The sequence below is a fragment of the Triticum urartu genome, chromosome 5A (genome assembly GCF_056163025.1).
Source record: "Triticum urartu cultivar PI428250 chromosome 5A, HENAU_Tu73, whole genome shotgun sequence".
NCBI classification, from domain to species: domain Eukaryota; kingdom Viridiplantae; phylum Streptophyta; class Magnoliopsida; order Poales; family Poaceae; genus Triticum; species Triticum urartu.
Window position 1 is genome coordinate 607349994 of NC_141877.1, and position 72089 is coordinate 607422082.

General features: G+C 45.4%; 1 protein-coding gene across 1 annotated transcript; it reads left to right on the forward strand.

Moving 5' to 3' along the window:
* The first annotated feature begins 31208 nt into the window (after positions 1-31208).
* On the forward strand, positions 31209-34708 carry LOC125510991 (uncharacterized). Its single transcript, XM_048676276.2, has 3 exons — positions 31209-32027; positions 32932-33220; positions 34362-34708. Exons 1-3 carry the CDS (start codon positions 31329-31331, stop codon positions 34394-34396), a joined length of 1023 nt encoding a protein of 340 aa, XP_048532233.1. The 5' UTR covers positions 31209-31328; the 3' UTR covers positions 34397-34708.
* Positions 34709-72089: the final 37381 nt, after the last annotated feature.

Genomic DNA, 72089 nt, shown 5'->3' on the forward strand with positions numbered 1-72089 from the left:
ACATTATTTGCCATTTGCCTCTAATTTTCCTCTCCCCCACTTCACCCTTGCCGTTTTATTCGCCCTCTCTTTCCCTTTGCCTTTTGTTTGCTCATGTGTTAGTTTGCTTGCTTGTCGTGATGGCCCAAGATGCTACCAAATTGTGTGACTTCACCAATACCAATAACAATGATTTCCTTAGCACTCCGATTGCTCCTCTTGCCAATACTGAATCTTGTGAAATCAATACTGCTTTGTTGAATCTTGTTATGAAAGATCAATTTGCCGGCCTTCCTAGTGAAGATGCCGCTACTCATCTAAATGGCTTTGTTGATTTATGTGATATGCAAAAGAAAAAGGATGTCAATAATGATGTCGTTAAATTGAAGCTATTTCCTTTTTCCCTTAGAGATCGTGCTAAAGCGTGGTTTTCATCTTTGCCTAAAAATAGTATTGATTCTTGGAACAAGTGCAAAGATGCTTTTATCTCTAAGTATTTTCCTCCCGCTAAGATTATCTCTCTTAGGAATGATATTATGAATTTTAAGCAACTTGATCATGAAAATGTTGCACAAGCTTGGGAGAGAATGAAATTAATGCTACGTAATTGTCCTACTCATGGTTTGAACTTATGGATGATTATACAAAAAAATTATGCTGGATTGAATTTTGCTTCTAGAAATCTTTTAGATTCGGCCGCGGGAGGCACTTTTATGGAAATCACTTTAGGAGATGCTACTAAACTCCTAGATAATATTATGGTCAATTATTCTCAATGGCATACTGAAAGATCTACTAATAAAAAAGTGCATGCTATAGAAGAAATCAATGTTTTGAGTGAAAAGATGGATGAACTTAGGAATTTATTTGTTAAGAGTGTTTCTTCTGATCCCAATAATATGCCTTTATCTACTTTGCTTGAGAATAATAATGAATCTATGGATGTGAATTTTGTTGGTAGGAATAGTTTTGGTAACAACGCGTATAGAGGGAATTTTAATTCTAGGCCTTATCCTAGTAATCCTTCTAATAATTATGGAAATTCCTACAACAACTCTTATAGAAATTTTAATAAGATGCCCTCTGAATTTGAGAGTAGTGTTAAAGAATTTATGAATTCGCAAAAGAATTTCAATGCTTTGCTTGAAGAGAAATTGCTTAAAGTTGATGATTTGGCTAGGAACGTTGATAGAATTTCTCTTGAGGTTGATTATTTAAAGCTTAGATCTATTACTCCTAAGCATGATATCAATGAGTCTCTCAAAGCCATGAGAATTTCCATTGATGAGTGCAAAGAAAGAACCGCTAGGATAGGTGCTTACAAAGATGCCTTTATTAAAGCGTGTTCTTCTAAATCATATGAAAATCAAGATGAAGATTTGAAAGTTATTGATGTGTCCCCTATTAAATCTTTGTTTTGCAATGTGAATCTTGATGAATATGATTATGATCTTCCCTTACCTAGAAGGCGTTCTAAGAATTCTGAGTTTTTAGATCCTGATGATGAAATTGATAAAAAAGGGATTGAAAGAAATAAAAATCTAGATATTGCTAAACCCACTATTTTGGATCTCGAGGAATTTAACTATGAAAATTGCTCTTTAATTGATTGTATTTCCTTGTTTCAATCCGTGTTAAATTCTCCTCATGCTTATAGTCGAAATAAGGCCTTTACCGAACACATTGTTGACGCCTTAATGAAATCTTATGAAGAAAAGCTTGAGTTGAAAGTTTCTATCCCTGGAAAACTCCACGATGAGTGGGAACCTACAATTAAGATTAAAATTAAAAATTATGAGTTTCATGCTTTGTGTGATTTGGGTGCTAGTGTCTCTACTATCCCCAAAGCTTTGTGTGATTTGCTAGATTTTCGTGACTTTGATGATTGCTCTCTAAACTTGCATCTTGCGGATTCCACTATTAAAAAGCCTATGGGAAGAATTAATGATGTTCTTATTGTTGCAAATAGGAATTATGTGCCCGTAGATTTTATCATTCTTGATATAGATTGCAATCCTTCATGTCCTATTATTCTTGGTAGACCTTTCCTTAGAACGATTGGTGCAATTATTGATATGAAGGAAGGGAATATTAAATTCCAATTTCCCTTAAAGAAGGGCATGGAACACTTTCCTAGAAAGAAAATAAAATTACCATATGAATCTATCATGAGAGCCACTTATGGACTGCCTACCAAAGATGGCAATACCTAGATCTATCCTTGCTTTTATGCCTAGCTAGGGGCGTTAAACGATAGCGCTTGTTGGGAGGCAACCCAATTTTATTTTGTGTTTTTTGTTTTTGGTTCTGTTTAGGAATAAATAATCCATCTAGATTATGTTTAGATGTGGTTTTATCTTTTAATTAGTGTTTGTGCCAAGTTAAACCTATTAGATCTTCTTAGAAGATAGTTATTTGATCTTGCTATAATTTCCAGAATCTTTGTGCTCAGTGCCCGAATTGTCAAAAATCACAAGAACGTGATAAAATAGTGATTCCAATTGCTGCTGATCAATAAACAAATTTCCCAGGTCGTCTAATTTTGGTAGAATTTTTTCGGTTCCAGAAGTTTGCGTTAGTAACAGATTACTACAGACTGTTCTGTTTTTAACAGATTCTGTTTTGCGTGTGTTGTTTGCTTATTTTGATGAATCTATGGATAGTAAAATAGTTTATAAACCATAGAGAAGTTGGAATACAGTAGGTTTAACACCAATACAAATAAAGAACAAGTTCACTACAGTACCTTAAAGTAGTCTTTTGTTTTCTTTCTCTAATGGAGCTCACGAGATTTCTATTGAGTTTTGTGTTGTGAAGTTTTCAAGTTTTGGGTGAATTCTTTTGATGGATTATGGAACAAGGAGTGGCAAGAGCCTAAGCTTGGGGATGCCCATGGCACCCCCAAGATAATCCAAGGACACAAAAAAAGTCAAAGCTTGGGGATGCCCCGGAAGGCATCCCCTCTTTTGTCCACTTCCATCGGTAATTTATTTGGAGCTATATTTTTATTCACCACATGATATGTGTTTTGCTTGGAGAGTCTTGTATTATTTGTGTCTTTGCTTGTTAGTCTACCACAATCATCCTTGCTGTACACACCTTTTGAGAGAGCCATGTATGAATTGAAATTTGTTAGAATACTCTATGTGCTTGACTTATATCTTTTGAGCTTGATAGTTTACTCTATGTGCTTCACTTATATCTTTTTGAGCGTGATAATTTTTGCTCTAGTGCTTCACTTAGATCTTTTAGAGCACGGTGGTGGTTTGTTTTAAAGAAACTTGATCTCTCATGCTTCACTTAGATTATTTTGAGAGTCGTTAATAGCATGGTAATTTGCTTAATGTTAATATACTTGGTATTCAAGATATGTGAAACTTTCTTTTTAGTGGGTTGAATACTAAGATAAGTTTGATGCTTGATAATTGTTTTGAGATATGGAGGTGATAATATCATAGTCGTGCTAGTTGAGTAGTTGTGAATTTGAGAAATACTTGTGTTGAAGTTACCAAGTCCCGTAGCATGCACGTATGGTTAAAGTTGTGTAACAAATTTCAAGCATGAAGTGTACCTGGCTTGTGCATCCTTATGAGTGGCGGTCGGGGACGAGCGATGGTCTTTTCCTACCAATCTATCCCCCTAGGAGCATGCACGTAGTACTTGATTTTTGATGACTTCTAAATTTTTGCAATAAGTGTATGAGTTCTTTTGACTAATGTTGAGTCCATGGATTATACGCACTTTTACCTTTCCGCCATTTGCTAGCCTCTTCGGTACCGTGCATTGCCCTTTCTCACATTGAGAGTTGGTGCAAACTTCGCCGGTGCATCCAAACCCTGTGATATGATACGCTCTTTCACACATAAACCTCTCTATATCTTCCTCAAAACAGCCACCATACCTACCTATCATGGCATTTCCATAGCCATTCCGAGATATATTGCTATGCAACTTCCACCATCATCATCATCATGACATGCTTTACTTTCGTCATATTGCCATTGCATGATCTTGTAGTTGACATCGTATTTGTGGCAAAGCCACCATGCATTATTTTTCATACATGTCACTCTTGATTCATTGCACCATCCCAGTACACCGCCGGAGGCATTCATATAGAGTCATATCTTGTTCTAGTATCGAGTTGTAATCATTATGTTGTAATCAATAGAAGTGTGATGATCATCATTATTAGAGCATTGCCCAATTGAAAAAAAGAGAGAAAGGCCAAAAAGAAAGGAAAAAAGAAAGGCCCAAAAAAAAGAGAAAAAAAAGGGCAATGCTACTATCTCTTTTTCCACACTTGTGCTTCAAAGTAGCACCTTGTTCTTCATATAGTGAGTCTCATAAGTTGTCTTGTTCATACTAGTGGGAATTTTTCATTATAGAACTTGGCTTGTATATTCCAACGATGGGCTTCCTCAAAATGCCCTAGGTCTTCATGAGCAAGCAAGTTGGATGCACACCCACTAGTTTTCTTTTGTTGAGCATTCTTAGCTCTAGTGCATCCGTTGCATGGCAATCCCTACTCCTTGCATTAACATCAATTGATGGGCATCTCCATAGCTCATTGATTAGCCTCGTTGATGTGAGACTTTCTCCTTTTTTGTCTTCTCCACACAATCCCCATCATCATATTCTATACCACCCATAGTGCTATGTCCATGGCTCGCGCTCATGTATTGCGTGAAGGTTGAAAAAGTTTGAGATTATTTGAGTATGAAACAATTGCTTGGCTTGTCATCGGGGGTATAGAAGTTGGGAACATCTTTGTGTGACGAAAATGAAGCATAGCCTAACTATATGATTTTGTAGGGATGAACTTCCTTTGGCCATGTTATTTTGAGATGACATAATTGTTTAATTAATATGCTTGAAGTATTATCATTTTTATGTCAATATGAACTTTTATCTTGAACCTTTCAGATCTGAATATTCATACCATGATTAAGAAGATTTACATTCGAATTATGCCAAAGTATCACTCCGCATCAAAAATTCTCTTTTTATCATTTACCTACTCGAGGACGGGCAGGAATTAAGCTTGGGGATGCCTGATACGTCTCCAACGTATCTATAATTTTTGATTGCTCCATGCTACTTTATCTACTGTTCTGGACTATATTGGGCTTTATTTTCCACTTTTATATTATTTTTGGGACTAACCTATTAACCGGAGGCCCAGCCCAGAATTGCTGTTTTTTGCCTATTTCAGTATTTCGAGGAAACAGAATATCAAACGGAGTCCAAACGGAATGAAACCTTCGGGAACGTGATCTTCTCACCGAACGTGATCCAGGAGACTTGGACCCTACTCCAAGAAGTTTCCGGGGAGGTCACGAGGGTGGAGGGCGCCCCCCCTGGGCGCGCCCCCCTGCCTCGTGGGCCCCTCGGAGCTCCACCGACGTGCTCCTTCCTCCTATATATACCTATGTACCCCCATTAGACCAGAGAAGGAGCCAAAAAAACCTAATTCCACCGCCGCAACTTCCTGTATCCACGAGATCCCATCTTGGGGCCTGTTCCGGAGCTCCGCCAGAGAGGGCATCCATCACGGAGGGCTTCTACATCAACACCATAGCCCTTCCGATGAAGTGTGAGTAGTTTACTTCAGACCTTCGGGTCCATAGCTAGTAGCTAGATGGCTTCTTCTCTCTTTTTGGATCTCAATACAATGTTCTCCCCCTCTCTCGTGGAGATCTATTCGATGTAATCTTCTTTTTGCGGTGTGTTTGTTGAGACCGATGAATTGTGGGTTTATGATCCAACTTATCTATGAATAATATTTGAATCTTCTCTGAATTCTTTTATGTATGATTGAGTTATCTTTGCAAGTCTCTTCGAATTATCCGTTTGGTTTGGCCAACTAGATTGGTAGTTCTTGCAATGGGAGAAGTGCTTAGCTTTGTGTTCAATCTTGCGGTGTCCTTACTCAATGACAGAAAGAGTTGCAAGGCACGTATTGTATTGTTGCCATCGAGGATAACAAGATGGGGTATTTATCATATTGCATGAATTTATTCCTCTACATCATGTCATCTTGCTTAAGGCGTTACTCTGTTTTTAACTTAATACTCTAGATGCATGCTGGATAGCGGTCGATGAGTGGAGTAATAGTAGTAGATGCAGGCAGGAGTCGGTCTACTTGTCACGGACGTGATGCCTATATACATGATCATACCTAGATAACCTCATAACTATGCTCAATTCTATTAGTTGCTCAATAGTAATTTGTTCACCCACCGTAGAATATCTATGCTCTTGAGAGAAGCCACTAGTGAAACCTATGGCCCCCGGGTCTATTCTCATCATATCAATCTCCATTACTTTATTTTACTTGTTTTGCTTTTACTTTTCGCTTTGCATCTTTATACCAAAAATACCAAAAATATTATCTCTATCAGATCTCACTCTCGTAAGTGACCGTGAAGGGATTGATAACCCCTAAGCGTTGGTTGCGAGTTGCTACCGTTTTGTGCAGGTACGAGGGACTTGCGCGTGACCTCCTACTGGATTGATACCTTGGTTCTCAAAAACTGAGGGAAATACTTACGCTACTGTGCTGCATCACCCCCTCCTCTTCGGGGAAAACCAACGCTAGCTCGAGACGTAGCAAATACCCAGAAGCATGACTTCCGAACTTTTATGGAGACTTTCATCGCTGCAGCCACTCGGATCGCCGACGGCGTTGACCTGGATGAGTTCGTCGAGCCTGCCAGCCCTCCTCCTACGGAGTGAACAAACTTTCATGCCTCACCTTAAATTTGCCTCGGAATGCCGAGTGGTTTTTGTAACCGTTAAACCCTTTCGGGCTGAATGCCCGAGCACTTTGATCTGTGGTCCGGAACCTTTAGGATTTATTTGAATTTGGTTTATCGTTGAATATCTTTATGAATTCCCCGTCGAGTGGAAATCGATCTTTATTCGAGACAACTTTTGTATTTGTGGCGCAGCTCCGAAGGAGAAGGTAGCAGTCGACCTACGCCTCGTCGTCCTTGCGGGTCGGCGATCGAGCGCATGTTGTATTTGTGGCGAAGCTCCCCAAGGAGGAGGTGGTAGTCGACCTGCACCTCGTTACTGCAGAGTGGGATGTGTTTCGTACTTAGGCGAGTACTTGGACTGCAGCTAAGTCTCCGAGTGAGAGAACTTAGGCGAGTACCGGACTGCAGCTAAGCCCCTGAGTGGGAGGACTGCTCTCCACTCGGTAGGATTTTTTTCAAACTTAGGCGAGTGCCTGACTGCAGCTAAGTCATCAAGTGAGAGAACTTAGGCGAGTACTGGACTGCAGCTAATTAAGCCCCCGAGTGGGAGGACTGCTCTCCGCTCGGTAGGATTTTTTCAAACTTAGGCGAGTGCCTGACTGCAGCTAAGTCCTCAAGTGATAGAACTTAGGCGAGTACTGGACTGCATCTAAGCCCCCGAGTGGGAGGACTGCTCTCCACTCGGTAGGATTTTTTCAAACTTAGGCGAGTGCCTGACTGCAGCTAAGTCCTCAAGTGAGAGAACTTAGGCGAGTACTGGACTGCAGCTAAGCCCTCGAGTGGGAGGACTGCTCTCCACTCGATAGGATTTTTTCAAACTTAGGCGAGTGCTTGACTGCAGCTAAGTACTCAAGTGAGAGAACTTAGGCGAGTACTGGACTGCAGCTAAGCCCCCGAGTGGGAGGACTTCTCTCCACTCGGTAGGATTTTTACAAACTTAGGCGAAGCGGATTCGCAGCTAAGCCACCCACTGGGGGATTTCTTTCGCAAACAAAAAACAATAACAATCACTGGGAAAATTATAACACTCTTGTCTTTGATAAATGAACTACAGGAGTTTTTCCTTATTACATCTCATCCGAGTGAGAATTCAAGTATAAAAGGGGCGGAGTAGCTCCGCATTCCAGGCTCGCGGCTCATCAATCTGGCGATCGACATTGTAGAGGTGGTATGCTCCATTGTGGAGGACTCTGGTGACTATGAAGCAGCCTTCCCAAGTAGGAGCGAGTTTGTGTGGTTTCTGCTGATCCACTCGGAGGACTAAGTCTCCTTCTTGGAAGGCTCGACTCTTCACGTTTCTGGCATGGAACCGACACAAGTCTTGCTGATAGATGGTCGATCGGATCATGGCCATTTCTCTTTCTTCTTCCAGGAGGTCGACTGCGTCCTGCCGGGCTTGTTCTGCTTCATATTCAGAGTAGAGCTCGACTCCGGGAGCGTTGTGAAGCAGGTCACTCGGCAAGACTGCCTCGGCTCCATAGACCAGAAAGAATGGGGTTCTTCCGGTCGATCGGTTTGGGGTTGTCCTCAATCCCCAAAGGACTGACGGAAGCTCGTCAACCCATGCACCTGCCGCGTGCTTGAGATCGCGCATCAATCGGGGTTTCAGTCCTTTGAGAATTAGGCCGTTTGCCCTTTCTGCTTGCCCATTCGACTAGGGGTGAGCGACCGAAGCATAGTCGACCCGAGTGCCCTGAGAGGCGCAAAAGGCCCTGAATTTGTCGGAATCAAAGTTTGACCCATTGTCAGTGATGATGCTGTGCGGAACTCCATATCTGAATATCAACTCTCTGATGAAACTGATGGCAGTGCAAGCATCAAGATTCTTGATAGGCTTGGCTTCAATCCATTTGGTGAACTTGTCGAATGCTACCAGTACATGACTGAAGCCACTCCTACCCGTTCTCAGTGGTCCAACCATGTCCAGCCCCCAAACAGCGAAGGGCTAGACGAGTGGAATGGTTTTCAGGGCTGGCGCGGGCTTGTGCGACATATTGGAGTAATACTGACATCCTTCACATTTGTCGACTATCTCCTTTGCCATTTCATTGGCCCTTGGCCAGTAGAATCTCGCTCGGTATGCTTTAGCCACAATGGTCCGAGAGGACGCATGATGACCACAGGTCCCCGAGTGGATATCGTCAAGGATCATCAGACCTTCTTCTGGTGTTATACACTTCTGACTGACTCCAGTCGCGCTTTCCCTATACAACTGTCCTTTAATGACTGTAAAGGCCTTGGATCGACGGACGATCTGTCGAGCCTCTTCTTCATCCTCTGGGAGTTCTTTCCTTAAGATGTACGCGATGTACGGTACTGTCCAGTCGGGAGTGATGACTAAGACTTCCATGATCAGGTCGACCACAGCTGGAACTTCAACTTCAGTCGGATCCGTGGTACTTTTTGGCTACGGGGCCTCTTCAGTGAAGGGATCCTCCTGAACTGATGGTGTGTGGATGTGTTCCAAAAACACATTGCTGGGAATGGCTTCTCTTTTGGAACCTATTTTTGCTAGATCATCAGCTGCTTGATTTTTCAATCGGGGTATGTGATGAAGCTCTAACCCCTCGAATTTCTTCTCCAGCTTTCTCACTGCATTGCAATAACCAGTCATGGCTGGACTTCTGACGTCCCATTCCTTCATCACCTGATTAACCACCAAATCTGAGTCGCCATAGACCATGAGGCGACGGACGCCGAGTGAAATGGCCATGCGCAACCCATATAAAAGTGCTTCATATTCTGCCTCGTTATTGGAGGAATCAAAGTGGATTTGAAGAACATATCTGAGTTTATCTCCTTTGGGGGAGACCAACACCACTCCGGCACCGGAACCATTCAGCATCTTGGAACCGTCGAAGAACATGGTCCAATGCTCCGAGTGAACCTGAGTCGGCAGTTGCTGTTCAATCCACTCGGCGACGAAATCTGCGATTGCCTGGGACTTGATAGCTTTCTTTGCCTCAAACTTGATATCTAGAGGAAGGAGTTCAATCGCCCATTTTGCCACTCGACCAGTTGCATCTCTGTTATGCAGGATCTCTGATAATGGAGCGTCGCTGACGACTGTAATGGAATGATCAGAGAAGTAGTGAGCAACTTTCTTTGTGGTCATATAAATCCCATATACAAGCTTCTCATAATGAGGATATCTTTGCCCACAGTTCACAGTCAAAAAAAATGAGGATATCTTTGCTTCGATGGGGTCAAAACTTCAGAAATATAATATACTGGGCGCTGAACTTTGAAGGTTTTTCCTTCTTCTTCCTGCTCGACCGTAAGTACCGTACTAACGACTTGTCCTGTGGCTGCAATGTAAAGCAGCAAAGGCTCCTTGCTGATTGGGGCAGCAAGGACCGGCTGGGTGGAGACCAGAGCTTTGAGCTCTGCAAACGCTGCATCAGCTTCAGGAGTCCACTCGAACTTGTCGGACTTCTTCATCAATCGGTAAAGAGGCAATGCCTTTTCACCGAGACGAGATATGAATCGACTTAAAGCGGCCAAGCAACCAGTAAGCTTCTGGACGTCGTGCACTCGCACATGACTTTTCATTTGGAGTATAGTACCGACTTTTTCTGGATTGGCGTCGATTCCCCGTTCGGAAATGAGAAAACCGAGTAATTTTCTGCCGGGAACTCCGAATGTGCACTTTGATGGATTGAGCTTGATATCATACCTCCTGAGGTTGGCAAAGGTTTTAGCAAGGTCAGTCAGCAGGTCGGAACCCTTCCGTGACTTGACCACAATATCATCCATGTACGCCTCCACATTCCGACTGTTTTGAATGAGCAAACACTTCTGAATCATCCTCATGAATGTGGCTCCGGCATTCTTGAGGCCGAATGGCATGGTAACATAACAGAAGCACCCGAATGGAGTGATGAAGGCTGTTTTGATCTTGTCAGGTCCATACAGACGGATCTGATGGTACCCGGAATAGGCGTCTAAAAAAGACAGTCGCTCACATCCCACAGTCGAGTCGACTATCTGGTCGATGCGGGGGAGAGGAAAATGATCTTTCGAGCAGGCCCGATTGATATGTTTAAAGTCAATGCACATGCGAAGTGACTTGTCCTTCTTGGGGACCATAACAACGTTGGTGAGCCACTCGGAGTGGTAGATTTCCCGGATGAACTCCGCTGCTAAGAGCCGAGCCACCTCCTCGCCAATGGCCTTTCTCTTCTGGACGGCGGACCGTCGGAGATGTTCCTTGACAGGTTTTACTTTTGAGTCGACTCTTAGGCGGTGCTCAGCCAGCTCCCTGGGAACACCCGGCTTGTCAGAAGGCTTCCATGCGAAAATGTCACAGTTCTCACGGAGGAACTGGATGAGCGCTTCTTCCTATTTGGAGTCGGATGTTGTCGAGATATGAGTTGGAGCAGTGCTGGGGTCAGTCGGGTGGATGTGAGCTGTCTTCGTATCGCCAGTCGACTGAAAAGCTGATTCTGTAGCGGGCTTCTTGGCTCGCAACAAATCACTCGGGTCTGCAGTCTTCTGGTATTCGTGCAACTCCACCACTGCCATCTGAGCATCAGCGATCTTTGAACCTTTCTGAAAACATTTTTTTCGCTTTCTTCCGATTGCCCGTAATAGTGATCACACCTTTGGGGCCAGGCATCTTTAATTTGAGATACACATAGCATGGTCGGGCCATGAAGCGTGCATAAGCCGGCCTGCCCAAAATAGCGTGGTAGGCACTCTGGAAGTCCACAACTTCAAATGTCAACTTTTCTTTGCGGTAATTCTTGGAATCACCGAAAACCACATCAAGAGCAATCTGGCCGAGTGATTCAGCCTTCTTCCCAGGAATGACTCCATGAAAACTCATGTTGCTGGCACTGAGTCTGGACATCGGAATGCCCATCCCTTTCAACGTCTCAGCATACAATATGTTCAAACCAATGCCACCATCCATCAAGACTTTGGTCAGTCGAGTGCCTTCAACAACTCGGTCGACCACCAAAGCTTGCCTCCCAGGGGTGGCAATGTGCATTGGGTGATCGGACTGGTCGAATGTGATGGCAGCCGGAGCAACCATATTCACCTCTCGGTTGATAACTTTCAGTTGACTTTTGCTTTTGACATCAGCAAAAATCATCAGAGTGGAATTGACCTGAGCGTATCCATCGTCACTATCTTCCTTGTCCTCAACTTTGTCCGACTCCTTTTCCTTATCTTTGGGTTGCTTGCCCTGGAACTGCTGGATCAAGAGTCGACACTGTCGAGTGGTATGTTTTGGGTAAATAAAATTACCCTCTTCATCTTTCTTGGTGTGGACGAGGCACGGCAAATCCAACACATCATTTCCGTCCTGGTCTTTAACTTTCTTGGGGTTCCAAGGTCCTTTGGGTTTCCCCTTAAACTTTCCTTGAGTCACAGCCAAGGCTTCCCCAGGAGCAGCTGGCTCGGCTTTCCGCTTCTGTTTCCGGTTGGAATTTCCTCCGGCTTCTTGAGCGACTGACTTGAGCTTGCCACTCCTGAGTCGATCCTCATCCTCACCATTAGCATAATTGGTGGCAATCTCCATCATCCGATTCAGAGACATATCTCCGGTTCGACCGAATTTCAAATTCAGTTCTTTGTACTTGACGCCTTCTTTGAAGGCACAGACTGCTTGGTGGTTAGGCACATTCTCCACCATGTGATGTAACGTGATCCATCTCTGGATGTAGTCCCTCAAAGTTTCATTCGGCTTCTGCACGCAAGACCGCAGTTTCGTCAGCCCTGCCGGTCGCTTGCATGTTCCTTCAAATGTGGTGACAAACACTCGGGCGAGATCTTCCCAAGTGTAAATGCTGCTGGGTGCTAACTGGTTTAGCCACGCTCTGGCCGAGCCTTCCAACATGAGGGGCAGATGCTTCATGGCCACTTCATCATTGCCGCCACCAATCTGGACGGCCACTCGGTAGTCTTCAAGCCAAGTATCGGGCTTGGACTCACCCGTGAACTTACTGACTCCAGTCGCCAACCTGAAGTTGGGAGGGATCACAGCGGCCCTAATGGCACTGCTAAAGCACTCTGGCCCCGAAACACGCGCTCTGTTGCTGGTAGGTGCGTCTCTGTCGTGTCCTTCTCGGTGAGCTCTGTTCCTGTCGACCAGACCTTGAACGAGAATGGATCTCGCATCAAAGCCCGGTTCCCTGGAGTCGACTAGAATCCTTCGCCCAGCACTACAAGGGTGCCTGTCATCCTGCTGTCGAGGTGCATACGACCTGTTGGGGAACGTTGCAGAAAACAAAAATTTTCCTACGGTTTCACCAAGATCCATCTAGGAGTTCATCTAGCAACGAGTGATTAGATGCATCTACGTACCTTGTAGATCGCGAGCGGAAGCGTTCAAAGAACGGGGATGATGTAGTCGAACACGACGTGATCCAAATCACTGAAGATCTTAGCACCGAACGGACGATGCCTCCGCGTTCAACACACGTACGGAACAGATGACGTCTCCTCCTTTCTTGATCCAGCAAGGGGGGAAGAGAGGTTGATGAAGATCCAGCAGCACGACGGCGTGGTGGTGGATGCAGGGCGTCACGGTAGCAGGGCTTCGCCTATACTACGAGAGAGAGACGTAACGGGGAGAGAGGAAGCACCAAAGGCTGAGGTATGAAGTCCCTCCTCTCCCCCACTATATATAGGAGGGACAAGGGGGGGGGTGCGCAGCCTAGGAGATCTAATCTCCTAGGTGCGGCGGCCAGGGGAGGTTTCCCTCCCCCCCAAGGCACTTAGGGGTGCCTTCCACTAGTGGGACTCCTCCCATATGGAAACCCTAGGCGCATGGGCCTATAGGGGCTGGTGCCCTTGGCCCATGTAGGCCAAGGCGCACCCCCTACAGCCCATGTGGCCCCCGGGATAGGTGGCCCCACCCGGTGGGCCCCCGGGACCCCTCCGGTGGTCCCGGTACAATACCGATAACCCCGAAACTTGTCCCGATGGCCGAAACAGCACTTCCTATATATAATTCTTTACCTCCGGACCATTCCGGAACTCCTCGTGACGTCCGGGATCTCATCCGGGACTCCGAACAATATTCGGGTTACTGCAATACATATCTTCACAACCCTAGCGTCACCGAACCTTAAGTGTGTAGACCCTACGGGTTCGGGAGACAAGCAGACATGACCGAGACGACTCTCCAGTCAATAACCAACAGCGGGATCTGGATACCCATGTTGGCTCCCACATGCTCCACGATGATCTCATCGGATGAACCACGATGTCGAGGATTAATCAACCCCGTATACAATTCCCTTTGTCAATCGGTATGTTACTTGCCCGAGACTCGATCGTCGGTATCCCAATACCTTGTTCAATCTCGTTACCGGCAAGTCACTTTACTCGTACCGTAATGCATGATCCCGTGATCAACCACTTGGTCACCTTGAGCTCATAATGATGATGCATTACCGAGTGGGCCCAGTGATACCTCTCCGTTATATGGAGTGACAAATCCCAGTCTCGATCCGTGTCAACCCAACAGACACTTTCGGAGATACCTGTAGTGCACCTTTATAGTCACCCAGTTACGTTGTGACGTTTGATACACCCAAAGCACTCCTACGGTATCCGGGAGTTACACGATCTCATGGTCAAAGGAAAAGATACTTGACATTGGAAAAGCTCTAGCAAACGAACTACACGATCTTTGTGCTATGCTTAGGATTGGGTCTTGTCCATCACATCATTCTCCTAATGATGTGATCCCGTTATCAATGACATCCAATGTCCATAGCCAGGAAATCATGACTATCTGTTGATCAACGAGCTAGTCAACTAGAGGCTTACTAGGGACATATTATGGTCTATGTATTCACACGTGTATTACGATTTCCGGATAATACAGTTATAGCATGAATAAAGACAATTATCATGAACAAAGAAATATAATAATAATGCTTTTATTATTGCCTCTAGGGCATATTTCCAACAGTCTCCCACTTGCACTAGAGTCAATAATCTAGTTACATTGTGATGAATCGAACACCCATGGAATTCTGGTGTTGATCATGTTTTGCCCTAGGGAGAGGTTTAGTCAACGGATCTGCTACATTCAGGTCCGTATGTACTTTACAAATCTCTATGTCTCCATTTTGAACATTTTCACGAATGGAGTTGAAGCGACGCTTGATGTGCCTTGTCTTCTTGTGAAACCTGGGCTCCTTGGCAAGTGCAATAGCTCCAGTGTTGTCACAAAAGAGTTTGATTGGCCCCGACGCATTGGGTATGACTCCTAGGTCGGTGATGAACTCCTTCACCCATATTGCTTCATGTGCTGCCTCCGAGGCTGCCATGTACTCCGTTTCACATGTAGATCCCGCCACGACGCTCTGTTTGTAGCTGCACCAGCTCACTGCTCCACCATTCAACACATACACGTATCCGGTTTGTGACTTAGAGTCATCCAGATCTGTGTCGAAGCTAGCGTCGACGTAACCCTTTACGACGAGCTCTTCGTCACCTCCATAAACGAGAAACATCACCTTAGTCCTTTTCAGGTACTTCAGGATATTCTTGACCGCTGTCCAATGTTCCTTGCCGGGATTACTTTGGTACCTTCCTACCAAACTTACGGCAAGGTTTACATCAGGTCTGGTACACAGCATGGCATACATAATAGAACCTATGGCTGATGCATAGGGGATGACGCTCATCTCTTCTATATCTTCTGCCGTGATCGGACATTGAGCTGAGCTCAATTTCATACCTTGTAACACAGGCAAGAACCCCTTCTTGGACTGATCCATTTTGAACTTCTTCAAAATCTTATCAAGGTATGTGCTTTGTGAAAGACCTATGAGGCATCTTGATCTATCTCTATAGATCTTGATGCCTAATATATAAGCAGCTTCTCCAAGGTCCTTCATTGAAAAACTCTTATTCAAGTAGGCCTTGATGCTGTCCAAGAGTTCTATATCATTTCCCATCAAAAGTATGTCATCTACATATAGTATGAGAAATGCTACAGAGCTCCCACTCACTTTCTTGTAAACGCAGGCTTCTCCATAAGTCTGCGTAAACCCAAACGCTTTGATCATCTCATCAAAGCGAATGTTCCAACTCCGAGATGCTTGCACCAGCCCATAAATCGAGCGTTGGAGCTTGCACACCTTGTCAGCATTCTTAGGATCGACAAAACCTTCCGGCTGCATCATATACAACTCTTCCTTAAGGAAACCATTAAGGAATGCCGTTTTGACGTCCATTTGCCATATCTCCTAATCGTAGAATGCGGCAATTGCTAACATGATTTGGACGGACTTTAGCTTCGCTACCGGTGAGAAAGTCTCATCGTAGTCAATTCCTTGAACTTGTCGATAACCCTTAGCGACAAGCCGAGCTTTATAGATGGTCACATTACCATCCGCGTCTGTCTTCTTCTTGAAGATCCATTTATTTTCTATGGCTCGCCGTTCAACGGGCAAGTCAGTCAAAGTCCATACTTTGTTTTCATACATGGATCCTATCTCGGATTTCATGGCTTCTAGCCATTTGTCGGAATCCGGGCCTGCCATCGCTTCTTCATAGTTCGAAGGTTCACTGTTGTCTAACAACATGATTTCCAAGACAGGGTTGCCGTACCACTCTGGTGCGGAACGTGTCCTTGTGGACCTTCGAATTTCAGTAGGAGCTTGATCAGAAGTATCTTGATCATCATCAATAACTTCCTCTCTAGTCGGTGCAGGCACCTCAGGAACATTTTCTTGAGTTGCGCCATTTTCCGGTTCAAGAGGTAATACTTCATCAAGTTCTACTTTCCTCCCACTTACTTCTTTCGAGAGAAATTCTTTCTCCAGAAAGGATCCATTCTTGGCAACAAAGATCTTGCCTTCGGATCTGAGGTAGAAGATATACCCAATGGTTTCTTTAGGGTATCCTATGAAGACGCATTTTTCCGATTTGGGTTCGAGCTTTTTCAGGTTGAAGTTTCCTGACATAAGCATCGCATCCCCAACCTTTTAGAAATGACAGCTTAGGTTTCTTCCCAAACCATAATTCAAACGGTGTCGTCTCAACGGATTTCGACGGAGCCCTATTTAAAGTGAATGCGGCAGTCTCTAAAGCATAGCCCCAAAAAGATAACGGTAAATCGGTAAGAGACATCATAGATCGCACCATATCTAATAGAGTGCGATTACGACGTTCGGACACACCATTACGCTGAGGTGTTCCAGGCGGCGTGAGTTGTGAAACTATTCCACATTTTCTTAAGTGTGTGCCAAATTCGTGACTCAAGTATTCTCCTCCACGATCTGATCGTAGAAACTTGATTTTCCTGTCACGTTGATTCTCAACTTCACTCTGAAATTCTTTGAACTTTTCAAAGGTTTCAGACTTGTGTTTCATTAAGTAGACATACCCATATCTACTTAAGTCATCAGTGAGGGTGAGAACATAACGATAGCCACCGCGAGCCTCAACACTCATTGGACCGCACACATCAGTATGTATGATTTCCAATAAGTTGGTTGCTCGCTCCATTGTTCCTGCGAACGGAGTCTTGGTCATTTTACCCATGAGGCATGGTTCGCACGTGTCAAATGATTCATAATCAAGAGACTCTAAAAGTCCATCTGCATGGAGCTTCTTCATGCGTTTGATACCTATGTGACCAAGGCGGCAGTGCCACAAGTATGTGGGACTATCGTTATCAACTTTACATCTTTTGGTATTCACACTATGAATATGTGTAATATTACGTTCGAGATTCATTAAGAATAAACCATTGACCATCGGAGCATGACCATAAAACATATCTCTCATATAAATAGAACAACCATTATTCTCAGATTTAAATGAGTAGCCATCTCGTATTAAACGAGATCCCGATACAATGTTCATGCTCAAACTTGGCACGAAATAACAATTATTGAGGTTTATAACTAATCCCGTAGCTAAATGTAGAGGTAGCGTGCCGACGGCGATCACATCGACCTTGGAACCATTCCCGACGCGCATCGTCACCTCGTCCTTTACCAGTCTCTGTTTATTCTGCAGCTCCTGCTGTGAGTTACAAATATGAGCAACGGCACCGGTATCAAATACCCAGGAGTTACTACGAGTACTGGTAAGGTACACATCAATTACATGTATATCACATATACCTTTTGTTTTGCCGGCCTTCTTGTCCGCTAAGTATTTGGGGCAGTTCCGCTTCCAGTGACCCTTCCCTTTGCAATAAAAGCACTCCGTCTCAGGCTTGGGTCCATACTTTGACTTCTTCTTCCCAGCAGCTTGCTTGCCGGGCGCGGCAACTTCCTTGCCGTCCTTCTCAAAGTTCTTTTTACCCTTGCCCTTCTTGAACTTAGTGGTTTTATTGACCATCAACACTTGATGTTCCTTCTTGACTTCTACCTCTGCTGATTTCAGCATTGCAAATACTTCAGGAATGGTCTTTTCCATCCCCTGCATATTGAAGTTCATCACAAAGCTCTTGTAGCTTGGTGGAAGCGACTGGAGGATTCTGTCAATGACCGCATCATCCGGGAGATTAACTCCCAGCTGAGTCAAGCGGTTATGTAACCCAGACATAGTGAGTATGTGCTCACTGACAGAACTATTTTCCTCCATCTTACAGCTGAAGAATTTGTCGGAGACTTCATATCTCTCGACCCGGGCATGAGCTTGGAAAACCATTTTCAGCTCTTCGAACATCTCATATGCTCCATGTCTCTCAAAACGCTTTTGGAGCCCCGGCTCTAGGCTGTAAAGCATGCCGCACTGAACGAGGGAGTAGTCATCAGTACGTGTCTGCCAAGCGTTCATAGCGTCTTGGTTCTGTGGGACAGGTGGATCACCTAGCGGTGCTTGTAGGACATAATCTTTCTTGGCAGCTATGAGGATGATCCTCAGGTTCCGGACCCAGTCCGTATAGTTGCTGCCATCGTCTTTCAGCTTGGTTTTCTCTAGGAACGCGTTGAAATTGAATACAACGTTGGCCATTTGATCTACAAGACATATTGTAAAGGTTTTAGACTAAGTTCATGATAATTAAGTTCATCTAATCAAATTATTAATGAACTCCCACTTAGATAGACATCCCTCTTCTAGTCATCTAAGTATAACATGATCCGAGTTGGCTAGGCCGTGTCCGATCATCACGTGACACGGACTAGTCAACGTCGGTGAACATCTTCATGTTGATCGTATCTTCTATACGACTCATGCTCGACCTTTCGGTCTTCTGTGTTCCGAGGCCATGTCTATGCACATGCTAGGCTCGTCAAGTCAACCTAAGTGTATTGCGTGTGTAAATCTGTCTTAAACCCATTGTATGTGAACGTAAGGATCTATCACACCCGATCATCACGTGGTGCTTCAAAACGACGAACTGTAGCAACGGTGCACAGTTAGGGGGAACACTTTCTTGAAATTATTATGAGGGATCATCTTATTTACTACCGTCGTTCTAAGCAAACAAGATGCAAAACATGATAAACATCACATGCAATCAAATAATAATAGTGACATGATATGGCCAATATCACATAGCTCCTTTGATCTCCATCTTGGGGCTCCATGATCATCCTGTCACCGTCATACTCATCGACATGTAAGTTGTGATTCCTATTACAATAGCATGAACATCTCATGCATCACATATAGATCATTCATCATTCATCACAACTTTGGCCATATCACATCACATAGCATACCCTGCAAAAACAAGTTAGACGTTCTCTAATTGTTGTTTGCATGTTTTACGTGGCTGCTATGGGTTTCTAGCAAGAACGTTTCTTACCTACGCAAAGACCACAACGTGATATGCCAATTGCTATTTACCCTTCATAAGGACCCTTTTCATCGAATCCGATCCAACTAAATTAGGAGAGACAGACACCCGCTAGCCACCTTATGCAACTAGTGCATGTCAGTCGGTGGAACCTGTCTCACGTAAGACTACGTGTAAGGTCGGTCCGGGCCGCTTCATCCCACGATGCCGCCGAATCAAGATAAGACTAGTAACGGCAAGCATATTGAACAAAAACAACGCCCACAACTACTTTGTGTTCTACTCGTGCAAGAGAACTACGCATAGACCTAGCTCATGATGCCACTGTTGGGGAACGTTGCAGAAAACAAAAATTTTCCTACGGTTTCACCAAGATCCATCTAGGAGTTCATCTAGCAACGAGTGATTAGATGCATCTACGTACCTTGTAGATCGCGAGCGGAAGCGTTCAAAGAACGGGGATGATGTAGTCGAACACGACGTGATCCAAATCACCGAAGATCTTAGCACCGAACGGACGATGCCTCCGCGTTCAACACACGTACGGAACGGATGACGTCTCCTCCTTTCTTGATCCAGCAAGGGGGGAAGAGAGGTTGATGAAGATCCAACAGCACGACGGCGTGGTGGTGGATGCAGGGCGTCACGGTAGCAGGGCTTCGCCTATACTACGAGAGAGAGACGTAACGGGGAGAGAGGAAGCACCAAAGGCTGAGGTATGAAGTCCCTCCTCTCCCCCACTATATATAGGAGGGCCAAGGGGGGGTGGTGCGCAGCCTAGGAGATCTAATCTCCTAGGTGCGGCGGCCAGGGGAGGTTTCCCTCCCCCCCAAGGCACTTAGGGGTGCCTTCCACTAGTGGGACTCCTCCCATATGGAAACCCTAGGCGCATGGGCCTATAGGGGCTGGTGCCCTTGGCCCATGTAGGCCAAGGCGCACCCCCTACAGCCCATGTGGCCCCCCGGGATAGGTGGCCCCACCCGGTGGGCCCCCGGGACCCCTCCGGTGGTCCCGGTACAATACCGATAACCCCGAAACTTGTCCCGATGGCCGAAACAGCACTTCCTATATATAATTCTTTACCTCCGGACCATTCCGGAACTCCTCGTGACGTCCGGGATCTCATCCGGGACTCCGAACAATATTCGGGTTACTGCATATACATATCTTCACAACCCTAGCGTCACCGAACCTTAAGTGTGTAGACCCTACGGGTTCGGGAGACAAGCAGACATGACCGAGACGACTCTCCAGTCAATAACCAACAGCGGGATCTGGATACCCATGTTAGCTCCCACATGCTCCACGATGATCTCATCGGATGAACCACGATGTCGAGGATTAATCAACCCCGTATACAATTCCCTTTGTCAATCGGTATGTTACTTGCCCGAGACTCGATCGTCGGTATCCCAATACCTTGTTCAATCTCGTTACCGGCAAGTCACTTTACTCGTACCGTAATGCATGATCCCATGATCAACCACTTGGTCACCTTGAGCTCATAATGATGATGCATTACCGAGTGGGCCCAGTGATACCTCTCCGTTATATGGAGTGACAAATCCCAGTCTCGATCCGTGTCAACCCAACAGACACTTTCGGAGATACCTGTAGTGCACCTTTATAGTCACCCAGTTACGTTGTGACGTTTGATACACCCAAAGCACTCCTACGGTATCCGGGAGTTACACGATCTCATGGTCAAAGGAAAAGATACTTGACATTGGAAAAGCTCTAGCAAACGAACTACACGATCTTTGTGCTATGCTTAGGATTGGGTCTTGTCCATCACATCATTCTCCTAATGATGTGATCCCGTTATCAATGAAATCCAATGTCCATAGCCAGGAAATCATGACTATCTGTTGATCAACGAGCTAGTCAACTAGAGGCTTACTAGGGACATATTATGGTCTATGTATTCACACGTGTATTACGATTTCCGGATAATACAGTTATAGCATGAATAAAGACAATTATCATGAACAAAGAAATATAATAATAATGCTTTTATTATTGCCTCTTGGGCATATTTCCAACACGACCCGCTCCTTGGAGGAGGGGTGGGCACTCAACGTCGATCGTCACGATCGAATCGGTGATCAAATTGCTCACGGTTCCCGTACTGATTACGTCGGTCCCCACGTCCCTCACGCCTCGGGGGCGATCTTGGGCTATGAGCCGACTGGACCGTGTCGGTAGCAACGGATATGCTATGAATCTTGTTCCGCGACTGAGAAACAGCGGAATTCTGGTCTCCTACTGCCCGGAGTAACGCTCTGATCTGCAGCAAGCCTCTGCCAGCCTCCGACTGGGAAGGTTGAATCGACTCTGCTATACGGGCTACAGCTGCTAAATTCTGAATCGGAGTTCGATATACCTGCGGGGGCGGGAAGAGCTGACGTCGACTGGATTCGGGAACCCGTTGTCGCGCACGCTCGTCGAGTGCTCACTGGAGGTTCTCCAGTCGAGTGCGCTCGGCTAAGTTCGCCAGGCGCGCGTCCTGCAAGGCACGAGCCTCGGGGGTTTCTCCAACGATAGGAGTGTGCAGTGCATCCATGTTCCGGCCACGAAGTTCTTCTCTCTGCAGCGACGTGAGAGGCTCGGGGAGATATTCCTCATGGGAACGCGACGGGACGCCTCCACCTGCGCCTCCGTTGGTGCGGGGAAAACCGGGAGGACTGGGCGGTCCATCGACCATCAGAACCTCCGCTGCCGGATCACTGCTGTCGCACTCAGATGCGGTCTCTGCGGAGCCAGTTGACAGGTCGAACAGGCCGTAGAGGGATTCGTCGGGCTCGATCGCCGCGACTTGAGGGGTGGCCGACTGGCGTGCCACCGCGTGCCTCACCCACCGCTGAAGTCTCGACCGACCGGAGCGCTTGCGCCGGCGGGAAACAGGGAGGGAGGACAACACAGGAGCCGACCGGTAGGGGGTCGACGGTTGCCGCAGGAGAACGCCGCGGACGCGCGCGCTAAAGTGCGTTTCCCCGCAGACAGGGAGTGCGTCCACGTCGAGCGGAGCCTCCTGAAGCCAAGCGGAGTCGTCGGCGATGAACGTGAGCGCGCCGAGACGGATCTCGCGGCCCTCCACCAAAACTCCACCGAAAACCATGATGATTCGAGTCGGAAAAGATCGCAACTCCTCCAACAAAACGCTAAAACACCTGCCCCACGGTGGGCGCCAACTGTCGTGGTTCTAAGTCTGATAGTAGTGTAGGGGGGTAAGTATGGAGAGGCGAGATCTTAGCTATGGAGAAGTTGTAAGCACGCGAGGTTTACGAGTTCAGGCCCTTCTCGGAGGAAGTAATAGCCCTACGTCTCGGAGCCCGGAGGCGGTCGACTGGATTATGCGTGTATGAATTACAGGGGTGCGAACCCTTGTCCCTGAGGAGGGGGGTGGCTTATATAGAGTTCGCCAGACCCCTCCCGCCCTCACTTACAAAGGTTTTAAATACATTAATGTCGGGCGTTACTGATAACGCCCCTAATAAAGTGCTATGATGACCATAAAAGCTACTTAATAACCGACCGTTAGCATGCAGAGTGCCCTTAGGTCTCCTGACCGTCGAGTGGTTGCTTCTTGGTCGAGTGATTGCTTCTTGGTCGAGTATCTTCGAGTCCGTCGAGTGGAACACCTCCAAGTCGATTGAAAGGTGATTTCTTCTAGAGATGTCCTTGGGTAGGTCGCCAGACCCCTCCCGCCCTCAGTTACAAAGGTTTTAAATACATTAATGTCGGGCGTTACTGATAACGCCCCTAATAAAGTGCTATGATGACCATAAAAGCTACTTAATAACCGACAGTTAGCATGCAGAGTGCCCTTAGGTCTCCTGACCGTCGAGTGGTTGCTTCTTGGTCGAGTGATTGCTTCTTGGTCGAGTATCTTCGAGTCCGTCGAGTGGAACACCTCCAAGTCGATTGAAAGGTGATTTCTTCTGGAGATGTCCTTGGGTAGGTCAGTTTGGACAAGTCCATGACCTTACCCTAGGTACATAGCTTCATCAGCCCCCATCGCGGTTTCCTCGAGATCCATGCGCGATCGAGGCCGTTGATTTTTTGGAAGTTATTATAATGCCCTAAATCTCAATAAATCATTTATTAGGCACCATCCTATCAAGATCCCACTGCCCAACTTGTACTCCGCTAAAACCAGAATTGTCATCCGTCCGTCCACCGAACGAGCATAATCCAAAAAGGTTACACTAAACTTGACGCTGGATTAGTTTCAGTTTCGTAGAAACGCTGCCGTGGGAAAGCGAAGAAATTGTTGGTAAACTGAGGCCTGGACAACGTGGTAAATGGTGTTTGGTCCAGTCCAACGCTCTGAACGCACCATCCAACACCCGATGTGTACCCTAGTCCCCCAGCGGCCGGACGGGGCAGACCAATAGTCATCTTACAAGCCGACCCCACTCGCAGCCACAACCAGCACCCCCTTATTAACTTCGCGCACAACCAGAGCCAATTCAATCATCTTGCCTCGTCGTCAACCTCCGCTCCGCATCATAAAAAGTTAAAAACCCATCCCTCCCAGACATTTCCCCAGTCCATCCACCGGCGCCGCCGCACTGAGCCCCGACCATGCATGGAGCTGTTCGAGCACGCCGAGGGAATTCTCCTTCCAGCTTGCACCTGTACGACAATGACTAACCTCTTTTTGTCGAGCTATTCATTGCCCAAGTTCTCTATTTATAACCTGAATGGTGAGTAGGCTTTCCACCACCATCACCATGACCATGCTTATATGAACCGCCACGACGGATGTAAATAAGGATGGATGGATGGCCAGATGTTTTATATTTCTTCTGAGCAATGTGTTGTGTTGTGTGATATCGTGTTTCAACCGTGGCATGTGTTTTCTCCTGGACATGCCTTTGGCGTTGAGGTGTTGCCATCATTCATTTTTCTTGTGGCTTTGGACTTGGATGCTCCTGTAAAAGGCAGTTTGCCGAGTCATGTTATGCTTTCCTCCCCTTCTGTGTGAAAAGTTCCATGTTTTCCTTGCGTATAGAAAGTTTCTCTCGTTCGTGTATATAGTTTTCTCAATTGACAACGCTTCGTCTACGTGCACACTTGAGCAAGTTCCACCTATGGAAAGGATAGCAATGATTGATGAGGGGATGAGGTAGTTGTACACACATATAGTTTGCCAACATTGTTTTTATCTGAATTTGGCCCGTCTTTTATTGGGTCGGTGGCATTCGACGTTGATGTTTTGTCTATGATTGGATTGGACATGTTGCGTGCTACTAACCGCCCTTAGCCTTGGGCCGCATATATACGCCTGATGGCTGATGATAACGAAAGACAAGTTGCCAATAGCTAGCCATTAGTATGATTTAAGTGTGTTGTGATTGTTAATTATAGAAGCAAGACTTTTGGTTGGATTGTGTCGATGCAATGCAATGCAATTCCCTGGATGCCAGTTGTTTGGTGGAACCACGATTTCAGTCTTGACGTACGTACATGACTAGTGACGCATTGCCCGGCCAAACACGTAGTCTAGAAACTCCCCATTTGGAAAAAGGAAGAGGGAGAGGTTTGACCTCCGCGGCCTGCTGCCGGAGAGAAAAAGGGCCGATAGATGGACGGTTCATGTGGAAAATTGATCGTTCTCAACAACAACAAGAAAAATGGAAAATTGATCCTGGGACGCACGTGTCTCTCTCGGTGACAAACGCGTGCACTGCTGTATGTGTGTAGGTGTCTCGATCACGCAGCGAGCGAAGGTTTTCGCTTGTCGATCATCACTCGGCCTGAGCAGGAGTAGGATGTTCACGCTCCACTCCACTCCACGGTCGCATGAAGAAATCTCTGCTAATTCCAGTTTGCCTTGCCTTGCTCATGTGACCAGCCGTTGCTCTCGTCTCGATCAACCACACTCCACAGTCGCATTTCGATCGAAGTTTCTTCCTTTAGCGTGTTGGAGTGACCGGCCCATCGTTGCACACATTGGACGAATAATGCTATACATACAAACGAGTTATAAGGTTTTATAAAAAGGGTTAATTTGATTGGTTAATAGATAGGGAGGCGGCCCATCTTCTCTGAAAATCAGGGGAGGGAACAAGTTTGTGATTGGTTAGTAGATGGAAAAAATCCTAATCAGCGTGTAATTGTGTGTAACTCTTTATATGTTTAGCATTATTGCATTTTAGACGAAGACGCATGCTTCTCACATCCAAATCTGTACGTACGTAATTAATTGTACGCGCACGGGGCGGGCGTATCCTTACTCGCAAAGTTTTCTCCTCACCTTTTGTTACACGCGCGTACGCAGCAAGACGGAAGCTTCTCCTTCTGGATCGACAGGAGACGAGCCAAACCGAAGACCAAGACGACAGAAACCGACGTTCAGTTGTGAGGTGCGGCACGCGGTTGAGTGCACGGCAGCCGAATTCAATCAAGAGTGAAGTGAATGATGTTGGGTCGAGACCACACGTACGTATGGGCCATGTTGTTCGCGGTCGGAATGGGCATAAGCAGGCCATGTCCAGGTCAAACTCAACTCCATCTGTACAGAGACAGAGCTACGACCGAGTCCCTTGATTGCTGCCTGCCGCGTCAGCACCCTGCTACGTACTCATCGCCGACCTACCACAACACGCGCTCGTAGCGCTGGCTGGCGGTTCCATCCGTCGAATGCACTTCTACAGTGCGCGGCTCATTCCGTGCTCTGCCCTGTCCAGGGCCTGCACCCACCTCACGTGCCTGTCAGAGAGTACAGTACCATAGGATCCGCATCCCGGTTTCCCAGTATTCCGTCCTATAGATCCGGTTATCGGTGTGCACTCTCGTAGCAGCGTAGGCGCTGAGTGCCCGCTTGGGTGTGTTGTGAGGTTTTAGCTTTCCGGCGTTTAGTACATGTTGTGGTGCTTTAGTTCTAGTCTAGCCAGACGTTGCTTTGGTTTTAACAAGGTTTTCCTCGATTAACCGAGCAACTCTATTTTCCTTTCTTCCTTTTTAGTACTCATCTTTATGCGTTGCATTTCTTTTTTAAGGATGTTCTTGTAATACCTTCTTCTGATCAACAAACTTGGCAGCTTGCCAGCATTTAAAAAAGAACTATTTCCCAGCTACTGTATGCGGGCTCAAGAAATAGCAGCACGTACAAAGGACTTCGCAACATATACACAGCAGTATAGCATGTTTGTTCACATGTTTTTTCATTAAAAGAAATCATTTGGTTCGATCCATCACAAGCCCCTAGGACTCAACAGCAAAGCGACTAAACAGGCAACAAATCACCAAACTCCAACTTTTTTTTGAGGGACGCCAAACTCCAACTTATTATTACACACCAAAGGCGCACAACAGTTTAACCCAAGAACGAAAGATGATAAAAATCAGTCTAATAGATGGACCATCAAAGGAGAATCAACGCATCCAGAAGCAAGGCCAACACAGGAGCTATGCACCACGCAAGGGACGTAGCCGGTCGAGGAAGTCCAGCCACTGATTCTCAGAACCCTCGGACGACGATGCCACCCCTATGATGCACGGTAGGCTTCACTTGCCACATGCTCCATGACTTTTGCTCCAAGAGCCAACACCCTTTGAGTTCCCTCTCCTTTATCTGCAGAATTGTCGAGTGAATCTGTTATCAACCGACATATCAATCTGATAAGCATAACTAGATCATTGATCAACTTTCTTTCAAATGCAATATCGTTTTGGGACGATTACATTTATGCCCCTAACTGGAACCCACTACTCAAATTTGCCCCTAATTTCAATGTGTGCTCAAATTTGCCCCTCTGCCGTTAGTTGCCCTTATAGAAATGCCCTTCTACGCCGTTACCGTACGGTCAAACAACTTTGACCATCTCGAAAAAAATAGTAAAAAAATTCAAAAAAATCTGAAATTTTGTGGGATTGAAGCTACTCATGTGCGCAAGGTGCATGCAAATTTTCGTGCTATTTAGACATATCAGGAGCTCGTGGCAAAGGAAAACAATAAATCTGTACATCTTTGAATAGTAAATTCAAAAAAATAGCAAGAAAATTCAAAAACATATGAAATTTTTTGGCATCCAAGATGCTCGGGGGCACAAGGCGTGTGCAAAATTTTGTTATCAAATGACATGCGAGGAGCTCTCGCAAAAAAAACCAAAATAGTGTATTTTTTACAAGTGTTTTTCTGAGACAAATTTTGTTTTTTTTCTCCACGAGCTCCTACAATGTCCAAACACAAAAAAAATTGCACACACCTTCCACACCTAAGCATCTTGGATTCCAAAAGAATTCATATTTTTTTGAATTTTTTTGCTATTTTTTTGGATTTACGGTTCACACGCGTACATATTTACTGTTTTTTCTTCGCCACGAGCTCCTAGAATGTCCAAACAACATGAAAATTTGCACATACACCTTGCGAACCTGAGTACCTTCGATCCCACAAAATTTCAGATTTTTTTGACTTTTTTTGCTATTTTTTCGAGATGGTCAAAGCTGTTTGACCAGACGGTAACGGCGCAGAAGGGCATTTCTATAAGGGCAACTAACGGCAGAGGGGCAAATTTGAGCACACATTGAAATTAGGGGCAAATTTGAGTAGTGGGTTCCAGTTAGAGGCAGAAATGGAATTGTCCCTATCGTTTTTGCATCTCCAAGTTGTCCAAAGGATAGAAGCAACACCAACTAACACCCGTTTTTTTAGTTTCATGTTGAAAACTTTTAATCCATCGACTAAAGCACAAACTCAAATTATAAGTAATAGATCTCAAACTAAAAACACACTTAAACAGCCCCCACACGAGTTTAGCCGTTGAACTCCGGAAGAATAAGTGCTCAAGCTCTCACCTTGGCCACAAAACACACAATGTTTGGGACCTATCTAGCCTCTTTTCAGCAGATTGTCTTAGTTAATATGCTAATTTTGACCATCGACCAAAGAAAGAGTTTCATTTTGGGCGGATTTTATGTTTCCACAAAAAGTGAAAAACCGTAATATTGCATAGCTTACGGTTTTCATATTAAAAAGGTTGGCTATAATTAAGATACACTCAATAGAATCCTTATTGTTAGACACCACAATTTCCTCATATCATGTTTTGAGGCTATCCCAAAGAGCTAGAGTATTAGCCCTACATATTTCTTCTAAATTTAAAATCATCCAAGCCTTTCTGCAAGGTATCAACTACAATAATATTGCGATCAAAACTCGAATTGTGGAGTCAAATGTAAGATATTTTAAAATATTTATTATCCACCTACCAAACTTCCCAAAATCTAGTATTTTTGCCATTACCACTTTTCTTTGCAATGCTGGCAGTCTTTGATTTTCATGAGACTTGACTAAAATCGGGAGTCCCCAATCGGTTTAGTTGCAGAAAAGTAACCATTATGAACATGTTTGTTGGGAATAATTGTTTGCTAGAGACAATTTTCAGTTTCTAACTTCCATAACCATTTAGCCAACATAGCATTGTTCATGAGGTCAAGATTTAAAATTCTAAGCCCCCATGCTCTTTAGGTCTAAAGCTAGTGTTCCACTTTACTAAGAGATATTTTTTCTTGTTGTCATCTCCTGTCAAACAAACCTAGCCATGAAGAAATTAGCTCTTTTCTTCACACCAGCCGGGATGGGGTAGAAAAACATCATATATAAGTTGAATCTTCCCCTTCTGTTGTTAAATCTTCCCTTGTATTAATACTTATTAAAACTTCCCACTATGATGAATCTACGGTGTCCATCTCCACCACCATAAGATCCAACCATCTCTTCTTCCTCACCAGGTGGCGGTAGAGGAAACCCAAACTGTCTGTCGCTCATATCCCATCAAATATGCCTTTGGAAGGGACCAAAGCATCTAAACATCGCAAAGCAACAGAAGGCGTATTGCCCTTCTGTGATTCCCTATCCCACCAGCCTAGGCCTACTACATCAAAAACTTCTAGCCCAACTGCCCAGGGCAAACCAAGAAGGTTCTACGGGTAAGTGCCCTAACCCATGAAATTCATTTTGTCCACGTTCAAAAAAACTCATCACCATCACAACATTAGTGTAATATAAGAAATCCACCCAAAAATGAAGCACATCCTTTGTCCAATTGGCAGGGATAGCTGAAAATTTACCAATTCTCATAGCCTCTTTAACTATATTTTCATAAGTAACATCTAAAATCCATTTAATCATTATATCATCACAAATTTTGTTAAGTGTCAACTTTAGAAAGAGCCAAGGACAAATCATCCTCAACAGCAATATATAATCCAAATCAACAAACATTATCAACTTTCATTGGAAAATCAAAGAGGAACTATTTGGAGCAGTCAAATCACATCCTAGCTACAATCCTTGCGCCATTAATTTGTACAAGAGAATGCAAATATTTGAAGAGATCGGCAATCTTACTGAAAAGAAAGCAGCAAAATGGTCGCAGGAGTCCTCATCGCCAGACTCCTTCCCGACCAGCAGCCAGAATCGGCTGCTAGCCGGGAAGACGCCTACTCATCACCAGCGCTCCGTGCAAGCGCCTGGATCCGTGCAGAACGTCGGGGGAACCGAGGAGAGCGACGCGGCAGCTGTGAAACCACTCGGGCCACCTTCCGCCTCGGCACCACCCGCACGCCGTTGACGGTCACGACGGGCACCGCCCGACTGCGTGGCGGCGACCTAGCCGTCATGATCACCACCCGCACACCATCACTGGCTGTGTAGGATGGAAACCAATCATCCGGCTCGCGTTTCCACCACGCGCGCCGCATATCATAGTATTTTCCCTCCTCCATCGCCCAATAGATGATCTCGAGCGGTGACTTATCCTTGATCCGAATCTGTTCCTCCTTCCAAGCCGCTCGAACCACCATGCGTGATTCCCGACGCATATCCTCCTCATCCTTGTACTGCATGTAGATCACGCGAAGCATATTCATCTTCTTCTCGTCGCCGCCCGCCATTGCCGCCGCCATGCGCTCCGCCCACACCAAAGACCCGTGATCCGCCATCGCGCGCATGTGCTCCCCCCACGCCCGAAACTCTTCCAGCGACAACGCCGATGGCCCCCCGCACGCCCAAGGCCCTTCCGTTGCCGAGATTTGAGGGGGGGGGGGGGGGAAGCGGATGGATCGCGGAGACCCTCGTGCCTCCGCGTCTAGATTTAATGCCTGCAAAAGTCGCAGGTATTCATTGCCCGCATCACGGTTTCCCTGAGATTGGTGCGCGGTGGACCAACGCCGTTGATTTTTTGGAAATTATTATCTCCTAGATCTGGAGAAATCATTTATTAGGGGCCATCCTATGAGGATCCCACTTGCCCAGATTGCATTCCACTGAAACCAGAATTGACAGTCGTGTATCTAAGATGCCGATCATGGGAAGATCATGACCAATATTTGTGTATACTATACTTAAACACCAAGCAACTCATAGAAAAGTATACAAATATTATTGGCATCCGTCCATCCGCGGAACGAGCACAACCCAACAAGATTACACCAAACGTGACGCTGCATCAGTTTCAGTCTCGCAGCGTGACGGAAACGCTGCCGTGGGAAAGCGGAGAAAAAACTGTTGTAAAACGAGGCGAGGGCAGCGTGGTAAACGGTGTCCGGTCCGGTCCGGTCCGACGCCCGCCGCACCGCACCATTTCCGCGAACACGCCAGCACCCGACGTGCGCCCCAGCCGCCGAACGGGTCAAACCACTGCCCTCACCGACAGACCGGCCCCACCTACAGCCCGACCCCACTCGCAGCCTCACCCACCACCCCCTTATTAACCCCGCGCACAGCCACAACCAAAATCAATCACCTCGCCTCGCCCCGTCGTCAACCTCGCCGCCTACCATCCCAGAGAGAATTCCCCCAGACAACCACCAGTCCACCGCCGCCGACGAGCCCCGGGCCGCGCATGGAGCTGTTCGCGCACGCCAAGGCGGTGCGGCTGAAGAGCCGGCACGACAAGTTCCTGTACGCGGACGAGGACGAGCTGCACGTCACTCAGGACCGCAACGGCTCCTCCCCGAGCGCGCGCTGGACGGTGGAGCCCGTGCCGCACGCGCCCGGCGCGGTGCGCCTCCGCAGCAGGTACGGCCGCTACCTGGCCGCCTCCACCGAGCCCTTCCTGCTGGGCATGACCGGCCGCAAGGTGCTGCAGGCGGCGGCGGCGCCCGGGGGCCGCCCCGACGCGTCCGTCGAGTGGGAGCCCGTCCGCGACGGCTTCCAGGTGCGCCTCAAGTCCCGCGCCGGCGGCGTCCGCGGGGGCGGGGACAAGTACCTCCGCGCCAACGGGGGCGTCCCGCCCTGGCGCAACTCGGTCACCCACGACGTGCCGCACCGCACCGCCACCCAGGAATGGGTGCTCTGGGACGTCGAGATCGTGCAGGTGCTCACCCCCGGCCCGGCCACGCCCGCGCCGGAGAAGGCCGCGTCGGCGCCCCCCGCCGCCCTCGCGCCCGACTCGCCGCCCGCGCCCAAGCTCAGGCCCGCCCCCACGCCCTACGAGGCGCACCACCGGCCCACCAAGTCCCAGACCTCCCCGCCGCCGCCGGACTACGCGCCGCCCCCGCCGCCCAAGCCCAAGCCGGAGCCCAGGCTGTCCAAGCTGGAGGTATCCTCCTTTTCCTTCTCTTGCGTCTGATTGTCAATATTCAATAATTGACTTCCGTTTTCGTCCTGGCGACGGCATTGACTTCGCTATGCTCGTCGAATTGCTAGTTTTGCTAGGCGCTTCGCAGTTTTAATCCGCAGAATAGTTGAATCTGAACTGCATCTAAGAATCCATGGTTGGATCTTTGGAACAGATTAGTTCTTTTGGAATGCTAATCGCGCTTAGGAGAAATATTCAGATTATTTCCCCCGCAATGCATAGCGATTGTCTGCCAGCAGTCATGTGGCTGCACATTGCTGGCATCGGCTGTGTCACATGGCCCAGATACAGATACAGGTGTCGCTTTGCTTTGAATGTGCCGATGAAGTAGATATAGATAGGCTTTCTACATTTTGTCACATTTGCTTGAAGTAGATAGGCTTTGCGCATTTCGTGTTGTGGTGGCCGTTGCACTTGTTGTGTGTACGCAATTCTGTTTGTCTCGTGTCTCATGTGTTAACGTTCGTTCTCGAGCTCTCCCAAACTGTTGCTGCTATCACAAGCAGTCTGTATTATGAAACCCACTGCTGGCCTATTGTAGCATTCATCCCAACTGTTCTTTTGTTGGTAAGGAATCTTCATCATCATCATCATCATCATCATCAAATCTTTTGTCATGTTTTGGGTTACTTTTCAAAGTGCTGTCAAGTGCATCCTGAGAAACTATCCTTTCTCAGCTCTGCACAGTCCAGCTAGGCTGTATAGCATTACTCTGTATTGTTAGAATATTCAGAATTTCTATCTTCTGTACTGAAGAACTTGCATGCTGTGTCTAAACTTATCTTTGCAGTATTTTCTTAGTTACTCTGAACTTCTATGGTGGGTGAGAAAATACTAACACTGTACTTCTTTCTTGTACCATCAGTCTTCCGATTCTTTCTCCGCCCCGTTGCACAAGGTTCAGGGCCGTGCGATCCACTACCACATTGCAGACGATAAGGGCGACGTGGACGAGGATACCGAGAGACGCTCATTCACGTTTAATGGTTCCAACCTTGAGGAGCTCACCCAGAAGTTACAAGAGGAAACGGGCATCGATGATCTGATCGTCTGCACGCGCAGCCCTATCAGCGGGAAGCTCACTCCTCTCCTTCTGCAGCTGCCTCCGAACAATGCAGCGATGCACATTGTGCTTGTCCGTGAGTCCTCAAAAGGTATGTTTCGGTTCCTTCTTGTTTATACCATTCCCATTCCTTGATCGTGCTAATTGTACCTAAGCTAGCTGTATGCTCTGAACTTGTCCATCTACTAGTATTTTTGTAGACGAACAGGCCAAATGGCCCTGCTTTTTATTAAGGCAAGTCCCATATAGTATTGATTGACATTCGGAATGTGGGATGGTGGTTATGATTTAGGTCTGGCAGAGCCTCAGTTGAGTATTAGTTAAAGCAGTATGGCATGTTTGTTATTTTAGATAGGGAATCGGCGAAGGATTCTAGGGTACTTTAGCGTTTTGATGAGTTGGGTTTTCCGACTAAGCAAAGTGCACCTTCTCCAGTCTATCATTTCAAAAATCAACTTGTACAGTAATGATTTGTGTACTACTACCATACGTGGTCTTATTCTAGTCCTTTTCTGAGAAACATGACTATGATGTCAAGCACCGTGTTTAAGTTTTTGGAGCAAAAGAGTGAGTGTCCATATGATAAAATAACACGCCAGCTCATCTTTTTTCTGCTACCCTAAGGAACCCTGATAATGAAGTTATGTGGGAGATTTCTGTGTTATATCATCTTTAGGCAGACGATGCAGATTTCGTTTCTTTAGTGAAGTCAGTCTAGCTCAGAATGCATTTGACACGACAAGACGGGTAGCGTCTGCCCGTCTAGTAGATCAGTAGTACTTCAGTACACACCCTCCCTCTCCTCTGTTCTGACAGTATGGTATCATTCTGTTAGGGGTATAAACATAGTACTACTGAGTACTGCTGCTCATTAGGGCACGTGTTTGCGTGATTAAAAAACATGTGTTTTTGCTACAGTTTATGATTTTGTTTTGTTTAGCATGGTTCATATATGATGTATGTATTGGATCTTTTGGTTTTGAACAAACAACCCCATTAATACATGGATACAGCGGTGTTTGAAGTACAAGTGTGTGGCTTATGGTACTCCTGCATTCCTGCTTATCCGTTGTAATGAAAACTATATCTTTGCATATTGTTGTCTTAAGGTGTCTTTGTTGTTGAGTTGGTGCACAAATACGATAGGTTGTTTGGGTTTCTGAAGCCACACTTCTGATGTAGAGTAGATATTTTCATCTTCATCTACTGATCTTCTCCGTTGTGAATTTCAGTGGCGAAGACATTTCCATGGCCGTACGGCTCATAATCTTTGGAGGGAAGACGCGGTCCCTTAAGGTTGAGCAGTGGGATGCTGGGCTGCACCTCTGGTTAATTCATTGGAACTATACACCGTTTATTCTGGCTTATGGTTATCAGAAGCAACTAGGATCCCGCGCTTGTGTGTATAAAGTGTTATAGATTAATGTAAACCGGCGGATCTTGCGAAAAAACTGGAGAGATGTTTATACTTTACAGACTAGTACTAAGTATGTTTATACTTTATAGACTAGTTGGCACTTGGAATTTTTTATTCCTTTGGTTTATTGATTGAATCATTGGAGATAGTGCTGTCCATGAATATTCAGGCCTGGAAAACTCAGTGGACTCGTTCCTCGGTTGCATTCCATCTGGAAGTAGCACTTGGTGTATTGAAAATGGAAGCAAAATGTCTGAGCCGACTACGTCTGATTTGACTTTTAGGACGATGAATCATTCTTATAGCGAATTAAATTAGATTGGTGGTAGTAGTATATCAGTTCAACAGGACACTTGACGGTGGTTTTGGACCATACTGTAAGATCCTTGTCCATGCCTGCAGCAGCTGCATTTTCTGGTGATCACAGTACTTTCCCTCGTTGGGCAGAACAGACATTCACAGGTGTAACGTTTTAATCATAAGTTTTCAGCCAGGAACTCGCAGAGAACTTTGGGGGTTAGGGGTGAAGAACAGAGGATGGTTGGTGAGATTCAGTCTACAAGCTGATGAACGAGTGCCAACCGCTTACTGGTGGTTTTTTTTCAGTAACTACTGCCGGTAATTTTTTTATTTGAGCAACACCTTTAATATTATTCATACTCATGACAATTACAAATACAATGTTTTGGATCTGATCCATGAAAATAAAAGTAACTCCTATGACTAATAATTACAATGAAATTTATTGAAAACAACTTCTTCGCGGTATCAATTTCTACTAGAAGAAATACTCCAAAGACTTCGGTAATGAGGCAACAACGATGTTGTCACTCTTTCACCCACATGATCATTATCAATAATGATTTTTAAAAGCGTCTTTTATTACCCATCCAAAAAGATGGGATGCCATGATCGATGAACGTACTTGGACCGGGGATGATCCCCTAGAAGTGCAAGTGGTCGAATCACAATATCTTCACCACGGTGTTTATGAATTATTTCATCTTCACAAAGAATCAAACCAACAAAAAATATCTTCACACACCAACATAAACTCATTAGATCCGAATAATCGGATCCGCGAGCACAGAAAACTCTCTAACCTCATAACATCGCCAGAAGAACGAGAGTACTTTTATTTTTACAAAATACAATAATCACTAAACGCCGACGAAGAATATATTACTCATGAAGACCTGAGGTCCCCCTACCTCTCAACGCCCATATGGCTGCCGGATTCGAGGGGACCCAAAGTTCCCCGGCGGCGGCAGCTACTGTTGTTCACGAAGCCCTCATGAACAAATAACGACGCGTTTAGTTACCCGTGTACACCCAACCAGGCCCGCGCAAGAAGGAAAAAGCCTATTTGGACGCATACAGGGAGGCCTAGCTTGCATCAGCATGAAGCTTGAAGCAGCCCAGAGCCTGGCTCGCTGGGAATGCTCGAATCAACCGCTTTTAGCGAGCCAGGCTGAGTCGGGCGCAAAAGTGGAATACAACGTACGCCGAAGTGCAGGAGGGGGGGGGGGGTCGGGGTGGAGATAGCGGGAGAAGGAAAACGGCGGAGACAGGATGGTGCAAAATGTGTGCGATAAATTTATCATCCCACATGATTATGGCATACAAAACGTTTGGAAAGTTTTATGTACCACAAATTCAATAGTCGCTTGTGGGATAGGTTGGTGCATCGCACTTTTGCCGAACGTCTACATCCCCGAGTACTACCACACACGGTTATCCTTTATCGTGTGGGATTGGACCCCCCCCCCCCCCCCCCCCGCGCGCTAGCCCCCCTATCGCACACCTTCATAAGACGATCGGTTGGAAACTATGTCAGCAAAAGGGGTTTAAACCATTTATATATGACTTAACTGCACTAGTGGCCATATCTAATATGCTTTTTTAAATGAAATTACCAAAATATGGAATTGAGAAAATGAAGTGCCATTACATATTTTGCCATCCCATAAAGAACAATACCTTTCGCTATATTATCCTACAAAAGAGGAATTTGCACAAACCATATATTGGTGTAATTCGTTGCAAATAGGTCTAATCCATCATTTAGGTCCGTTTATACTTTTATTAAAAAAAGAATTAGGTGTGTTGACATGATTCCTGACAAATGGGTCCAGTTTGTAAAGGCACCGGTGGAAAAAAGAAAAATAGGCCACATCAACAGCCAACTAGAATAATCCAATAAATTATAAATGCACTCACTAATATTCTGGGAAAAATTCAGCTCAATTGGAGCAAAGGATTGTGAGACATTGACAGTTCTAGTTGGTTGCTGATGAGGCTGGGTTTTTTTTGCCATCGGTGCACTTATAAATTGGACCCACTTGTTAGGAATCATGTCAACACATCTAAATGATGGATTAGACCTAACTGCAATGAATTGCCGCAATATATGGTGCTTTGTGCGACAAACCTGTAAAGTAGGTGTTTTGTGCAACACTAACATTAAAAGTAGGTGGTGTGTACAGTTTCTTCACCTAGAAGATAGCATAATATGCATATCTAAGTGAAATTATTATTTCAAATTATTCCCGAATAAACAAATACACTGCTCGTGCGAATTACACCAATTCATTGATTAAGAGAGAGTAAGAATTGTCAGGTTAATTTACGGAAAACCGGGCTAAAACCAACACAACTCAGCCCAGAAAATGGACACCACCGGCCGACCTGGCCACATGCCAACAGATGGCCACACGCGCTAGCGAACGACAGCTTCGACTTTGACAACAATCTTTGCGAGGGAAATATGCAGGGCTTGCGCCGACCGAGTCCTCCGCGAACGACCGCCGAGTGCTTGTCATCGTCACCATTTGGACACAATCCACCGCAGCTTCGACTCCACAACAACCAAGCAACCGTGGAAGAGCACATCGGACACACCGGATAGACCGACTACCAGAGCCCGAGCCGCGACCCCAACTCATCTTAGCGCCATCATCATTGCCAAACAGACATTGACGCCCCTGGCCCCGACGAACCAGCCACCAACAACCATCAGTCTCCTAGTTGCAGTCTGCTTCAAGACAATGCCCCCAAGGAGGAGAAAGGCGCTAGGACACCTCCATCGCCCGATCCAGATGATCAGAGGTTTCCCTCCGGAGCCAAGGCCGCGGGGAGAGGGGTGACCACACCTCCACAACGACGCTTTCAGGAAAGATCGCGACACCCACGGGTGCCGCTGTCGTCAGTTCCGGAGAAGAGGATTTCTCCCGGAGATGCCTCGACCACCTGCATCCCACACGACAGACCACCAACTGCAGCCCACCAACCACCGCAGAACATGTCGAGGCCGACTTCAATCTAGCCACGGGACCCCTCGATCCGCCGTGCCCAGATGCGCTCCACCCCCGGGCCGAAGCCGCCACCACCAAACCCGGGGCCGCTGCCCCGGCAACCAGTCCACCACCGCCGACGACATCACCACCGGAGGAGCTAGACCAGGCCCATCGGCCCATAGCTAGCAACACCAGATCCAGAGGCAAGGGAGGGCCTGGCCAGATCAATGAGCGTGCAGAGGGCCTCGCTACAAAAAGGGCCAGCAGGCAAAGAGCCGCCGGGAAGCCGCAGCCTCGCGCATCGCCAAGAACCTCCGCCGCCAGATGGGCCAGGGCCACATCGAAGGATGGGGAGGGAGGGCGCCGCGGTCGCTGGGTAACGATCCCTCCGCAAGGCACCGCGACACCAACGCCGCCGCAGCAGCCGCGCGCCACACCGCCTGGTCGGGCTCCGCCAGGGGAAGCCGCCGTCAAGGGGAGCGCCAAATCCGCCTCGAACTCCTTTCGCCGCCAGACGAAAGAAGAGGAAGAGGAAGACCCCGCCGCCGCCGTCCGCCGCCCGGGCTTAGCCCGGCGGCCTCCTGCGGCGACGGCGAGGGGAAAGGGGGGCGAGCGGGGGCGGCCCGGCGGCGCGGACGAGGGCTCCGCCCGAGTCGCCAGAGAGGCGACGCAGGGGACGATAGGAGTATTCTATGACTATGAAATATAACAGAAGCAACCTTTCAACACAAACATTGCATTGCCAACTGAAACTGGAACCAACAAGGTACCACCCGTTCTTTCTAAGAGAAAATACAATGCAACTAACTGTAACAAAATATAGCATCCATAATCTTTCCTAGTTACTTCCTTCGTTACTAAATATAAGTCTTTATAGAGATTCCACTATGAACCACATATGGATGCATATAGATGTATTTTAAGTGTAGATTCATTCATTTTGTTCCGTATGTAGTCCATCTAGTGAAATCTCTACAAGGACTTATATTTAGGAACAAGGGAGTATATGTTTTGATAGTAAACTATGCATGAGGATCACAGAGGAATAGTATGAATGGAGCAGCCACATCCGATTTAAGGATGGGCCATTGACAAACTATGCAATCTTCGAGCATATCAATCTGAGTAAAAGACATTAGATTCTCAGGTTTAATCAACCTTGTCTGCAACATCAATGGGATCGGCCATTGACAAACCATTGCCATGCTTATTCTGGAAAATCATCAACTCAATTTACAAAATAGCACTTGAAGGGATCGGCAGTTGACAAATCATGGGGATCCAGCTGCTCCTCATTATGACTTCGTACGAATTCCAATTGCACATCTCGAGAAGCTCTATTTTCCATTTCTAGCAGCCTGTATTGATTAGCCAACCATAACTTGCTGTTGATCTTGTTGCTGACCACCCCTTCCTTGTTGATGCTATTACGGACCCCAAATTTGATTTCCTTCAGCAACTTTGCGTTCAAAACAAAGAACTTGGCAAATCCAACACCTTGCTTACTGGCTAGGTAATTTTTCAACACCAGTTTTTTTAGATGCGTCTCAAGGCATTTGACTGGATCTTGTGGGTCATATTGACGTGCATCTTTCATACCTATCTTTAAGTTGTGTTTCTTCCACTGAAAAAGTAAAGAGGAAACATGATATGTAAATTTTGACTAGACTAGATGACATGTCCAATAGATTATTATTATGACATTTACAGACAGCAAACATGAATACTTACAATGACATGAAGCTTCTCCAAGCAGGGGAAGCATCTTAAGACATCAGTAACAGCATTCAAATCGGTGGCACTAATCCATATTATTCTGAGTAGTAAACTGGATTCGTATAGTAGAACAGTTATTTGGAATAAGCTCCAAATAGAACGTGGTAGCTACATCTAGGAGATGACATAGAGATTTGTAAAGCACACACGGATCTGAAAGGTTCGGACCCGTTGACTAAAACCTCTCTCACAAGCAACATGATCAAACCCAGAACTCATTGAGTGTTAATCACATAGTGATGTGAACTAGATTATTGACTCTAGTAAACTCTTTGGATGTTGGTTACATGGCGATGTGACCTGTGAGTGTTAATCACATGGCGATGTGAACTAGATTATTGACTCTAGTGCAAGTGGGAGACTGTTGGAAATATGCCCTAGAGGCAATAATAAATTAGTTATTATTATATTTCCTTGTTCATGATAATCGTTTATTATCCATGCTATAATTGTATTGATAGGAAACTCAGATACATGTGTGGATACATAGACAACACCATGTCCCTAGTAAGCCTCTAGTTGACTAGCTCGTTGATCAATAGATGGTTACGGTTTCCTGACCATGGACATTGGATGTCGTTGATAACGGGATCACATCATTAGGAGAATGATGTGATGGACAAGACCCAATCCTAAGCCTAGCACAAGATCATGTAGTTCGTATGCTAAAGCTTTTCCAATGTCAAGTATCATTTCCTTAGACCATGAGATTGTGCAACTCCCGGATACCGTAGGAGTACTTTGGGTGTGCCAAACGTCACAACGTAACTGGGTGGCTATAAAGGTACATTACGGGTATCTCCGAAAGTGTCTGTTGGGTTGGCACGAATCGAGACTGGGATTTGTCACTCCGTGTAAGTGGAGAGGTATCTCTGGGCCCACTCGGTAGGACATCATCATAATGTGCACAATGTGATCAAGGATTTGATCACGGGATGATGTGTTACGGAACGAGTAAAGAGACTTGCCGGTAACGAGATTGAACAAGGTATTGGGATACCGACGATCGAATCTCGGGCAAGTATCGTACCGATAGACAAAGGGAATTGTATACGGGATTGATTAAGTCCTTGACATCGTGGTTCATCCGATGAGATCATCGTGGAACATGTGGGAGCCAACATGGGTATCCAGATCCCGCTTTTGGTTATTGACCGGAGATCGTCTCGGTCATGTCTGCATGTCTCCCGAACCCGTAGGGTCTACACACTTAAGGTTCGATGACGCTAGGGTTATAAAGGAAGCTTGTATGTGGTTACCGAATGTTGTTCGGAATCCCGGATGAGATCCCGGACGTCACGAGGAGTTCCGGAATGGTCCGGAGGTAAAGATTTATATATGGGAAGTCCTGTTTTGGTCACCGGAAGAGTTTCGGGGTTTATCGGTAATGTACCGGGACCACCGGGAGGGTCCCGGGGGTCCACCAAGTGGGGCCACCTGCCATGGGGGGCTACATGGGCTGTAGGGAATGCTCCTTGGTCTACATGGGCCAAGGTCACTAGTCCCACTAAGGCCCATGCGCCTAGAAGGGAGAGGGGGCACACCCTAAGGGTAGATGGGCCCTAAGGCCCATATACCCTGCGCCTCCCTCTCCTCCCCCTTGTGGACGCCACCCCTTGGCCATCTAGGGCTGCCGCCCCCCCTAGGGGTGGGAACCCTAGAGGGGACGCAGCCTCCACCCCTTCCCCTATATATATGAGGCCTAGGGGGCTGCCCAAAACACACGTGATTCGATCTCTCGTTGGTGCAGCCCTGCATCTCTCTCTCCCTCCTCTTCTGTGGTGCTTGGCGAAGCCCTGCAGGATTGCCACGCTCCTCCATCACCACCACGCCGTTGTGCTGCTGTTGGATGGAGTCTTCCTCAACCTCTCCCTCTCTCCTTGCTGGATCAAGGCATGGGAGACGTCACCGGGCTGTACGTGTGTTGAACGCGGAGGTGCCGTCCGTTCGGCACTTGGTCATCGGTGATTTGAATCACGACGAGTACGACTCCATCAACCCCGTTCACTTGAACGCTTCCGCTTAGTGATCTACAAGGGTATGTAGATGCACTCTCCTTCCCCTCGTTGCTGGTCTCTCCATAGATAGATCTTGGTGACACGTAGGAAAATTTTGAATTTCTGCTACGTTCCCCAACAGTGGCATCATGAGCTAGGTCTATGCGTAGTTTCTATGCACGAGTAGAACACAAAGTAGTTGTGGGCGTTGATTTTGTTCAATATGCTTGCCGTTACTAGTCTTATCTTGATTCGGCGGCATCGTGGGATGAAGCGGCCCGGACCAACCTTACACGTACTCTTACGTGAGACCGGTTCCACCGACAAACATGCACTAGTTGCATAAGGTGGCTGGCGGGTGTCTGTCTCTCCCACTTTAGTCGGATCGGACTCGATGAACAGGGTCCTTATGAAGGGTAAATAGCAATTGGCATACCACGTTGTGGTCTTTGCGTAGGTAAGAAACGTTCTTGCAAGAAACCCATAGCAGCCACGTAAAACATGCAAACAACAATTAGAGGACGTCTAACTTGTTTTTGCAGGGTATGCTATGTGATGTGATATGGCCAAAGGATGTGATGAATGATATATGTGATGTATGAGATTGATCATGTTCTTGTAATAGGAATCACGACTTGCATGTCGATGAGTATGACAACTGGCAGGAGCCATAGGAGTTGTCTTTATTTATTTATGACCTGCGTGTCAACATAAACGTCATGTAATTACTTTACTTTATTGCTAACCGTTAGCTGTAGTAGTAGAAGTAATAGATGACGTGACGACTTCATGGAGACACGATGATGGAGATCATGGTGTCATGCCGGTGACGATGATGATCATGGAGCCCCGAAGATGGAGATCAAAAGGAGCAAAGTGATGATGGCCATATCATGTCACTATTTGATTGCATGTGATGTTTATCATGTTTATACATCTTATTTGCTTAGAACGACGGTAGTAAATAAGATGATCCCTTACAACAATTTCAAGAAGTGTTCTCCCCTAACTGTGCACCGTTGCGACAGTTCGTGTTTCGAAGCACCACGTGATGATCGGGTGTTAGATTCTAACGTTCAAATACAACGGGTGTTGACGAGCCTAGCATGTACAGACATGGCCTCGGAACACATGCAAACACTTAGGTTGACTTGACGAGCCTAGCATGTACAGACATGGCCTCGGAACACAGAAGACCGAAAGGTCGAGCATGAGTCGTATGGCAGATACGATCAACATGAAGATGTTCACCGATGTTGACTAGTCCGTCTCACGTGATGATCGGACACGGCCTAGTTGACTCGGATCATGTAATCACTTAGATGACTAGAGGGATGTCTATCTGAGTGGGAGTTCATAAGATGAACTTAATTATCCTGAACATAGTCAAAAGGTTTTTGCAAATTATGTCGTAGCTCGCGCTTCAGTTCTACTGTTTAGATATGTTCCTAGAGAAAATTTAGTTGAAAGTTGATAGTAGCAATTATGCGGACTAGGTCCGTAAACTGAGGATTGTCCTCATTGGTTCATAGAAGGCTTATGTCCTTAATGCACCGCTCAGTGTGCTGAACCTCGAACGTCGTCTGTGGATGTTGCGAACATCTGACATACACGTTTTGATGACTACATGATAGTTCAGTTAAACGGTTTAGAGTTAAGGCACCGAAGACGGTTTTTGAAACGTCGCGAAACATATGAGATGTTTCGAGGGCTGAAATTGGGATTTCAGGCACGTGCCCACGTCAAGAGGTATAAGACCTCCGACGATTTTCTTAGCCTGCAAACTAAGGGAGAAAAGCTCAATTGTTGAACTTGTGCTCAGATTGTCTGAGTACAACAATCGCTTGAATCGAGTGGGAGTTGATCTTCCAGATGAAATAGTGATGGTTCTCCGAAGTCATTACCACCAAGCTGCTTGAGCTTCGTGATGAACTATAATATATCAGGGACATATATGATGATCCTTGAGATATTCGCGATGTTTGACACCACAAAAGTAGAAATCAAGAAGGAGCATCAATTGTTGATGGTTGGTGAAACCACTAGTTTCAAGAAGGGTAAGGGAACAAAGGGATACTTCATGAAACGGCAATTCAGCTGCTGCTCTAGTGAAGAAACCCAAGGTTGAATCCAAACCCGAGACTAAGTGCTTCTGTAATAATGGGAACAGCCACTGGAGCAGAATTACCCTAGATACTTGGTAGATTAGAAGGCTGGCAAGGTCGATAGAAGTATATTGGATGTATTATGTTAATGTGTACTTTACTAAGTACTCCTAGTAGCACCAGGGTATTAGATACCGGTTCGGTTGCTAAGTGTTAGTAACTCGAAATAAAAGCTACGGAATAAACGGAGACTAGCTAAAGGTGAGATGACGATATGTGTTGGAAGTATTTCCAAGGTTTGATCAAATATCGTACGCTCCCTCTACCATCAAGATTGGTGTTTGCGTTGAGCATAGATATGATTGGATTATGTCTATCGCAATACGGTTATTCATTTAAGGAGAATAATGGTTACTCTGTTTATTTGAATAATACCTTCAATGGTCTTACACCTAAAATGAATGGTTTATTGAATCTCGATCGTAGTGATACGCATGTTCATGCCAAAAGATATAAGATAGTAATGATAATACCACCTACTTGTGGCACTGCCACGTAAGTCATATCGGTATAAAACGCATGAAGAAGCTCCATGTTGATGGATCTTTGGACTCACTCATTTTTGAAAAGTTTGAGACATGCGAACCATGTCTATTGGTGTATATGCATGAAGAAACTCCATGCAAATGGACCGTTTGAACTCACTTGATTTTGAATCACTTGAGATATGCAAATCATGCCACATGGGCAAGATGACTGAAAGCCTTGGTTTCAGTAAAATGGAACTAGAAAGCAAATTGTTGGAAGTAATACATTTTGATGTGTGCAATCTAATGAGTGCTGAGGCATGTAGTGGATATCGTTATGTTCTTACTTCACAAATGATTTGAGTAGATGTTGAGTATATTTACTTGATGAATCACGATTCTGAATTATTAAAAGGTTCAAGTAATTTTAGTGTGAAGTTGAAAGATCGTCGTGACAAGAGGATAAAAGATCTATGATATGATCATAGAGATAAATATCTGAATTACGAGTTTGGCACAAAATTAAGACATTGTGGAAATCGTTTCACAACTAATACAGCCTGGAACACCATAGTGTGATGGTGTGTCCGAACATCATAACTGCACCCTATTGGATATGATGCATACCATGATGTCTCTTATTGAATTACCACAATAGTTTATGGGTTAAGCATTAGAGACAACCACATTCACTTTAAATAAGGCACCACGTAATTCCGATGAGGTGACACCATATGAACTATGGTTTAGAGAAACCTAAGCTGTCATTTCTTAAAAGTTTGGGGCTGCGACGCTTATATGAAAAGGTTTCAGGCAGATAAGCTCGAACCCAAAGCGGATAAATGCATCTCCATAGGACACCCAAAACAGTTGGGTATCGAGCTATGGAGAAGCGATGGTGGGCCTGGATTCCGATAAATGGCTTGAGGCCATATAATCCGAGAGAGGATCCATGTATGAAAACAAAGTGTAGACTTTGGAAGAACTACTTGATGGTCGTAAGGCTGTTGAGTGTAGATGGATTTTAAAAGGAAGACGGACAATGATGGTAGATGTCACCATTAAGAAAGCTCGACTTGTCGTTAAGATGTTTTCTGACAAGTTCAAGGAGTTGACTACAGTGAGATTTTCTCACTCGTAGCGATGCTAAGAGTCTGTTGGAATTATATTAGCGATTACTGCATTATTTATGAAATCTTGCAGATAGGATGTCAAAACATTGTTTCCTCGACGATTTTCTTGAGGAAAGGTTGTATGTGATACAACCGGAAGGTTTTGTCAATCCTGAAAGATGCTAATAAGTATGCAAAGCTCTAGCAATCCTTCTGAGGACTGGAGTAAGCATCTCAGAGTTGGAATGTATGCTTTGATGAGATGATCAAAGATTTTGGGTGTATACAAAGTTTATGAGAAACTTGTATTTCCAAAGAAGTGAGTGGGAGCACTATAGAATTTCTGATAAGTATATGTTGACATATTGTTGATCAGAAATGACGTAGAATTTCTGGAAAGCATATAGGGTTATTTGGAAAGTGTTTTCAATGGAAAGCCTGGATTAAGCTACTTGAGCATTGAGCATCAAGATCTATAAGGATAGATCAAAATGCTTAATGGTACTTTCAAATGAGCACATACCTTGACATGATCTTGAAGTTGTTCAAGATGGATCAGTCAAAGAAGGAGTTCTTGCCTGAGTTGTAAGGTATGAAGTTAAGACTTAAAGCTCGACCACGGCAGAATAGAGAGAAAGGACGAAGGTCGTCCCCTATGCTTAAGACGTAGGCTCTACAGTATGCTATGCTGTGTACCGCACCTGAAGTGTGCCTTGCCATGAGTCAGTCAAGGGGTACAAGAGTGATCCATGAATGGATCACAGGACAGCGGTCAAAGTTATCCTTAGTAACTAGTAGACTAAGGAGTTTTCTCGATTATGGAGGTGATAAAAGAGTTCGTCGTAAATGGTTACGCCGATGCAAACTTTGACACTAATCCATATTATTCTGAGTAGTAAACTGGATTCGTATAGTAGAACAGTTATTTGGAATAAGCTCCAAATAGAACGTGGTAGCTACATCTAGGAGATGACATAGAGATTTGTAAAGCACACACGGATCTGAAAGGTTCGGACCCGTTGACTAAAACCTCTCTCACAAGCAACATGATCAAACCCAGAACTCATTGAGTGTTAATCACATAGTGATGTGAACTAGATTATTGACTCTAGTAAACTCTTTGGATGTTGGTTACATGGCGATGTGACCTGTGAGTGTTAATCACATGGCGATGTGAACTAGATTATTGACTCTAGTGCAAGTGGGAGACTGTTGGAAATATGCCCTAGAGGCAATAATAAATTAGTTATTATTATATTTCCTTGTTCATGATAATCGTTTATTATCCATGCTATAATTGTATTGATAGGAAACTCAGATACATGTGTGGATACATAGACAACACCATGTCCCTAGTAAGCCTCTAGTTGACTAGCTCGTTGATCAATAGATGGTTACGGTTTCCTGACCATGGACATTGGATGTCGTTGATAACGGGATCACATCATTAGGAGAATGATGTGATGGACAAGACCCAATCCTAAGCCTAGCACAAGATCATGTAGTTCGTATGCTAAAGCTTTTCCAATGTCAAGTATCATTTCCTTAGACCATGAGATTGTGCAACTCCCGGATACCGTAGGAGTACTTTGGGTGTGCCAAACGTCACAACGTAACTGGGTGGCTATAAAGGTACATTACGGGTATCTCCGAAAGTGTCTGTTGGGTTGGCACGAATCGAGACTGGGATTTGTCACTCCGTGTAAGTGGAGAGGTATCTCTGGGCCCACTCGGTAGGACATCATCATAATGTGCACAATGTGATCAAGGATTTGATCACGGGATGATGTGTTACGGAACGAGTAAAGAGACTTGCCGGTAACGAGATTGAACAAGGTATTGGGATACCGACGATCGAATCTCGGGCAAGTATCGTACCGATAGACAAAGGGAATTGTATACGGGATTGATTAAGTCCTTGACATCGTGGTTCATCCGATGAGATCATCGTGGAACATGTGGGAGCCAACATGGGTATCCAGATCCCGCTTTTGGTTATTGACCGGAGATCGTCTCGGTCATGTCTGCATGTCTCCCGAACCCGTAGGGTCTACACACTTAAGGTTCGATGACGCTAGGGTTATAAAGGAAGCTTGTATGTGGTTACCGAATGTTGTTCGGAATCCCGGATGAGATCCCGGACGTCACGAGGAGTTCCGGAATGGTCCGGAGGTAAAGATTTATATATGGGAAGTCCTGTTTTGGTCACCGGAAGAGTTTCGGGGTTTATCGGTAATGTACCGGGACCACCGGGAGGGTCCCGGGGGTCCACCAAGTGGGGCCACCTGCCATGGGGGGCCACATGGGCTGTAGGGAATGCTCCTTGGTCTACATGGGCCAAGGTCACTAGTCCCACTAAGGCCCATGCGCCTAGAAGGGAGAGGGGGCACACCCTAAGGGTAGATGGGCCCTAAGGCCCATATACCCTGCGCCTCCCTCTCCTCCCCCTTGTGGACGCCACCCCTTGGTCATCTAGGGCTGCCGCCCCCCCTAGGGGTGGGAACCCTAGAGGGGACGCAGCCTCCACCCCTTCCCCTATATATATGAGGCCTAGGGGGCTGCCCAAAACACACGTGATTCGATCTCTCGTTGGTGCAGCCCTGCATCTCTCTCTCCCTCCTCTTCTGTGGTGCTTGGCGAAGCCCTGCAGGATTGCCACGCTCCTCCATCACCACCACGCCGTTGTGCTGCTGTTGGATGGAGTCTTCCTCAACCTCTCCCTCTCTCCTTGCTGGATCAAGGCATGGGAGACGTCACCGGGCTGTACGTGTGTTGAACGCGGAGGTGCCGTCCGTTCGGCACTTGGTCATCGGTGATTTGAATCACGACGAGTACGACTCCATCAACCCCGTTCACTTGAACGCTTCCGCTTAGCGATCTACAAGGGTATGTAGATGCACTCTCCTTCCCCTCGTTGCTGGTCTCTCCATAGATAGATCTTGGTGACACGTAGGAAAATTTTGAATTTCTGCTACGTTCCCCAACAGTGGCATCATGAGCTAGGTCTATGCGTAGTTTCTATGCACGAGTAGAACACAAAGTAGTTGTGGGCGTTGATTTTGTTCAATATGCTTGCCGTTACTAGTCTTATCTTGATTCGGCGGCATCGTGGGATGAAGCGGCCCGGACCAACCTTACACGTACTCTTACGTGAGACCGGTTCCACCGACAAACATGCACTAGTTGCATAAGGTGGCTGGCGGGTGTCTGTCTCTCCCACTTTAGTCGGATCGGACTCGATGAACAGGGTCCTTATGAAGGGTAAATAGCAATTGGCATACCACGTTGTGGTCTTTGCGTAGGTAAGAAACGTTCTTGCAAGAAACCCATAGCAGCCACGTAAAACATGCAAACAACAATTAGAGGACGTCTAACTTGTTTTTGCAGGGTATGCTATGTGATGTGATATGGCCAAAGGATGTGATGAATGATATATGTGATGTATGAGATTGATCATGTTCTTGTAATAGGAATCACGACTTGCATGTCGATGAGTATGACAACTGGCAGGAGCCATAGGAGTTGTCTTTATTTATTTATGACCTGCGTGTCAACATAAACGTCATGTAATTACTTTACTTTATTGCTAACCGTTAGCTGTAGTAGTAGAAGTAATAGATGACGTGACGACTTCATGGAGACACGATGATGGAGATCATGGTGTCATGCCGGTGACGATGATGATCATGGAGCCCCGAAGATGGAGATCAAAAGGAGCAAAGTGATGATGGCCATATCATGTCACTATTTGATTGCATGTGATGTTTATCATGTTTATACATCTTATTTGCTTAGAACGACGGTAGTAAATAAGATGATCCCTTACAACAATTTCAAGAAGTGTTCTCCCCTAACTGTGCACCGTTGCGACAGTTCGTGTTTCGAAGCACCACGTGATGATCGGGTGTTAGATTCTAACGTTCAAATACAACGGGTGTTGACGAGCCTAGCATGTACAGACATGGCCTCGGAACACATGCAAACACTTAGGTTGACTTGACGAGCCTAGCATGTACAGACATGGCCTCGGAACACAGAAGACCGAAAGGTCGAGCATGAGTCGTATGGCAGATACGATCAACATGAAGATGTTCACCGATGTTGACTAGTCCGTCTCACGTGATGATCGGACACGGCCTAGTTGACTCGGATCATGTAATCACTTAGATGACTAGAGGGATGTCTATCTGAGTGGGAGTTCATAAGATGAACTTAATTATCCTGAACATAGTCAAAAGGTTTTTGCAAATTATGTCGTAGCTCGCGCTTCAGTTCTACTGTTTAGATATGTTCCTAGAGAAAATTTAGTTGAAAGTTGATAGTAGCAATTATGCGGACTAGGTCCGTAAACTGAGGATTGTCCTCATTGGTTCATAGAAGGCTTATGTCCTTAATGCACCGCTCAGTGTGCTGAACCTCGAACGTCGTCTGTGGATGTTGCGAACATCTGACATACACGTTTTGATGACTACATGATAGTTCAGTTAAACGGTTTAGAGTTAAGGCACCGAAGACGGTTTTTGAAACGTCGCGAAACATATGAGATGTTTCGAGGGCTGAAATTGGGATTTCAGGCACGTGCCCACGTCAAGAGGTATAAGACCTCCGACGATTTTCTTAGCCTGCAAACTAAGGGAGAAAAGCTCAATTGTTGAACTTGTGCTCAGATTGTCTGAGTACAACAATCGCTTGAATCGAGTGGGAGTTGATCTTCCAGATGAAATAGTGATGGTTCTCCGAAGTCATTACCACCAAGCTGCTTGAGCTTCGTGATGAACTATAATATATCAGGGACATATATGATGATCCTTGAGATATTCGCGATGTTTGACACCACAAAAGTAGAAATCAAGAAGGAGCATCAATTGTTGATGGTTGGTGAAACCACTAGTTTCAAGAAGGGCAAGGGAACAAAGGGATACTTCATGAAACGGCAATTCAGCTGCTGCTCTAGTGAAGAAACCCAAGGTTGAATCCAAACCCGAGACTAAGTGCTTCTGTAATAATGGGAACAGCCACTGGAGCAGAATTACCCTAGATACTTGGTAGATTAGAAGGCTGGCAAGGTCGATAGAAGTATATTGGATGTATTATGTTAATGTGTACTTTACTAAGTACTCCTAGTAGCACCAGGGTATTAGATACCGGTTCGGTTGCTAAGTGTTAGTAACTCGAAATAAAAGCTACGGAATAAACGGAGACTAGCTAAAGGTGAGATGACGATATGTGTTGGAAGTATTTCCAAGGTTTGATCAAATATCGTACGCTCCCTCTACCATCAAGATTGGTGTTTGCGTTGAGCATAGATATGATTGGATTATGTCTATCGCAATACGGTTATTCATTTAAGGAGAATAATGGTTACTCTGTTTATTTGAATAATACCTTCAATGGTCTTACACCTAAAATGAATGGTTTATTGAATCTCGATCGTAGTGATACGCATGTTCATGCCAAAAGATATAAGATAGTAATGATAATACCACCTACTTGTGGCACTGCCACGTAAGTCATATCGGTATAAAACGCATGAAGAAGCTCCATGTTGATGGATCTTTGGACTCACTCATTTTTGAAAAGTTTGAGACATGCGAACCATGTCTATTGGTGTATATGCATGAAGAAACTCCATGCAAATGGACCGTTTGAACTCACTTGATTTTGAATCACTTGAGATATGCAAATCATGCCACATGGGCAAGATGACTGAAAGCCTTGGTTTCAGTAAAATGGAACTAGAAAGCAAATTGTTGGAAGTAATACATTTTGATGTGTGCAATCTAATGAGTGCTGAGGCATGTAGTGGATATCGTTATGTTCTTACTTCACAAATGATTTGAGTAGATGTTGAGTATATTTACTTGATGAATCACGATTCTGAATTATTAAAAGGTTCAAGTAATTTTAGTGTGAAGTTGAAAGATCGTCGTGACAAGAGGATAAAAGATCTATGATATGATCATAGAGATAAATATCTGAATTACGAGTTTGGCACAAAATTAAGACATTGTGGAAATCGTTTCACAACTAATACAGCCTGGAACACCATAGTGTGATGGTGTGTCCGAACATCATAACTGCACCCTATTGGATATGATGCATACCATGATGTCTCTTATTGAATTACCACAATAGTTTATGGGTTAAGCATTAGAGACAACCACATTCACTTTAAATAAGGCACCACGTAATTCCGATGAGGTGACACCATATGAACTATGGTTTAGAGAAACCTAAGCTGTCATTTCTTAAAAGTTTGGGGCTGCGACGCTTATATGAAAAGGTTTCAGGCAGATAAGCTCGAACCCAAAGCGGATAAATGCATCTCCATAGGACACCCAAAACAGTTGGGTATCGAGCTATGGAGAAGCGATGGTGGGCCTGGATTCCGATAAATGGCTTGAGGCCATATAATCCGAGAGAGGATCCATGTATGAAAACAAAGTGTAGACTTTGGAAGAACTACTTGATGGTCGTAAGGCTGTTGAGTGTAGATGGATTTTAAAAGGAAGACGGACAATGATGGTAGATGTCACCATTAAGAAAGCTCGACTTGTCGTTAAGATGTTTTCTGACAAGTTCAAGGAGTTGACTACAGTGAGATTTTCTCACTCGTAGCGATGCTAAGAGTCTGTTGGAATTATATTAGCGATTACTGCATTATTTATGAAATCTTGCAGATAGGATGTCAAAACATTGTTTCCTCGACGATTTTCTTGAGGAAAGGTTGTATGTGATACAACCGGAAGGTTTTGTCAATCCTGAAAGATGCTAATAAGTATGCAAAGCTCTAGCAATCCTTCTGAGGACTGGAGTAAGCATCTCAGAGTTGGAATGTATGCTTTGATGAGATGATCAAAGATTTTGGGTGTATACAAAGTTTATGAGAAACTTGTATTTCCAAAGAAGTGAGTGGGAGCACTATAGAATTTCTGATAAGTATATGTTGACATATTGTTGATCAGAAATGACGTAGAATTTCTGGAAAGCATATAGGGTTATTTGGAAAGTGTTTTCAATGGAAAGCCTGGATTAAGCTACTTGAGCATTGAGCATCAAGATCTATAAGGATAGATCAAAACGCTTAATGGTACTTTCAAATGAGCACATACCTTGACATGATCTTGAAGTTGTTCAAGATGGATCAGTCAAAGAAGGAGTTCTTGCCTGAGTTGTAAGGTATGAAGTTAAGACTTAAAGCTCGACCACGGCAGAATAGAGAGAAAGGACGAAGGTCGTCCCCTATGCTTAAGACGTAGGCTCTACAGTATGCTATGCTGTGTACCGCACTTGAAGTGTGCCTTGCCATGAGTCAGTCAAGGGGTACAAGAGTGATCCATGAATGGATCACAGGACAGCGGTCAAAGTTATCCTTAGTAACTAGTAGACTAAGGAGTTTTCTCGATTATGGAGGTGATAAAAGAGTTCGTCGTAAAGGGTTACGCCGATGCAAACTTTGACACTAATCCATATTATTCTGAGTAGTAAACTGGATTCGTATAGTAGAACAGTTATTTGGAATAAGCTCCAAATAGAACGTGGTAGCTACATCTAGGAGATGACATAGAGATTTGTAAAGCACACACGGATCTGAAAGGTTCGGACCCGTTGACTAAAACCTCTCTCACAAGCAACATGATCAAACCCAGAACTCATTGAGTGTTAATCACATAGTGATGTGAACTAGATTATTGAATCTAGTAAACTCTTTGGATGTTGGTTACATGGCGATGTGACCTGTGAGTGTTAATCACATGGCGATGTGAACTAGATTATTGACTCTAGTGCAAGTGGGAGACTGTTGGAAATATGCCCTAGAGGCAATAATAAATTAGTTATTATTATATTTCCTTGTTCATGATAATCGTTTATTATCCATGCTATAATTGTATTGATAGGAAACTCAGATACATGTGTGGATACATAGACAACACCATGTCCCTAGTAAGCCTCTAGTTGACTAGCTCGTTGATCAATAGATGGTTACGGTTTCCTGACCATGGACATTGGATGTCGTTGATAACGGGATCACATCATTAGGAGAATGATGTGATGGACAAGACCCAATCCTAAGCCTAGCACAAGATCATGTAGTTCGTATGCTAAAGCTTTTCCAATGTCAAGTATCATTTCCTTAGACCATGAGATTGTGCAACTCCCGGATACCGTAGGAGTACTTTGGGTGTGCCAAACGTCACAACGTAACTGGGTGGCTATAAAGGTACATTACGGGTATCTCCGAAAGTGTCTGTTGGGTTGGCACGAATCGAGACTGGGATTTGTCACTCCGTGTAAGTGGAGAGGTATCTCTGGGCCCACTCGGTAGGACATCATCATAATGTGCACAATGTGATCAAGGAGTTGATCACGGGATGATGTGTTACGGAACGAGTAAAGAGACTTGCCGGTAACGAGATTGAACAAGGTATTGGGATACCGACGATCGAATCTCGGGCAAGTATCGTACCGATAGACAAAGGGAATTGTATACGGGATTGATTAAGTCCTTGACATCGTGGTTCATCCGATGAGATCATCGTGGAACATGTGGGAGCCAACATGGGTATCCAGATCCCGCTTTTGGTTATTGACCGGAGATCGTCTCGGTCATGTCTGCATGTCTCCCGAACCCGTAGGGTCTACACACTTAAGGTTCGATGACGCTAGGGTTATAAAGGAAGCTTGTATGTGGTTACCGAATGTTGTTCGGAATCCCGGATGAGATCCCGGACGTCACGAGGAGTTCCAGAATGGTCCGGAGGTAAAGATTTATATATGGGAAGTCCTGTTTTGGTCACCGTAAGAGTTTCGGGGTTTATCGGTAATGTACCGGGACCACCGGGAGGGTCCCGGGGGTCCACCAAGTGAGGCCACCTGCCATGGGGGGCCACATGGGCTGTAGGGAATGCTCCTTGGTCTACATGGGCCAAGGTCACCAGTCCCACTAAGGCCCATGTGCCTAGAAGGGAGAGGGGGCAAACCCTAAGGGTAGATGGGCCCTAAGGCCCATATACCCTGCGCCTCCCTCTCCTCCCCCTTGTGGCCGCCACCCCTTGGCCATCTAGGGCTGCCGCCCCCCCTAGGGGTGGGAACCCTAGAGGGGGCGCAGCCTCCACCCCTTCCCCTATATATATGAGGCCTAGGGGGCTGCCCAAAACACACGTGATTCGATCTCTCGCTGGTGCAGCCCTGCATCTCTCTCTCCCTCCTCTTCTGTGGTGCTTGGCGAAGCCCTGCAGGATTGCCACGCTCCTCCATCACCACCACGCCGTTGTGCTGCTGTTGGATGGAGTCTTCCTCAACCTCTCCCTCTCTCCTTGCTGGATCAAGGCATGGGAGACGTCACCGGGCTGTACGTGTGTTGAACGCGGAGGTGCCGTCCGTTCGGCACTTGGTCATCGGTGATTTGAATCACGACGAGTACGACTCCATCAACCCCGTTCACTTGAACGCTTCCGCTTAGCGATCTACAAGGGTATGTAGATGCACTCTCCTTCCCCTCGTTGCTGGTCTCTCCATAGATAGATCTTGGTGACACGTAGGAAAATTTTGAATTTCTGCTACGTTCCCAACAGTTTTCGGCACCCCACACAAGGGACATGGGCCATAGTACTAATGTCATGCTAAGATCATTTTTCTTCCCCCCACTTTATATTTCTATTTATAATTAAATGAATATGTTTTAAAAATATAAGTTCACTTTAAAAAATAAAACCATGGATTTGAAAAATACTAACAAACGATAAAGAAATGTTGGCACAGTTACAAAATGTAGATAACTTTCAAAAATTGTTGATGACAATTAAAAAATGTTTATGCATTTACAAAAAATTGTACATGAAATTTTCAAGAAATGTGCACACAATGTACAAAAATGTTTTGCATAGTATAGAAACAATGTTCCGTACCATTACAATTAAAAAAAGTTTGGATGTGTATTAAAGAAAATGTTGACCATGTATTCAAAAGGTTGTTCAAACATGTATTAGAAGAAAAATTACATCGTCAACAGAACGTAAAAAAATGCTTGCTTATTGGTATTCAGAATTGGTTCGTCCCAAAAATAATGTACATGAGATTTTTGAAAATACTCTAGGTTTCACAGAATTGTTTGTGACCTTTAAGAAAAATATTGACACAATGCAAAAAAACTTCGCATGGTTTTAAGAAAATGTTAACTGCCATTTGAAAAATGTGTGTTGCATTTTAAAAGAATATTCGTGTCTTTCCAAACAAATGTCCGTGAAAAAAATGTTTGCGCAATGTAAAAAAAATGTTCTCATCATTTGAATGTTTTTCTATTGCCGCCAAACAAATGTTAAGCGCATATTTGTAAAATGTTGACCATGTTTCCAAAAAAGTGTTCAATACATGTTTACAAGACAAAAAAAATGTATGTCATGTATTTGCGAAATGTACAATGTGTATCGAAACACATGTTCATGTGTACGCTGAAAATATACATTGTGTAGTAAAAAAGTTGCCATGAGTTAAACAATAAAAAATAATAAAACCAAAGTAAAAAATACAAAGAAAACCGAAGTACAAGGAAGAAACAAACCCAAAGAAACAAAGGAAACCAGAGTACACCAAAGAGAGAGAAAACCAAAGTAAAGCGATGAAGAAACAAAGAAAACCAAAGTACAACGGAGAAAAGAAGAAAAACAAAAGAAATGCACAAAACCAAAACAAGAAGCAAGAAAAATAAAAAGGGAAAAATGAAAGAAAAAAATTGGACAAGTCCCTCGAGCAGGCGATCAAACATGGCAATCGAGAGAGAAAAACAATGTAATCAACCGACCCAATTACGACGGGAACGAAAAAGCTAAAGGTAAACTGGAAGCTATACTAGCTATAAGCGAGATATAGTCTTCGTGCAGTGCTACGTGGAAAATCCTATTTGACGCGCGTCGCGTCAAGTAGATGGCCTAACGCACAGGCGCGCTTGACTACCGTGCAAAGTGGGTTGGCCATTTAACATAGCACAGTGTTTCAGTTTTTGGACCCTTCTGAAAGATTCTGTCCGATTTTTTATATATTTCCCATAAAACAAGATTTTTATATGTTTTTTCCTGTTGGTTCTGTAAATGTTTTATCAAGATTTCTTTCTTTTTTCAGTTTTTCTTATTTCCCTTTTTCTTTTACTTTTTGTTTTATTTTTTAATTTCTCATATGCTCATAATTCGAAGATTTCAATTAATGTTCAAATCTTCAAAAGAATCAAAATTGTTCTTAAAATTCTTTAAAATATTTCAAAATATCAAATTTGTTGTTAGTTTTCGAAAATTGTTTGTCTTTTGAATTCTATTTGGAACATCAAAACATTTCTATTTTGGGAAAGTTTAGAAAACTTCAAAAAAATCCCAAAATTTTAAAAAACTGTTCGTTAATATCTAACAAATGTTGGAACTTCCAGGTTTTTTTCTCATAATTTTCATATTTGTTCACCTAAAAAACAATGTTCAGATTTTCTAGAAAAAATTACTTTTCGACAATTTTTCAGAATTTCAAAAATTACTCACAACTTTCAAGAAATGCTCTAGAAAACAAAAAAATGACATTTGAAATTTATTCTCCTTTTTTGAAAAAAATGCTCAGAAGTTCAATTTTTTGTCCAGAATTTTCATATCTGTTCACATTTCAGAAAAGGTTCATATTTTTCCTAAACAAATCACTTTTCAAGAATTGCTGGAAACTTCAAAAGTTTTTCAAAAAATACAAGAAATGTTCAAAAAAATATTTGAAATTCAAAATATATTCTCCTTTTACCAAAAAAATGTTAAAAATGAAAAAAAATGTTCGCGATTTCAAAAAACATTTCCAAACTTAAAAAATTGATATTCCTAAAAAATTGTTCCCACATTTTTACCTCTCTGGCAGAGTCGTTCGTACGTGCTTGCCGCTAGCTCGGTTCGGTTCATATGGATGGGTCGACCCAGTAGGCCCGGCAGTGTGTGCATTACGCCCTCCATTAGCAAGTCTCGCGCTACATGTCGGGCGGATGATAAACAAATTAAAAAGATCAACTGCCTCGGCAGCCGTGGATGGAACCCTGAATAGCCACCCTACCTCTCCCATGTGACCGCCAACCTTTGCAACAAGATTAGTGTTGCACTCGGCCTTCTGGCAAGAGGAGCCTTGTTGCAATCTTGCACGAACCATTTTTTCTTCCCTTTGAAACAAGACCCACGCAGGTCAACTGTGTGGCGGCTGGCGCTGGCGGCGGGGTTGTTGCTCAGGTGGCGGTGGCCTGCTTCCGGTGGTTCGGCGGCAGGGGATGCGGGCTGGCGGCTGACGTGGTGGTGTTCGTGGCTGTCGGGCCTCCGTTCGTGGTGCAGGGGAGTGGTTGTTGCGCCCCTTCTCCTGGTGATGGGCGGACGTTGCGTGAGGTCAGCCTGGTGCCGGACGGCCGACACCGGCATCTCGTGCGGCGATGACGGCTCCGGATCTAGGGCTCGTGCTTGGGTGGACCAGTTGGACACGGGGCGGGTCGGAGCTTGTGCTCCGGGTAGGTGGGGTTAGGCGTGGTCCTTCTTCTTGCGGGTGCGGTGGGCGTCGGCAGTTGTCGAGATTTGGCTACACGGTCGGCTAGCTCAGTGCCCGTGGCAACGGGTATGACATTGTGCGAGCTTGCTTGGCAACAGTCGTCGGTGCGTTAATTCAATCTTCTCCCTCCGCCCCACAATATACGTGCGTTTTGCAAGTTAATATAGCTTCCAAAACGCTCTTATATTGTGGGAGTGAGGGAGTGATTCGGTATGAAGGTATATTTTACTTGTCAAGTGCATCCCTGGATGGATACATGACACATCCTGCGCTTGCTTTGCGCCTGAGAATCTGAGAATCCGCGTGGGCGCAGATGCGTGCCCCGCCTCCTCCTTCCCTTTTCATTCTCTTTCTCTTTTTCCTTCTCCTTTAGTACAGATGGATGACTGAATCTTTGTTACAGTATATATGTGTAGTCGAATCTCAAAAGAACGCTGGCCCAGTTGAAGCTAGTTCAAACGCACGGTTCCCATCAGAAAAAGAAAAGAGTTGAAACGCACAGTCGAGATCCAAGCTAGCTTGGAAAGACAAGAAGGTGAAAGGCAAAAGCAGCGTCGTCAAGTCGATGCGCAACACTCCCTCCGGCCTCCCTCCGGGTCCCGGTCAAGTGGGAGTAATTTGTTTTCTCCTTGGGCACGGAACGCCATATCGATATACTATAAATCACCCGCTGATTTGATTGGCGTGTTTGTCCGGTGAGCCGTGACCAACGACGACCACGCATATATCCACGCGTATTTATTAGTACTGTATTTGTTAGCGTACAGTACGACTGCAGCATGTAGAATGAGCACGGGGCCACGACCTAGGTAATGACACAACGTAATGACCTCGTCGCTGTCTGCACAGGTCCTCGCTAATCAACTCGGAATTCAAACAAAACCAGTAGGAGCACTAGTACCAGCTTCACGTCCGCGTCATGGAGCATGGGCAGCGACTACACCGAGCGCGACCCGCTGAACCCATAGATAGATAGATCGATCGATAGGATCGGCCGCAGCGCGCCACCTCACGCTCCACCCGGCCCCGCGCGCCGATCCCACCGTCGCTTGGCATGGCAGTGTCGCGCCGTTGAGCACCGAGGTGAGCCGAATGAGTTGACTCTCGCGCCCAGCATTTTTTTCCCTCCTTTCTGTTACGCGTCAGTGTCACTGCCCACCACAGGAAACGGACTGCTGTCAAACAAATTTGAAAAGGAATCGTACTGTATTACGACAGTGATCATTATTTTTAGAACGATCCGACATTATTTTATTCATGAAATTGCATCAGATAAGACACGTTGAGCCACGTGCGAACAGAAAAGGTCTCCGGTACCACAACATAAGATTCAAAAGTCAAAATTCTTTGAATTCGTGGAACTGGACAGTGATCATTCATCTACATCTGTCCACATGCACACTCCAATCTCAGACCGGTTTCCCTCATAAACGGCGACAACTCATTCAGATTTTGGATCCAGTCAAAAAACTAAGGGGTGACTTTCAACTTTGGCCACTTTGGAACAATATATTGAGATGAAAGAACTCTTTCAAATAATTCCGTAAGTAAATATTTGGATTTTGATAGACGGTTTTTGAGATTGGGTCACATTGGATGGAGTCATCGTCTAATGATTTGAATTCCGTTAATGGCTGCGTATGTCACATTAGGGCATTTCCAAAGCGGATCATCATATCTAATCGCCTGTAACTGTTTGGACTGGGCAGTCTGGGAGGAATTTTCCATCCAACGCCATCCTCTATCTGGCTGAGGACCGGTTCATCTGTCTGAAATCCCGTAAACCGGAAGCAAACTATGGGCTTTGCAGGATTTCAGACTGCGGTCATGTATGACTCCGATACCCCCAACCCACCCAACTTTCGCCAGTTTGGATATGTTAAAATGTTTTTCATATCCTCTACAATAGCATCCAGAGGTATGATGACTACTTCATATAGAAGAAGGATGTTGTACGAAGAATTGGATTCTCTGGTTATCAGAAGTGCACGGTTGCGCTGCAGATGCTTGCATATGGCACAACCGCAGATTCGTTGGACGAGTACCTCCATGTGTCTCGAGACCACATGTGAAGATGCCATGGTCAGATTTGCTACTGAGGTGATCGAGATTTTTGAACCTCAGTACTTGAGAGAACCAACTGTAGCAGATACCGAAAGGCTCCTAGGAATGTTTGAAGCAAGAAAGTGGTCAAGCTTGTTTGGATCTCTTGATCGCATGCACTGGAGATGGAATAACTATCCAAAAACACTACAAAGGCAATATCAAAGCCATGTTAAGAAAACCACCTTTATTCTTGAAGCAGTTGCATCACAAGATCTCTGAATTTGACACGTTTTCTTTGGCATATCCAGGTCTCACAATGACATCAATGTGTTGCATCGGTCTCTAATGTTTGCTAGGTTGACTGAAAGTCAAGATCATTCGTGCAACTACACTGTCAATGGACATGATTACAACATGCAGTTTCCATAGTTTGCTAGATTGATTGAAGGTCGAGGCCGCCCAAAATGAAGAACTCTGCATATCAGTTTGGGCACATCCCTGAGCTGGAGATTCGCATAATTTAGTTCAACTGCCACCGATATCACAGGAGCATTTCTTGTTTTTTCTTCTCAATCAAGAAGATTGGTTCGTCTATTCGAAATCTTGCAAACCGGAATCAAACTAGGGGGCTATAGGAGGTCACACCGCCACCATGTACGACTCTGACACTCTCGACACACCCCAAATAACACCCGGGCACCGCGTTTTCATCTCTCCGCACTTTCTTTGCATCTGCTTCCTTCCTTTTCGACATCATCGTTGTACCACCCGACTGCTAGCAAGCCATTGCCAGACTTCCGCGATCCCCGCCGCTCCAACGGGTCGCCACACCACTTTTCCTATGCCGTCGTCTGACACTTCTTGACCGTTAGCCACGCTGGTACCATCCGTCCCCATGGAAGCCGTCCGTGGGGGTGATTATCCCCGACAAGTGTTTGGTGGAATGTCTGTGCAAAAAAATTGATAATTTTTCATCCTTCTTTAAAGCAATGGATTCAGACATGTAGTACATCCACGAACACTACATTGAGTCCTCCTCCTCGCCCGGCGAGGAGGATTACGTGGATGAAACAGTGATGATGCAGGTGGTCCTTGTCGACGCGGAGCGTGCGAAAGAGCATGTCTTGAACTTCAAGGGATCAATCAAGGGTCATCGAATGCTGAACCGGAACATGGCACGAGGGCATTTGATCCTAATGGACAACTACTTTGCCCCCGATGCTCTATTCGCAGACAACTTTCCCTGGCTTTTCAGATGCGTTAAAATGTGTTTGATATCCTCTACAATGGCATCGGGAGCTACGATGACTACTTCATATCGAAGAAGGATGCCGTGCGAAGAATTGGATTCTCTGGTTACCAGAAGTGCACGGCTGCACTACAGATGCTGGCATATGGCACAACTGCATATTAGTAGGACGAGTTCCTCCATGTGTCTGAGAGGACATGTGAAGACACCATGGTCAGATTTGTTACTGTGGTGATCAAAATGTTTGGACCTCAATAAGTAAATATTTGGATTTCAATAGACGGTTTTTGAGATTGGGTCACATTGGATGGAGTCATTGTCTAATGATTTGGTTCTGTTAATGGCTGCGTATGTCACATTGGGGCATTTCCAAAGCGGATCATCATATCTAATCATCTGTTAATCATTCGGACCGAGCAGTCTGGGCGCAATTTGCCATCCAACGCCATCCTGTATTTGTCTGAGGACCGGTTCATCTATCTGAAATCCCGTAAACCGGAAGCAAACTATGGGCTTTGCAGGAGTTCAGACCGCCGTCATGCATGACTCCGATACCCCTGACCCACCAAACTTTTGCCAGTTTGGATGCATTAAAATGTGTTTGAAATCCTCTACAATGGCATCCGGAGGTATGATGACTACTTCATACAGAAGAAGGATGCAGTACGAAGAATTGGATTCTCTAGCTATCAGAAGTGCATGGTTGCGCTGTAGATGCTTGCATATGGCACAACCGCAGATTCATGGGACGAGTACGTCCATGTGTCTGAGACCACATGTGAAGATGCCCTGGTCAGATTTGCTACTGAGGTGATCAAGATGTTTGGACCTCAGTACTTGAGAGAACCAACCGTAGCACGCACCGAAAGGCTCCTAGGAATGTCTGAAGCAAGAAAATGGTCAGGTTTGTTTGGATCTCTTGATCGCATGCACTGGAGATGGAATAACTGTCCAAAAGCGCTACAAAGGCAATATCAAAGCCATGTTAAGAAGACCATCTTTATTCTTGAAGCAGTTGCATCACATGATCTCTGAATTTGACATGCTTTCTTTGGCATGTTCAGGTCTCACAATGACATCAACGTGTTGCATCGGTCTGTAATGTTTGCTAGGTTGATTGAAGGCCAAGCTCCTTCGTGCAACTCCACTGTCAATGGACATGATTACAACACGCAATTTCCATAGTTTGCTAAATTGACTGAAGGTCAAAGGCCGCCCAAAATGAAGAACTCTGCATATCAGTTTGGGCACATCCTTGAGTTGGAGATTCGCATAATTCACTTCAACTGCCTCCCATATCACAGGAGCATTTCTTGTTTTTTTTCTCAATCAAGAAGATTGGTTCGTCTATTCGAAATCCTGCAAACCGGAATAAAACTAGGGGGCTACAGGAGGTCGCACTGCCACCATGTACGACCCCGACACTCTCGACACACCCCAAATAACATCCGGACTCCGCGTTTTCATCTCTCCGCACTTTCTTTGCATCTGCTTCCTTCCTCCCCGACATCACCATTGTACCACCCGACCGCTAGCAAGCCATTGCCAGACTTCCGCGATCGCCGCCGCTCCAACAGGTCGCCACACCACTTTTCCTATGCCGTCGTCTCACACTTCTTGACCGTTAGCCATGCTGGTACCATCCGCCCCCATAGAGCCGTCCGTGGGGGTGATTATCCCCGACAAGTGTTTGGTGGAATGTCTGTGCAAAAAAAATGATAATTTTTCATCCTTCTTTAAAGCAATGGATTCAGACATGTAGTACATCCACGAACACTACATTGAGTCCTCCTCTGACTCGTCCGACGAGGAGGATTACGTGGATGAAACAGCGATGATGCAGGTAATCCTTGTCGACGCAGAGCGTGCGAAAGAGCATGTCCTGAACTTCAAGGGATCAACCAAGGGTCATCGAATGCTGAACCGGAACAGGACGCGAGGGCATTTGATGCTGATGGACAACTACTTTGCCCCCGATGCTCTATTCGTGGACAACTTTCACTGGCGCATTTGGATGCGTTAAAATGTGTTTGATATCCTCTACAATGGCATCCGGAGCTACGATGACTACTTCATATCGAAGAAGGATGCCGTGCGAAGAATTGGATTCTCTGGTTACCAGAAGTGCACGGCTGCACTACAGATGCTGGCATATGGCACAACTGCAGATTAGTAGGACGAGTTCCTCCATGTGTCTGAGAGGACATGTGAAGACACCATGGTCAGATTTGTTACTGTGGTGATCAAAATGTTTGGACCTCAATACGTGAGAGAATCAAATGTCGCATATATCGAAAGATTCTTGGCAATGTCTGAAGCAAGAAGGTGGACAGATTTGCTCGAATATCTTGATAGCATCGCACTGGGGATGGAATAACTGTCCAAAAGCACTATGAAGATAATATCAAGGCCATGTTAAGAAGACCACCATTATTACTGAAGCAGTTGCATCATAGGTTGACTGAAGCAAGAATTTGGCACGCTCTCTTATTTGCTAGGTTGACTGAAGGCCAAGTTACTTGGTGCAAATACACTGGCAATGAACATGAATACAACGTGCAGTCTTCATAGTAGTTTGCCAGGTTGATTAAAGGATTTGCAGAAATGACGCACTCTGCATATCAGTTCAGGTGCATCCCTGAGCTGGAATTTTGCAGAATTCAGTTCAACTGCCTCCCGTATCACAGGAGCATTTCTTGTGTTTTCTTCTCAATCAAGCGCACCCCTCTATAGATACACGACTACACATCCTGTTGCACTTGCTTTGCGACTGAGAGGTGGATAACTGAATCCTGATGCCGTAAAAGCGTGGAGCGCGCCGCCCCTCGGATCCTTCTCCTGCTCTTTCTCTTTCTCCTTTTCCTTTCACTTTCACTTTCACCTTTTTCACTCTGTTGTTATGTCGTCGATCGAATCTCGAAGAACGTCGGCACACTAGTATATGTACTACATACAGTAGCAGCACGTTGATTTGAGAAGCACGTCGAACTTGCAAAGGCCAACAACAACATCAAAGGCAAAGCGGCAATGTGCCGGGGGGTGGCTAGCCATTCCAATGCAGATGGAGATGCAGCATTGCCGTTTGGCCACTGCTCCGTCCAGCCCGGTCGCGGTCAAATTACTTGTTTTTCGCTTTGGCACGGAACACCATAAAAATCACACATTCGTTGATTGACGTGGCTGTCCGGCGTGCCGTGGCCAACGACGACCGGTCGAGTCGACCACGTAGCACGTCGGAGTACAATTTTGTTTATCACTACGACGGCGACTAAACAAGACGAGAGTACTAATACTGCCAGTACGATGGCTCCGATTGCGATCGCCCCCACAGCCTACTAGCCGCGTCGCCGGCTGGTCGACAGCGACGGCCTGGCCGCACTCCTCGTCGTCGCCGTCTCCACATCCACAGGTCGTCGCTGATGAACTGGCTCGGCTGCACGTCGGCGTCAGGGAGCATGAGCGCATTAACCAGGAGCAGCGACCCCCGAACCAACCACCAGCGCCATACACCGCCTAACCCACCGCCGCGCCGCTGAAACGAGACGGGCGCGCACGGGCACGGGCACGGCGCCAACCCAGGCTCATGCACGCGTGTGTGGGTGCGTCGCGCGCGGTTGAGCACCGGGCTGAGTGTCAGGAGTTGACTCCAGCGCCACGGCCTTTCCTTTCCGTTGTGCGTCCGTGTCAGGGCCAACCGAGCAACGGATTTGCTTTCGAGTTTCGACGGAGTGGATCAAAATATTAATGATCGCGAAAATGAGTAGCTTCTTTCATGCAACGATGACTTATATATATTGTTTAAAATATTAAATTTTCATTGGACGTCCTATATGCACCTAAATTGAGTGAGTACAATTCGTTACGTCTGGGTACTACCCATCCCCATGGTTCGAATTTCCTCAAAGCCCCACTTTTGTCAGATCCAATGCTCATGGGTTTGGAGGCGGTGCCACACTCCGGCGGCAGATGCAGTCCCGCAAACCCCCCTTGACATGATGGTTTCGACTAGCGTTGGCCTCCCATCTATGATCTCGGATTCGGTGGCTTTGGGATCGCTCTGCTTCAGGTCAGGAAGAGATCCCTGCTCGGCTCGCCGGTGCTGGCAGCAACAGCGCCCGCAGGGTGTCATTTTCCTTCTTGGAGGCACTGCAAGGCCTTCAGCTGCGTCCCTCCTTGAGTTCAGGGGAAACCCTAGGTCCGGGTCTCTAGGACCGAATAGTGACAGAGTCTCGGCTTCGTCTTCCTTCTTGAAGGCACTACCTTGCTCGCTCGCGGTGTCCCCGGCTTTGGCTTGGACGATGTGCACATTGATCCAAATGATGCCCAATTACAAAGATCTCAAGCCAACGGAGGTGATTGGAAGAATTGTTGCTCATGAGATGTCACTTAAGGATAAAGAGGAACTTCACAACAAATCAAGTGGTGCCTCCAAAGCCTCATGTGAAGCCCCTACATCATCAAGTGAGAAACAAAACTTCAATGAAGAATTGAGCTTAATGGTGAAGAACTTCAACAAGTTCTACAAGAGTAGAAGCAAAGATAGAAGCTTCAAGTCAAGGTCCTACAATGACAAAAGATCTTCTAGTCGAGAGCGAAACTGCTACAGTTGTGGAAGACCCGGACACTATTCCAATGAGTGTACGGCTCCCTACAAGAGAAGAGAAGATTCTCCAAAAAGAAGAAGCAAAGAATCACCACCAAGAGAGAGAAGGAGTAGAGATGATCGTTATGAACGAAGATACTCACGGAGAAGTAAGGATTCGGAAAGGAAGGAAAAATCATCAAGGAGCTACACAAAACGAAGACATCAAGCTCATGTTGGTGAATGGGTATCCGGCTCCGACTCCGACAGCCACTCCGAGAGAAGTTATCACTCCGACTCCGAAGATACTCAAGATGAAGGTGTTGCCGGTCTAGCACTTGTGTCAACCAACTCCTACGACATATTTGACTCACCAAATGAAGGAATTGGAAGATGCTTCATGGCCAAAGGTTCTAAGGTAACACACCCCGAGTATGTTGATTTCAATAGTGATGAAGATGACTTGTTAGGTGATGATTTACTTGTTGACAACTCTAGTGATGAATACTATGATGAAACGTCAATTAATCATGCTAATCAAATAAAACGAATGACAATGATAAGGAGAAGATTGAGGCTCTAACTAAAGAACTAAACACTCTTAAGTTAGCTCATGAAACTATCTTCGAAGATCATCGAGAATTTTTAAGAGCTCATGAGAAATTACGCTTTGAAAAGCTCAATCTTGAGCAAGAGCATGAGTTCTTAAAAGCAATCAATGATGATTTCCGCAAGAAAAGTTCTTCTTACATTGCCAAGCGTTTACTCTTATCCACTTACATGCCTCAAGTCAAGTCTAGTAACAAGAACAAGAAAGATTCTTCCTCTAGCAGGAACAATGATCATGCTAAATCCAATATTGTTGCTTCTAGTAATTCTCTTGATTCCACTAATGATTCTCTTAGCCAAGTTACACTTGAGCAAGAAAATAGCTTATTGAAGGTAATTATAGAGAAAGGAGTGTACAAAATCCTTGCCGGGAGTAAGCAATTCGAGGAAATTGTGCGCAAGCAAGGAATGCAGCGGAAGAATCAAGGTGTTGGTTTTGAACGAAAATTCAATGCCAATGAAGTTGAGTGGGAAGAAGATCAATACCCCAAGACAAAGTTTGTTCCTCAACAAGAGAAGTATGATACTTCTTTTAAGGGGACACAAGCTCAAGATGATCTTCCACCACAAGAGTACAAGCAAAAAGGCAAGGACAAGTTTCAAGAGGAAATTGATGCATTTGAAGAAGCTCCTAAGACCTTAGTCAAGTGGATTTCCAAGACTACTTCAAGTTCCACTTCATCAAGTACGACTACAACTCCAAAGATTCCCATCAAGATGGTGTGGATCCAAAAGAAGAAGAACTAGAGAGTTCTTGAGGGTGACTCCGCCAACATACTTCACTCTTATCATTTTGGCAAGAACAAGTGCAATCAACTTCCACATCTTGCACTAGTTCAAGGAGTCACAAACCCTCTTGTTGGTAAGACAAGGGACAAGGTAACCTAAAAGTTTTCATGGACATCATCTTGTGTGTGCATCACTCTATGTCTATGGATATCCTTGTTTGTTCATTGTGGGACTAACCCATGTAGGTATTGAAAGTGCAATTCACTCAAATGGATAGCTCCAAGTGATCTACATCAACATTGAGCATCCACATCTTCAACATCTACATGAAGTCATCATCGACAAAACCCAAGGTTAGTTCATCCCTCTAAGGGGGGATATCACATCTAGGGGGAGCTTTACTCTAAGACTTGAGCTAAAGCAACTCTAAAGATGTGAACACAACAATGCTTTATGTAAAAGTGGTAACCCCACTTGAGCTTAAACGATGAGTATGACCTATGATCAAGTGTTCTCACTTGACTCCTAAGTCAATATACTCATATATAGATGACCTTGTCATCGCAAATTGCTTGATAGATGCTAGAATTGGTTGTGCATGCCTTGTCACATATTTCATTTGCCATCTTATTGTGTGAGCATGCTGGTTGCATATTTTACTCATTCGAGGACATCCACTTGTTGTTTTGATTGTTTGGTTTTATTTCCTTTTGCCAAGTGGATGGACAAGAATGCCTAAGAACCTCCTCTAGCTATCTATGCTTTTCTCGTCTCAAACTCTATTCATGCTACATCACAAAATTTGATCAAGTCAGATTCGAACCACTCTGTGTGAGGAGCGCTCGGAGTCCCCGATTCGTCATAGACTTAAACTTCCAAAACCTCTTTATGATTCTCGGTCTGACCGATACCCCACTTTCGGTCCTACCGAGATCATTAAGTTGATCTAGGTTTTTGATCTCGGTGCAACCGATTTGAACCCTTCGGTCACACCGAGTTGTTCCACTCGGTCACACCGACAGGGTCGGGCTATATATAGTCACGGGCGAAAATTTGGAAATTTCTCCGAACCCCTTCGCCCGTGCGATAGCCTGCTCTGCCAACTTGGTCTTCGGATCATCTCCTCGCCGCCAGCCGCCTCCAGTCGCTGGTCTCCGTCGCCGTCAACGGAAATTCAACCCCGTCGTTGCCGCCGTAGCGAGTCTCCGCCGAACTAGGGTATGGACTCGATCTTTGTGCTATTCCCTAATCCGATTCTTAGCACATTGTGATCATCATGATTCTTGCCACGTTTGTTAAACTTCTATCCAGTCAATGAACTCGTAGATTAGGTTTAATTCGAAAATTTTAAGGTTAGGTTTCCACCAAAACCATCTCGGATCCACCGAGTTGAAAAACTCGGTCCCACCGATTTGGCTTATGTCATTGCACAAGTGAGACTCGGTCTGACCGAGAATTACTTATCGGTGTGACCGATTTTGGAACTCTGTGAAACCCTAGCAGTCTCAGTGCCACCGAACCGTGACTCGGTCTGACCGAGTTCACTAGTTTAGGTGCCAAAACTGCTTCGGTATCACCGAGTTTAGAAATCGGTAAATCCGAAATGCTTTCAGTGGGAAACTAAAACTAAGTTTTTGAATTATTCTTTTGCAAAAATCTCTGCATTTTGTGATGCTTATCCACTCTATCTCATCTATAACCTATTCATAGGGTCAGCAGTCAGAGTTTGCATCATGTCAGACCAAAGTGATAGCCAGAACTTGTCAGAGCAGCAAGTGCAGATGAGTGAGGGCACTAGTCCCTCAAGTTCCTCAGATGATGGCAGCAGGAGCACCCCTAGCAATCTGCCTAAAGCTGCCACAAGACAGAGAAAGAAGAGAACCTCAGACTCAGAAGATGAGGATTATGTGGCAGAAGAGGAAGTAACTTTCAAGAGAGGTGTGCTCAAGAAAGAGTATGGCTCAGCTGCAGCCATCAAGCCAGGAATGCACAAAAAGGCACCTACTAGGAGAGTTCCTACCTCCAAGCCTAGGAAGGCTGTTCCTGAGGAAACTATGAAACTCACTATGGAATCTGAAGAGGAAGAAATTGGCCAGGACAAGAAAAAGAAGAGGGCCAGAACTACCACTGCCAGAGTTGTTGGCAAGCCTTCCATGAGGAGAGATTCTTCTAATGAGGATGAAGAAGAAGAGGCGTCTGCACCAGCTACAGCCTCAGTTCCACCAGCTCCAGCGTCCACTTCAGCCTCGACTCCGACCACGTCTACAGAAGGCTTCGTCCTTGGAGTGCTCCGGACTCCACCACCACCTGAAGCTCAAGTCTGAGTGTCGACTTAGCACTATACATTTTTTAGGAACTTTTTGGTAACTTGTTGCCAAACGGGGAGAAAATGTATAGATTATAGGCTTCGAGAGAGAGTGTTCCTTTTATTCTCTCTTGTTTTATTTGGTGGTTTTTCGAACTTTGTTTGCTTTTGTGTGAGATACTATTTCATTGCTCGTGAGACATTGATGATCATGTGTTTGATCATAAGCTACACTTAATGTTTGCTTAATATTATCATCTTATCTATCTTATGTGATCATTCACTATTCTTGGTGATGAGTGCATGTATTTCATTCTTATCATTTTAAGCGCTCCACCAAGATGTATGTGACATGGAAGAGTAACCCATGACTCTAACTCTTTGTGCATTTGCAGTCCAAAGCAAATTTTAAATATGCACAAATTTAGGGGGAGCTCTTACTTGTCACATACTTCTCAAAGCGACGATATATTTCATGCTTATTATCATTTGTCGAAGCTTTGATCTATATGTTATCATCAATTACCAAAAAGGGGGAGATTGAAAGTGCAACTATCCCTAGGTGGTTTTGGTAATTCATAACAACATATAGCTCATTGAGCTAATGCTATTCCAAGATGACTATTTCAGGAAAGCTCAATGATTGGCATGGCATGGATGTGAAAGTGGAACCCTCAAAATGCTAAGGACAAAGGATTGGCTCAAGCTCAAAAGCTTAAGACTCTTCATTTTATATTTTAGTGATCCAAGATCACATTGAGTCTTTAGGAAAAGCCAATACTATCAAGGAGGGATGAGGTGTTGCTTAATGAGCCTCTTGCTTCATGTGCTTAATGATATGCTCCAAAATCCTCAGCTACTTTCCCACTTCCACATATGACCTAAACCCAAAGCCAAACTCGGTCCTACCGATTCTTTCTATCCGGCGCCACTGAGTTTCACTTGTCATAAGCCACTGCCAAACCCTAGCAATTCGGTTCTACCGATAGGGATTTCGGTCTCACCGAGATGGGATTGCAAACTCTCTGTTTCCCTTTCGTAACTTTTCGGTCTCACCGAAAGAGCGAATCGGTCCCACCGAGATTGCAATGTAAACTTCGTGTTTTCCTTTTGTAACTTTTCGGTCTCACCGAAAGAGCAAATCGGTCCCACCGAGTTTGCCTGACCAACTCTCTGGTTAGCTTATTACCAAACTCGGTCTCACCGAGTTTGTGTAATCGGTCTCACCGAGATTACGTTATGCCCAAACCCTAACTATATCGGTCCTACCGAGTTGCATGTCAGTCCCACCGAAAATCTCTAACGGTCACTAGGTTTACCTTTTCGGTCCGACCGAGTTTGTTGATTCGGTCCCACCGAGATTGGAAAACTGTGTGTAACGGTTGTATTTTGTGTGGAGGCAATATATACCCCTCCACCTCCTCTTCATTCGTGGAGAGAGCCATCAGAACACATACACAATTCCAACTCATATGTTCTGAGAGAGAACCACCTACTCATGTGTTGAGACCAAGATATTCCATTCCTACCATATGAATCTTGATCTCTAGCCTTCCCCAAATTGCTTTCCACTCAAATCTTCTTTCCACAAAATCCAAATCCTATGAGAAAGAGTTGAGTGTTGGGGAGACTATCATTTGAAGCACAAGAGTAAGGAGTTCATTACCTACACACCATTTGTTACTTCTTGGAGAGTGGTGTCTCCTAGATTGGCTAGGTGTTACTTGGGAGCCTTCGACAAGATTGTGGAGTTGAACCAAGGAGTTTGTAAGGGCAAGGAGATCGCCTACTTCGTGAAGATCTACCGCTAGTGAGGCAAGTCCTTCGTGGGCGATGGCCATGGTGGGATAGACAAGGTTGCTTCTTCATGGACCCTTCGTGGGTGGTTGCTTCTTCGTGGACCCTTCGTGGATGGAGCCCTCCGTGGACTCGCGCAACCATTACCCTTCGTGGGTGGAGCCCTCCGTGGACTCGCGCAACCGTTACCCTTCGTGGGTTGAAGTCTCCATCAACGTGGATGTAGGATAGCACCACCTATCCGAACCACGGGAAAAACATCCGTGTCTCCAATTGCGTTTGAATTCTCCAAATCCTTCCCTTTACATTCTTGCAAGTTGCATGCTTTACTTTCCGCTGCCAATATACTCTTTTGCATGCTTGCTTGAATTGTGTGATGATTGCTTGACTTGTCCTACAATAGCTAAAATCTGCCAAGAACTAAAATTGGGAAAAGGTTAAGTTTTTATTTGGTCAAGTAGTCTAATCACCCCCCCTCTAGACATACTTTCGATCCAACAACCTTCCATCCTGGTGGATCGGAATTTTAGATACAATAACTTTTGATTTGAACTAAGGCGCTTACACATCGCTCATCGTCCTGTGATTTCTTCCGTGAGACACAATCTTCACGCCAAGTCAACCACACTTGCTTACACATCGCTCATCCTTGTGTGATTTCTTCTATGAGACACAATCTTCACGCCAATCTCTTGCAATGTAGTACTCGGAATGGAGATTTGACCGCTCAATATGCATTGGCATTAACTTCGAGACCATGCCACTCCTCATGCGAGTTATGGATCATTTGAGCATTCACCCCTCGTATTCTCCTCGCCTTACCCATCACCTTCGCGGCCTCCAGTTCATCCACTCGATTGAGTCCCC

Coding starts and splice junctions, on each gene's coding strand:
- LOC125510991 (XM_048676276.2), top strand. CDS start 31,329: ATGGAGCTGTTCGCGCACGCCAAGGCGGTGCGGCTGAAGAGCCGGCAC. Junction 32,028..32,931: donor CCAGGCTGTCCAAGCTGGAG/GTATCCTCCTTT, acceptor TTGTACCATCAG/TCTTCCGATTCTTTCTCCGC. Junction 33,221..34,361: donor TGTCCGTGAGTCCTCAAAAG/GTATGTTTCGGT, acceptor TGTGAATTTCAG/TGGCGAAGACATTTCCATGG.